Source organism: Salmo salar, chromosome ssa06, assembly GCF_905237065.1.
Source record: "Salmo salar chromosome ssa06, Ssal_v3.1, whole genome shotgun sequence".
Classification (NCBI taxonomy): domain Eukaryota; kingdom Metazoa; phylum Chordata; class Actinopteri; order Salmoniformes; family Salmonidae; genus Salmo; species Salmo salar.
The window spans coordinates 68230795-68300224 of NC_059447.1; the positions used below are offsets into that span (position 1 = coordinate 68230795).

The 69430-nt window shown below is 41.7% G+C and overlaps 5 protein-coding genes and 1 long non-coding RNA gene across 15 annotated transcripts in view; all 6 read right to left on the reverse strand.

The window, feature by feature from the left end:
* Positions 1–15116: 15116 nt before the first annotated feature.
* Positions 15117–19002, reverse strand: LOC106607940 (E3 ubiquitin-protein ligase rnf146-like). 5 transcript variants are annotated; one of them, XM_014205434.2, is made up of 4 exons: positions 18835–19002; positions 18271–18466; positions 17716–17778; positions 15117–17466 (listed from the first exon to the last, which is right to left on the reverse strand). In XM_014205434.2, the coding sequence occupies exon 4, from the start codon at positions 17463–17465 to the stop codon at positions 16332–16334; it is 1134 nt and encodes a 377-aa protein (XP_014060909.2). In that variant the 5' UTR covers position 17466; positions 17716–17778; positions 18271–18466; positions 18835–19002; the 3' UTR covers positions 15117–16331. The 5 variants fall into 5 exon arrangements, with proteins under 5 accessions (XP_014060909.2, XP_014060911.2, XP_045576875.1 ...); XM_014205436.2 differs by having other exon boundaries at positions 17716–17834; XM_045720919.1 differs by lacking the exon at positions 18835–19002 and having other exon boundaries at positions 18271–18583.
* Positions 19003–19343: 341 nt separating this feature from the next.
* On the reverse strand, positions 19344–23872 carry LOC106607925 (R-spondin-3). Of its 2 annotated transcripts, XM_045720920.1 has the most exons (6): positions 21834–23872; positions 21066–21257; positions 20804–20944; positions 20433–20579; positions 20104–20289; positions 19344–20026 (listed from the first exon to the last, which is right to left on the reverse strand). In XM_045720920.1, exons 1-6 carry the CDS (start codon positions 21922–21924, stop codon positions 19986–19988), a joined length of 798 nt encoding a protein of 265 aa, XP_045576876.1. In that variant the 5' UTR covers positions 21925–23872; the 3' UTR covers positions 19344–19985. The 2 variants fall into 2 exon arrangements, with proteins under 2 accessions (XP_045576876.1, XP_014060880.2); XM_014205405.2 differs by having other exon boundaries at positions 19370–20026; positions 21066–23872.
* A 1428-nt stretch (positions 23873–25300) lies between these two features.
* LOC106607939 (centromere protein W) lies at positions 25301–28372 on the reverse strand. 2 transcript variants are annotated; one of them, XM_014205431.2, is made up of 4 exons: positions 28147–28372; positions 27817–27930; positions 27067–27155; positions 25301–25587 (listed from the first exon to the last, which is right to left on the reverse strand). In XM_014205431.2, exons 1-4 carry the CDS (start codon positions 28231–28233, stop codon positions 25578–25580), a joined length of 300 nt encoding a protein of 99 aa, XP_014060906.2. In that variant the 5' UTR covers positions 28234–28372; the 3' UTR covers positions 25301–25577. The 2 variants fall into 2 exon arrangements, with proteins under 2 accessions (XP_014060906.2, XP_014060907.2); XM_014205432.2 differs by lacking the exon at positions 27067–27155.
* Positions 28373–50582: 22210 nt separating this feature from the next.
* On the reverse strand, positions 50583–53022 carry LOC106607924 (adenosine 5'-monophosphoramidase HINT3). 3 transcript variants are annotated; one of them, XM_045720921.1, is made up of 5 exons: positions 52335–53022; positions 51920–52022; positions 51209–51278; positions 50941–51067; positions 50583–50829 (listed from the first exon to the last, which is right to left on the reverse strand). In XM_045720921.1, exons 1-5 carry the CDS (start codon positions 52461–52463, stop codon positions 50782–50784), a joined length of 477 nt encoding a protein of 158 aa, XP_045576877.1. In that variant the 5' UTR covers positions 52464–53022; the 3' UTR covers positions 50583–50781. The 3 variants fall into 3 exon arrangements, with proteins under 3 accessions (XP_045576877.1, XP_045576879.1, XP_045576880.1); XM_045720923.1 differs by lacking the exon at positions 52335–53022 and having other exon boundaries at positions 51920–52327; XM_045720924.1 differs by lacking the exon at positions 52335–53022 and having other exon boundaries at positions 51915–52120.
* Positions 53023–56837: 3815 nt separating this feature from the next.
* On the reverse strand, positions 56838–59807 carry LOC123743482 (uncharacterized). Its single transcript, XR_006770307.1, has 2 exons — positions 57672–59807; positions 56838–57400 (listed from the first exon to the last, which is right to left on the reverse strand). It is a non-coding gene; the product is annotated as an uncharacterized lncRNA (long non-coding RNA).
* Positions 59808–67436: 7629 nt separating this feature from the next.
* Positions 67437–69430, reverse strand: part of LOC100286579 (histidine triad nucleotide binding protein 3) — a 10680-nt gene continuing 8686 nt past the window's right edge. Inside the window, 4 exon segments of one of the 2 annotated variants that reach the window (NM_001146518.1) lie at positions 67437–67765; positions 68452–68578; positions 68714–68783; positions 68892–69009. In NM_001146518.1, coding sequence (NP_001139990.1) covers positions 67673–67765; positions 68452–68578; positions 68714–68783; positions 68892–69009 — 408 coding nt within the window. In that variant the 3' untranslated portion in view covers positions 67437–67672. 2 annotated transcript variants of the gene reach the window in all.

A 69430-nucleotide genomic window follows, 5' to 3' on the forward strand; every position in this document is an offset into this window, starting at 1 on the left:
CTAAGCAGAGGTGATTTGATGATGTTGAAATGTTGAAATTGAAATGGTGCTGGAACAGTGGAGGCAGACCCTTTTTTCTTTGTGACTTGCGGTAACTCTCTGTGGTTCTATATCAATAGTTGTTTAGTAGTCCGAAAATGTCGGAAACATTAACTTGCTTGACCATGTAACTGTTTGTTACATGCAATATTCTTTGTGGACTTCACTGGACAGAGGCTGCTCTCCAGTTTTGTGATGAAACAAAGGTGTGGTTTAATTTATTCTGCCACTGTGTCTTCTTATTGTCTCTGTCTTAGGCCTATATATCATGGTCGCAAGGCATATGAACTAACAGGTTATAAAGCAAACAATGTATAGGTATGTAATATGGCTTGGCTTCCCAAGTGATTTTACCCACGCACCGCTACAGTGACAGAATGTTCAAATTAAGTGAAATCAAAAGTTTTATTGAGCAAGTTACACTTCCCCAAAGGCACCAAAATGGTGGAACGATCCGAAATGTATTTTGTCCAATCCCACAAACACTAATCCCTCCTGTATGACATCTACAAAAATAAAAAAAATTGACATTTTCAAATCTACTCTGACTTAGGCAGTGAATAAACTATGGCGTACCGAGCCACCATTCCATACCGCCTTGTTTAACCCACTTTCTGTAGTTGACACCTGGTCCCAGCCGCCAAAGAAGACCAATATCACGGTCTAACTCTTTCTTATCACCGTCGGTCTGTCCAAGTTGTCAGTGCCAACGTCGGCCCAATTGAGGTGTCCAGCTCAAATACCCGATCAAGGAAACCTGGGAGGACCACTAAGGGTCTTTCAGAATCTCAGCCACCCCATCAAAATAGAAAGGGGCCCAAAAACATCCCTTTGAAAGGAGATCCGGGCCTAGGGGCTCGGCTTTCAAAACAAGCGATGGGAGCTCTCGTGGGATTAGTGAGTGTGTTGCCTGGCAGAGGGGACTATAATCGACCACTTTACGCGTGATGAATGACGATCCAATTTGGTTTCTGTGGAGGGGGTCTGGGTGTGTCATCATGCCCGGTGGTCCAAAGTGGAGCGGGTACTCTGTCTGGACACACACGCACACCACAGGAAGCCGGTGGCACCTTAACTGGGGAGGACGGGCTCGTAGTAATGGCTGAATCAGACACCAAATCTCCATGTGTTTGATAACATTCCATTCACTCCATTACAGATATTATTATGAGCCGTTCTCCCTTCAGCAGCCTCCTGTGGCACACACACACACACACACACACACACACACACACACACACACACACACACACACACACACACACACACACACACACACACACACACACACACACACACACACACACACACACACACACACACACACACACACACAAGCACCCTGCTGTGACTGGCTCATCTTGTCGTGTCCATTACAAGTGAGTGATGGAGGGATGAATAGGGGGGGGTAGCTAGAATGAGGGAGAGATGGAGTACAGAAAGAGTTGGTTTCTCTAGTCTGTGGGATAAAGGCAGATATGATGTCAGCGCTTCAGTCTTTTAGGGAGACTGACAGGTTGGAATGAGACAAGAATAACAGGTTCAAAACTGAGACCTGAAACTGAATCAACTCATCCTTTCACTGAACCTGGGCTCTTAGTATGTATAAGGTACTAAATGGGCTTTTACTATGATATAAACTTGCTCTAAATTCTAAATCTTAGAAACAAACTTCTCTAATCCTGTCAGTATAGATTAAAACATTCTAACTTCATGGCACTTGATTCATAGTAGCCTACAGAGTACTGTATAAATGACCATTGGAGGTGTTTATCTGTCAAAGTCAAAGGCCTTTGATACAGTAAATATTGTATTTATTTTGCAAATATGGAACAGTCTGAAATGACCCTTGAATACAAAACAAAGTGGACACAGAATAGAAGTACACTGACTGTACTAAACATTAGGAACACCTTCCTAATATTGAGCTGCAACATCGAGAGCATCCTGACTGGTTGCATCAGTACCTGGTACGGCAATTGCTCGGCCTCTGACCGCAAGGCACTACAGAGGGTGCGCGTACGGCCCAGTACATCACTGGGGCTAAGCTGCCTGCCATCCAGGACCTCTACACCAGGCGGTGTCAGAGGAAGGCCCTAAAAATTGTCAAAGACCCCAGCCACCCAAGTCATAGACTGTTCTCTCTACAACCGCATGGCAAGGGGTACCAGAGTGCCAAGTCTAGGACAAAAAGGCTTCTCAACAGTTTTTACCCCCAAGCCATAAGACTCCTGAACAGGTAATCAAATGGCTACCCGGACTATTTGCATTGTGTACCCCCCAACCCCTCTTTTTACGCTGCTGCTACTCTCTGTCTATTATATATGCATAGTCACTTTAACTACACATTCATGTACATACTACCTCAATTGGGCCGACCAACCAGTGCTCCCGCACATTGGCTAACTGGGCTATCTTCATTGTGCCCCACCCACCACCCGCCAACCCCTCTTTTACGCTACTGCTACTCTCTGTTCATCATATATGCATAGTCACTTTAACCATATCTACATGTACATACTACCTCAATCAGCCTGACTAACCGATGTCTGTATGTAGCCTCGCTACTTTTATAGCCTCGCTACTGTATATGGCCTGTCTTTTTACTGTTGTTTTATTTCTTTACCTACCTGTTGTTCACCTAATACCTTTTTTGCACTATTGGTTAGAGCCTGTAAGTAAGCATTTTATAACATTTTTGACATGCGTTTTTCTGGATTTTTTTGTTGTTATTCTGTCTCTCACTGTTCATATAAACCTACCATTAAAATTATAGACTGATCATTTCTTTGTCAGTGGGCAAATTTACAAAATCAGCAGGGGATCAAATACTTTTTTCCCTCACTGTATATATGCTTCCACTCAGTGTTTGAGATCAATTGACACATTTACCATGGCACATTGATATTTATTTTAAACTGCAAAACCCTTACGAACCACTGCAATTTGTATACCAGGGTGGGCTGGCCTCTAGTCACTCTAGCCTCAGTCACTGGTATACTTTTATTTACAAAGCCATTTTGGGTTTACTACCATTTTATTTTGGCATTTTTATTGTTCAGAAATGTGGTGGGTACTCTCTTCGTTCCCAGGACTTTATCCTGCTAACTGTTTCAAATGTCCGAACTGAATTTGGTAAAAGGGCTTTTATGTACTCTGCACCATCGGCTTGGAACGCCTTACAAAATACTTTTAAACTGGAAGAACTTGTCCTGATTTTAAATCACCGATGAAGGATTTTGAGACTGATTCCCTGACCTGTCAATGTTTTTAATTTGCTGTTTTATGATTTTGTTATACTCTTGTGAATTCTATGTTTTTTAATAGATTACTTGTAGTTTTTCATGTTGTCTGTCTGTAGTTGTGTAATGAGCTGCCTATCATGACCAGGATGCTCTTGAAAAAGAGATTACAAATATCAATCAGCCCTTCCTGGTTAAATTAAAGGTTAAATAAAATTAAAATGATCACCCTCCTATGCTCATAAATATCTCGTCCTATGACATAGTTCTGGACTCGTACATCATATAATTATTTCAAATTTATCGTCTACCACGCATGTTACATTAACCAAGGCACTGTAGCAGTGGTAACATGGAAGCATAAACAGAGAAAAAAAATGGCAGATTGGATTAATAGAGATTTGAGTGTGTGACTGAGTATGACAGAAATAAATGAAGCTAGTCTGATGAAGGATAGAAGAGAGGACAGAGCGAAAGTGTGAGGGAGAAACAGGTAACTGGACAAAATAAAGGAAACACCAACATAAAGTGCCTTAATAAGGTGTTGGGCCACCATGACCAATCTGTTGTCAGGCCTCCTGCTGGTTGTTCGGGTCTCATCTTCCTACGTGGTAATTGCTTGAACAGGGTCAGCTGTCCCTTCAGCCTGTTGCACACAGACTGACAGGGTCCGATTCAAACCCTGCAGCTCTACTCAGAATCCTACAGGTCAGGAAGCCAACAAGACAGCCTGTCTGAACACATTCCCTCATAACTCATATAGCATCATACTGTATACTGCACACGCTGCATTGGGCCTGTTGCTAGCTCACTGTGAGAGAGTTAGCTTCTCGCTTGGCCAAAGTCAAGTTCACTTGTTTCTTTACATTTAAATAGTTGCATGTTCACTTCTCTCAACTCTAAGTAATGTTTTAAAGAGTCACCAGATACAGTACTATGAATATTTCCTAATGGTACATGCTGTATAGTTTAAATTGACTTTGCCCTGGGCAGGGGTGTCACCAAAGCTTAGCAGAAAAACACTCCCAAAGCATAATGTTTCCACCTCTATGTTTGATGGTGGGGATGGTGTTCTTGGGGTCATAGGCAGCATTCCTCCTCCTCCAAACACGGCGAGTTGAGTTGATGCCAAAGAGCTCCATTTTGGTCTCATCTGACCACAACACTTTCACCCAGTTGTCCTCTGAATCATTGAGATGTTCATTGGCAAACTTCAGACGGGCATGTATATGTGCTTTCTTGAGCAGGGGGACCTTACGGGCGCTGCAGGACTTCAGTCCTTCACGGCGTAGTGTGTTACCAATTGTTTTCTTGGTGACTATGGTCCCAGCTGCCTTGAGATCATTGACAATATCCTCCCGTGTAGTTCTGGGCTGATTCCTCACCGTTCTCATGATCATTGCAACTCCACGAGGTGAGATCTTGCATGGAGCCCCAGGCCGAGGGAGATTGACAGTTATTTTGTGTTTCTTCCATTTGCGAATAATCGCACCTGTCACGACTTCCGCCGAAGTTGGTGCCTCTCCTTGTTCGGACGGCATTTGGCGGTCATCGTCACCAGCTTTCTAGCTACCACCGATCCATGTTTCTTTGTCCATTTGTTATGTCTTGATTGTTCACACCTGGTTCCCATCTCATTATGATTATTTCCCTATTTAAACCCTCTGGTTCTCATGATGTTTTGTGCGTTATTGTTTTCTTGTTTTCTTGTTTGTCGTGTTAGTTGTGTATTGTCAAGATTGTTTATCCCTGCGTGGATTTTGACTTATGAGTTTTTCTAGAGTAAATTACGTTATTTTACTCAGTTCGGTGTCCTGCGCTTGACTCTATTCCTCACCTCCACTATACTGACAATGACAGCACCAACTGTTGTCACCTTCTCACCAAGCTGCTTGGCGATGGTCTTGTAGCCCATTCCAGCCTTGTGTAGGTCTACAATCTTGTACCTGACATCCTTGGAGAGCTCTTTGGTCTTGGCCACGGTGGAGAGTTTGGAATCTGATTGATTGATTGCTTCTGTGGACAGGTGTCTTTTATACAGGTAACAAGCTGAGATTAGGAGCACTCCCTTTAAGAGTGTGCTCCTAATCTCAGCTCGTTACCTGTATAAAAGACACCTGGGAGCCAGAAATCTTTCTGATTGAGAGGGGGTCAAATACTTATTTCCCTCATTAAAATGCAAATCATTTTATATCATTTTTGACATGCGTTTTTCTGGATGTTTTTGTTGTTATTCTGTCTCTCACTGTTAAAATTATAGACTGATCATTTCTTTGTCAGTGGGCAAACGTACAAAATCAGCAGGGGATCAAATACTTTTTTCCCTCACTGTATAAAATATCCCCATAGTCTAGTAAAGACATAAATGTAGCTGATACTAGCCTTTCTGGCTTCAAAATAAAAACAGGCCTTTTTCCTAAAATAAAATCATAGCCGGGTGGTGACATATGAGAGGTACTGTTTTCACAGTGGGATGCCATCAGAGTATTAATGGTGTAAAGCCGATGATGGTTACAGTAGAATGAGGTCATGCTGGTTCCTGTTGGGCCGAGACTACAGACACGTCTGTGAATCTGACCGCATCCATGTCTGTTCTACCACTGGAAATAGGCTACCAACAACCACACACACACACACACATGCACACACACAAACTAATGCATGCATGCACATACGTACGCAAACTTACAGGCACGCAAACTTAACTCTTACCTAATGGAAATGTGGTTTTAATAGATGGAATAGATAAATCGACCAAAATAGAATGGATTAGTTCAAACATGTATCAACGCATCAACAGAACATAACTCATAATGTAAGTAACACACAGCCCCTAAGCATTAAACAAGAAATAACAGTCCCATCCCAAGCAAAAACAAGGTTGCAAAGAATAACAGACACAAAAACAATTGTGCCCTTGAACTACAGGGTGGTGGGAGTTCGATAGACAAGAACAATCCAACTATTCCTGTAGGACTGGGGGTTGTATCACGGTGTATTTCATGCAGAGAGAGGGAGGACATGATAGGGTGTAGACTAGATGGGTTATGGGAGAGTTATATTACTGTTGCCTCAGTCTTCCCTCTCTCTCTGTCTCCTCTCTGTCTGCCTGTCTGTCTTCCCTCTGTCTGTCTGTCCGTCCGTCTGTATGTCTGTCTGTATGAATGTATGTATTCAGGGCTATGTCTGGCCTAGTGCATAAGTACCCAAGATGAACTCTTTTACCCTGCTCTCTTTCATCATCCCAGTTTTTTTCCATCCCTTCCTCTCTCCCACTGATTTCTCACTCCCGTTCTTATTCCATCCTTCTCTCACTCTCCCTCTTTCTCCACCCCCCTCTCTTCCTCCTGTCTCTCATTGCTCTCTCTCACTTTCTCATCTTCCTGTCTCCTTCTCTCACTCCCTCCCACTCCAACCACATCCCTTTCTCCCTCTATCGGTCTCCCTCTTTCCTCCTCCATCATCACTCTCTCTTTTTCTCTCCCCATGTATCTTTCACATTGGCATCATAAGACCCCAGTGTGTTGAATTTCTATATGTATCCCCTGGTGATCATAATAACATCTATATACAGTATGTCTTTCACATGGCTCTCATCTAAAATGTCTAATTGCATTACATACCATGGCTGGAAATGCATTATTTTGTTGCCTCTTACTTGCCCTATGTTGAGGCACAGATCTGGGGAAGGGTACCCAAAACTGTCTGCAGCATTGAAGGTCCCAAAGAACACAGTGGCCTCCATCATTCTTAAATGGAAGAAGTTTGGAACCACCAAGACTCTTCCTAGAGCTGGCCGCCCGGCCAAACTGAGCAATCGGGGGAGAAGGGCCTTGGTCAGGGAGGTGACCAAGAACCCGATGGTCCCTCTGACAGAGCTCCACAGTTCCTCCGTGGAGATGAGAGAACCTTCCAGAAGGACAACCATCTCTGCAGCACTCCACCAATCAGGCCTTTATGGTAGAGTTGCCAGACGGAAGCCACTCCTCAGTAAAAGGCACATGACAGCCTGCTTGGAGTTTCACAAAAGGCACCTAAAGGACTCTCAGATTCTCTGGTCTGATGAAACCAAGATTGAACTCTTTGGCCTGAATGCCAAGCGTCACGTCTGAAGGAAACCTGGCACCAATTCTACGGTGAAGCATGGTGGTGGCAGCATCATGCTGAGGGGATGTTTTTCAGCTGCCGGGACTATGATATTTGTCAGGATCGAGGGAAAGATGAACGGAGCATGGTACAGAGAGATCCTTGATGAAAACCTTCTCCAGAGCGCCCAGGACCTCGGACTTTGGCGAAGGTTCACCTTCCAACAGGATAACGACCCTGAGCACACAGCCAAGACAACGCAGGAGTGGCTTCAGGACAAGTCTCTGAATGTCTTTGAATGGTCCAGCCAGAGCCCGGACTTGAACCCAATCGAACATCACTGGAAAAACCTAAAAATAGTTGTGCAGTGACGCTCCCCATCCAACCGGACAGAGTTTGAGAGGATCTGCAGAGAAGAATGGGAGAAACCCAAATACAGGGGTGCCAAGCATGTAGCGTCATACCCAAGAAGACTCAAGGCTGTAATCTCTGCCAAAGGTGCTTCAACAAAGTACTGAGTAAAGGGTTTGAATAAGGCTGTAACGTAACAAAATGCGGAAAAAGTCAAGGGGTCTGAATAGTTTCCAAGTGCACTGTATATGCCATTATGCAATAAATCCCCAGTACACCTGTACAAGTCACACACCATGATGTACTTTGTGTTCTCAGACATTCAGTTTGTACTTGTATTTATTTAGGGAGCTTTCATTTATGATAGACTGTCACATGTGTCGTAGTGGAGAGAAGACCAAGGCACAGCGGGTAAGTGGATACTCATATTCTTTAATGAAAAAAACACGCAGAGCATCCACAGTGAAAAACCAATAAATTATACTCACGACAAGAACAGTTTTGCAGGCTATCAAACGCAGTGCAAAAACAACTACCCACAACCCCAAAGAAAAACACACACTACTATATAGGACTCCCAATCAAAGGCAACTCAACACACCTGCCTTCAATTGGGAGTCCAATCACCAACACAACACTTAACACACACAAAAAACCCTGCCACGTCCTGACCAAAACTAATACAATTGCTCCCTCTGCTGGTCAGGACGTGACATAGACACTGTCATTGTTTTAGTTATTGTTTAGTGTTCTAATATGCCAACACATTTTTTGTAATCCTTTCTTTGAAATTCCTTCGACCTCATGGCTTTGTTTTTACTTTGACATGCACTGTTAACTGTGGGACCTTATATAGACAGGTGTGTGCCTTTCCAAATCATGTCCAATCAATTGCATTTACCACAGCTGGAAACATCTCAAGGATGATCAATGGAAACAGGAGGCACCTGAGCTCAATTTAAAGTTTCATAGCAAAAAGTCTGAATACTTATGCAAATAAGGTATTTAAAAAATGTTATATATACATTTGAAAAAAATTATGGGGTACTGTGTGTAGATTGATGAGGAACATGTTTAATTCAATTAATTTTAGAATAAGGCTGTAAACATAACAGAATGTGGAAAAAGGGAAGGGTTCTGAATACTTTCCAAATTTACTGTATGTTCTGTTGCTGGAGGCGTCTATCATTACGCAGCTGTCACGAATAGCGATTTGACCACACAGGCCATAGCCACGGAAGCGCCCACCCACATCACCACAGACAGTGGCCTCTGGTGGTTATCTTTGAGCAGGGCAAAGCTGCTGAGATGACTACAGGAGCACACTGTGTGGGTGAAGTTAGACATCACATACACAGATTTGCAGATGTTATTGCAGGTGCAGCGAAATGCTTGTGTTTCTAGGTCCAACAGTGCAGTAATACCAAGCAATAAAAAAGCAGTACACACATAATCCAGCAAAAAATGAAAAATAATTGATATAGAATTAGCCATGACTGGAACACAGAATATACATAAAACATTATTAAAGTGACCAGTGTTCAATGACTATGTACATTTGAAGTCGGAAGTTTACATACACTTAGGTTGGAGTCATTAAAACTAGTTTTTCAACCACTCCACAAATTTCTTGTTAACAAACTACAGTTTTGGCAAGTCGGCTAGGACATCTACTTTGTGCATGACACAAGTAATTTTTCCAACAATTGTTTACAGACAGATTATTTCACTTATAATTCACTGTATCACAATTCCAGTGGATCAGAAGTTTACATACACTAGGTTGAAAGTGTCTTTAAACAGCTTGGAAAATTCCAGAAAAGGATGTCAAAGCTATAAAAGCTTCTGCTAGGCTAATTGACATAATATGAGTCAATTGGAGGTGTACCTGTGGATATATTTCAAGGCCTACCTTCAAACTCAGTGCCTCTTTGCTTGACATCATGGGAAAATCAAAAGAAATAAGCCAAGACCTCAGAAAAAAAATTGTAGACCTCCACAAGTCTGGTTCATCCTTGGAAGCAATTTCCAAACGCCTGAAGGTATCACGTTCATCTGTACAAACAATAGTAAGCAAGTATAAACACCATGGGACCACGCAGCTGTCATACCGCTCAGGAAGGAGATGCGTTCTGTCTCCTAGAGATGAACGTACTTTGGTGCGAAAAGTGTAAATTAATCCCAGAACAACAGCAAAGGACCTTGTGAAGATGCTGGAGGAAACAGGTACAAAAGTATCTATATCCACAGTAAAACGAGTCCTATATCGACATAACCTGAAAGGCCACTCAGCAAGGAAGAAGCCACTGCTCCAAAACCGCCATAAAAAAGCCAGACTATGGTCTGCAACTGCACATGGGAACAAAGATCTTACTTTTTGGAGAAATGTCCTCTGGTCTGATGAAACAAAAATAGAATTGTTTGGCCATAATGACCATTGTTATGTTTGGAGGAAAAAGGGGGAGGCTTGCAAGCCGAAGAACACCATCCCCAACCGTGAAGCACAGGGATGGCAGCATCATGTTGAGGGGGTGCTTTGCTGCAGGAGGGACTGGTGCACTTCACAAAATAGATCGCATCATGAGGAAGGACAATTATGTGGATATTTTGAAGCAACATCTCAAGACATCAGTCAGGAAGTTAAAGCTTGATCGCAAATGGGTCTTCCAAATGGACAATAACCCCAAGCATACATCCAAAGTTCTGGCAAAATGGCTTAAGGACAACAAAGTCAAGGTATTGGAGTGGCCATCACAAAGCCCCGACCTCAATCCCATAGAAAATTTGTGGGCAGAACTGAAAAAGCGTGTGTGAGCAAAGAGGCCTACAAACCTGACTCAGTTACACCAGCTCTGTCACGAGGAATGGGCCAAAATTCACCCAACTTATTGTGGGAAGCTTGTGGAAGGCTACCCGAAACGTTTGACCGGAGTTAAACAATTTAAAGGCAATGCTACCAAATACTAATTGAGTGTATGTAAACCTCTGACCCACTGGGAATGTGATGAAAGAAATAAAAGCTGATATAAATCATGCTCTCTACTATTATTCTGACATTTCACATTCTTAAAATAAAGTGGTGCTCCTAACTGACCTAAGACAGGGAATTTTTACTAGGATTAAATGTCAGGAATTGTGAAAAACTGAGTTTAAATGTATTTGGCTAAGGTGTATGTAAACTTCCGACTTCAACTATACATAGGGCAGCAGTCCCTAAGGTGCAGGGTAGAGTACCGGCCTCCACCTACTGAGGAACAGCTCCGCCTTGACCACTCTCCCTTCTCCTCTGACCAATAAACACAGGCGTGCTGGTGCCCGTCACCGGGCTGCAGGTGTGTGAAGGTGAGAATGACCTGTTGGCGCAGCCTTGTTGTGTATGGGTTACTAACAGATACAGTAAATACTCTGGTTTTTTGATTGGTTTTAGATCCATTGGCCAAAGACTGAAGACCTTTGTACCTGAGTAGAGTGACGAAGGCATAGCAGTTGCGGTTTTCCAGGTGGTGTCCAGTTGGGCGTTTTCATTGGTCAGGCTGACCGGTCCACTGAGTGGAGTCCAGTCCCATCAGACAACAAGCTCCATCTCTGTGCGGTTGATCCTGATCCTGGTTGTGGTGTTTCTCAGCTGAGGGGCGATCAGTCGAATGGAGTTTTAAACTGACCTCTGTAGGCTGGTCACTTCACTGCTGTTACCATGGTGATCATCAAACTGGAGGCAGAGTTAAGGAACATCAGTGGTGCCGTTGACCAGTCCCTTTAGAGAGAAGATAGACAACAGAGGCAAGGTGATGTGTTTTTGTGTGTTCTCTGATATAGCTCAGGGAAGCTAACTTACTTACGTCTCAACAGAGATAACCGACTGTCAAAGCCTGGCAGAGCCTGTCCAGCTGTAGCCTGCTGTGGTCCATACAGCTCACAATTTGGCACTGTACACTACCGGTCAAAAGTTTTAGAACACCTGCTCATTTAAGGGCTTTTCTTTATTTTTACTATTTTCTACATTGTGGAATACTAGTGAAGACATCAAAACTATGAAATAACACATATGGAATCATGTAGTAACCAAAAAAGTGTTAAACAAATCTAAATGTATTTTATATTTGGGTTTCTTCAAACCCTTTGCCTTGATGACAGCTTTGCGCACTCTTGGCATTATCTTGACCAGCTTCCCCTGGAATGCTTTTCCAACAGTCTTGAAGGAGTTCGCATATATGCTGAGCACTTGTTGGCTGCTTTTCCTTCACTCTGCGGTCCAACTCATCCCAAACCATCTCAGTTTGGTTGAGGTCGGGTGATCGTGGAGGCCAGGTCATCTGATGCAGCGCTCCATCACTCTTCTTCTTGGTAAAATAGCCCTTACACAACCTGGAAGTGTGTTGGGTCATTGTCCTGTTGAAAAACAAATGATAGTGCCACTAAGCCCAACCCAGATGGGATGGCGTATCACTGCAGAATGCTGTGGTAGCCATGCTGGTTAAGTGTGCCTTGAATTCACAGACAGTGTTGCCAGCAAAGCATCCCCACACCATAACACCTCCTCCTCCATGCTTTACGGTGGGAAATACACATGCGAAGATCATCTGTTCACCCACACCGCGTCTCACAAAGACACAGTGGTTGGAACCAAAAATCTCCAATTTGGACTCATCAGACCAAAGGACAAATTTCCAACAGTCTATTGTCTATTGCTCATGTTTCTTGGCTCAAGCAAGTCCCTTCGTCTTATTGGTGTCCTTTAGTAGTGGTTTCTTTGCAGCAATTCGACCATGAAGGCCTGATTCACACAGTCTCCTCTGAACAGTTGATGTTGAGATGTGTCTGTTACTTGAAATCTGTGAAGCATTTATTTGGGCTGCAATTTCTGAGGCTGGTAACTCTAATGTACTTATCCTCTGCAGCAGAGGTAACTCTGGGTCTACCATTCCTGTGGCGGTCCTCATGAGAGCCAGTTTCATCATATCAACTGATGGTTTTTGTAGCCGCACTTGAAGAAACTTTCAAAGTTCTTGAAATGTCCCGTATTTACTGACCTTCATGTCTTAAAGTAATGATGGACTGTCGTTTCGCTTTGCTTATTTGAGCTGTTCTTGCCATAATATGGACTTGGTCTTTTACCAAATAGGGTTATCTTCTGTATACCATCCCTACCTTGTCACAACACAACTGATTGGCTCAATCGCATTAAGGAAAGAAATTCCACAAATTAACTTTTAAGAAGTCACACCTGTTAACCTCTTACATCTAGACGTTCCGCTAGCGGAACACCTGCTCCAATATCCAATGATGGGTGTGGCGCGAAATACAAATTCCTCTAAAATCCGAAAACTTCCATTTTTCAAACATATGACTATTTCACAGCATTTTAAAGACAAGACTCTCGTTAATCTAACCACACTGTCCGATTTCAAAAAGGCTTTACAGCGAAAGCAAAACATTAGATTATGTCAGCAGAGTACCCAGCCAGAAATAATCAGACACCCATTTTTCAAGCTAGCATATAATGTCACAAAAACCCAGAAGACAGCTAAATGCAGCACTAACCTTTGATGATCTTCATCAGATGACACACCTAGGACATTATGTTATACAATACATGCATGTTTTGTTCAATCAAGTTCATATTTATATCAAAAAACAGCTTTTTACATTAGCATGTGACGTTCAGAACTAGCATACCCCCCGCAAACTTCCGGGGAATTTACTAACAATTTACTAAATTACTCACGATAAACGTTCATAAAAAGCATAACAATTATTTTAAGAATTATAGATACAGAACTCCTCTATGCACTCGATATGTCCGATTTTAAAATAGCTTTTTGGTGAAAGCACATTTTGCAATATTCTAAGTACATAGCCCAGCCATCACGGGCTAGCTATTTAGACACCCGGCAAGTTTAGCCTTCACCAAAATCAGATTTACTATTACAAAAGTTTGATTAGCTTTTGTTGTCTTCGTCAGAATGCACTCCCAGGACTGCTACTTCAATAACAAATGTTGGTTTGGTCCAAAATAATCCATCGTTATATCCGAATAACGGCGTTTTGTTCGTGCGTTCCAGAAACTATCCGAAATGGTAAATCAGGGTCGCTCGCATGGCGCATTTCGTGACAAAAAAATTCTAAATATTCCATTACCGTACTTCGAAGCATGTCAACCGCTGTTTAAAATCAATTTTTATGCAATTTATCTCGTAAAAAAGCGATAATATTCCGACCGGGAATCTCCTTTTCGGCAAACAGAGGAAAAAACACAAAGACGGGGGCGGCCAGTGCACGCGCCTAAGCCCACAGTCCCTTGATCGGCCACTTGAGAAAGGCGATAATGTGTTTCAGCCTGGGGCTGGAATGACGACATTCAGGTTTTTCCCGGGCTCTGAGAGCCTATAGAAGACGTAGGAAGTGTCACGTTGGAGCAGAGATCCTTTGTAATAGATAGAGATGGCAAAGAAGTTCAAGAAATGGTCAGACAGGGTACTTCCTGTACAGAATCTTCCTACGTTTTGGCCTGCCAAATGAGTTCTGTTATACTCACAGACACCATTCAAACAGTTTTAGAAACTTTGGAGTGTTTTCTATCCAAAGCTAATAATTATATGCATATTCTAGTTTCTGGGCAGGACTAATAATCAGATTAAATCGGGTACGTTTTTTATCCAGCCGTGAAAATACTGCCCCCTAGCCATAACAGGTTAATTGAAATGCATTCCAGGTGACTACCTAATGAAGCTGGTTGAGAGAATACCAAGAGTGCGCAAAGCTGTCATCAAGGCAATGGGTGGCTATTTGAATAATCTCAAATATAAAATATATTTTGATTTGTTTAACACTTTTTTGGTTACTACATGATTCCATATGTGTTATTTCAAAGTTTATGTCTTCACTATTATTCTACAATGTAGAAATTGTAAAAATATAGTAAAGCCCTTGAATGAGTAGGTGTTCTAAAACATTTGACCGGTAGTGTACACCCATTATTATTTTTATTTTTTTCCCTAGTTATTGAACCCAGGGGGCACTGGCAATGTAGGTGCCCTCCAGATTGACACGTTCCCCTTTCTCCTCAGAACAACTTCTTGTCCATCTTACACGTGTCTAGGTCCACACATCGTCCTGATGCACTCTTCTTTACTATGAGCCCAGGTTGACATTCACAGTGGTAGACAGCATAGGTGTTGGGGCAAGCCAAATGGACCCCATAGATGGCCAGCTTATCCACATACTCATCAATATCCACACAACAAGTGAATCCAGGGAAACATCTGCACAATTTTCATCCAATCACTTTCAGTTTGCAAAACCATTCCCTCATTTTCGTGCTGCTCAGTCATTCTGTATGGTCAGAGGCAGGAGGAATAGAGAACTCACATGTTTCAATCCAAACCCAAACAAGTAGTGTCTTTGTCATGCAAAGGTTTCTGCTTTATACTTTATGAAAAGACAAGTCATGGAGTTTGTCTCATGCCTCCAAGTAACCACAGGTTAACCATCTTTTTCCATCCATTTCTCATCACCTGTTTAATTTTGTCATTTTTCATCTGAATGAGGAAGTCTCTTGATATAGCATTTCCCATCATTTCCACCTACTGAGCTGATGTTAGACTTTGGTCTAAAATTGACCTGCCTGGTCAAAAATGTTTAATAAAAAAAACCTTGTGGGTGTAAATTCACAATGCTGAGTCACAACACTGATGCACACTGGACATACTGTATCACCCAAAGCCATATGCATATGTAATAGCTATCACCTTCCAATAATTGTCATATTCCCTTTAAGTTACCAATAAAATTGAACTCATTACTTTTCAATTAATGTCAAATAGATTAAGTTTATTGTTTTTGAGAAAACAGATAAACAAAGAGACCACACACATACGTTAAATCATATTAAATAAGTCAAAAATACTTTTTTGTTGACAGAAGAGTTCAAATAATAGGTTTAAACTTCAAAACAGACTCGTTAACACTAACAATACATCTCCCATCCATACTGTTTCCATAGAATACTAGAACAAGTAATAGAAATCGTCACTCGTCTCTACACTCAAGACCTCACTACCAGTAGGCTCTCATCACCTTTCACTCACAACACAAGCACACACTTTTTATATTAAGATGAAATATGACCTCAATACACAGACAAAAAAAGCACGCACACACAAACTCTTTCAATGGAGATTAGAAAATACATTCCTTACAGCAAAAAACAATGTACAACAAAACAATATAATTACTTTTTGCCTCCGGTTAGAGATGGGATGCTACATTTAAAAGGTTAAATCCCCACCAAATCTCAAACCTTTATCATTTCACCATTTCTCTTCAAATATTTAGTACCAATGCATGGTTAACCATAATAACATGGGCTCAAACGGTTACAGTGGCAGACAGTGGAGCAGTATGGGCTAGTTCATTGTGTGCAATGTTGCATATTTTGCTGGCTGACGTATTATTAGAAACTATTGATTAGCCTATGTGGCTGACTGAACTGTATATGTAATGCAAATGGCTGATCTGCCATCTTCCCCTGGGTTCTTCACTACCACCATGGGCATGAAGTGAATGCTTTTTTTTGCTGAACTGGGATGAGTGCAGAGAGTGGTCCAGTTGTGGTCACACCTCAGTGACACTGCACTGACCGTCAGGGCTGCGTGAGCGCACAGTAAGGCCTCCGCTGGAGGACCCACCACCAGGTGGCAGTCTGTCAGGCTGGACCTCCCTGAGCCACCGCTGTAGGAGTCTGTATCTGCTCCTCCGTCGAACTCCTACTTCTCGTCCCCCACTCTCCCTGTCCCACCCCTGGCCTACCTCATCACCATCCTCACCCTCACTGCTACCAGATGCTGACTCGTGCACCTGGCTCATGCTTGAAGTTACCTTCTCTTCATCCTTCTCTTCTTCCCCCTCTGGTTGGCTGATGAGGAGCTGGGACAGAGAGTCTTCCAGGGAGATGGAGGCTGGAGTGGCAGGGTGGGCCCCCAGGACTGTAGGGGGTCTGACAGGAGGAGCTGGGATGAGAACCCCTGAGCGACCCGCCTGTGACCGTCCAGTCACATCCTCCCCGTCAGCAGAGCTTGACCGCTCCACTGTCGCTGTTGTGACCAGAACAGCTGCCATGGCAACTACTGGCGGGGCGGGGTCAGGGTCCAGTCTGAGTCCGGCTACACCCTTTTTAAGAATGTCCACCACGTCACGCTTCATGCGGCGGCGGCGACCGTGCTCGTTGCGGCGGTACTGCACCATGTTCTCCAGGTCAGCCACATACAGGAAGCCAGCAATCAGCATCTCGGCACGCTTCCTGCCCTTGGCCAAGGCATCCTCCAGCTCACGGCCGGTCCTCTCGTCGTACTGCCACCATCCATTCCTCCCCTCGTAGTACCAGGCATTGTCTCCCCCAGCGCTCCTCGGGCTGGCTCCTCCTCGCCCCCCTGCAGCTGCTGCCTTCAGCTCCTCTGGGGACAGCAGGGTGGGATGCTCCAGGAAGTCCTCAGGTACTTCCTGTCTGCAGAGAGCACAGCGCTTGCTGTGCCAGGAGGCTCCTTTAACGCACAGGAAGCAGAAGACGTGGCAGCAGGGCAGGCGAACCGGGTAGACACAGGTCTGGAGGCAGATGGCACACTCCGGCAAGGGGTTGGCGGAAGGTTTAGGGGAGGTGGGGGAGTCACCAGTACAGGCGTCCCCTCCGTCTTCCACCTTAGAGGAGGACACAGAGTCCACAGTGTGGTCTACCTCACCACAGCTCGCCATACTGAGAGGGGAGACAGATCGTTAAGCTAATGCTGAGACACAGGAAAAGACAGACAGTCCTGCGGACTAATTTTAAGCAATAATCTCAGCTCCCAGTTGAACAAGATCACATACAAGTTGTCACGAGAGACTCAATTAGCAATATGCCTAAATATCTAAAATGTGAATTTCAGATGACTTAGCTGGCTAGAATATTTTGTGTCAATCATATTGCCCTAATTACTATGATGGAAAAAAATGAACTACTTACTCTCTCAAGCGCAGTTACTGGGATGACATCAGGGTCAATTCTGTATTCTCTCAAAGTTCCTCTCTATGGAAAAAATATTGTTGAAAAGAGACAGGATTCAGGAGTCGGTTTAATCCCACCTTTCCCAGAGAGATAAAAACACTGGTTAGCTATAATCAGAGAGGGTATGTTGCTATAACGTTAGCCATCTTGCTAATCTAAAGCGAACAGGACAACCACCATAAAGAACATAGCTAGCTACTAAATACACACTTCAATAGTAATGATGTCGCCATCAAACTAGCTAGCTACTGTATAGTAGCCATTTCTTGTTGACAAGCTTTGCTTTCAAGTTACTGTTAGCTCCGGAGGCCACAGTTGTCAGTGATACACCGCTTAACTGTCTTCTACCTCGAGCGAATTTCCTCCACACTCACCTGTCATGAATAGCGTTTGACCATCGCTCAGTGATGTTTTTAAATAATTCGCAAATTATTGATCGTTCTCGACCTATAAACGCTAGCTAGCTAGCTAATCACTAAAATATCTTCTACCAAAACAAAGCTAAATACTCACGTTCCTCCTCCTTCCGTGTATTCATACACGTAACGGGATGACGTTGCGTGGTCTGCCTGCCAGCTCAAGCGTCGGATGAGGGTGATCATACAGCATGAGGTGTGGGTGGTTTTATTTGTCAGCTTCTCATGTCCTCAGCTTCTCACGGCCTCATGTATTATTGCAGAAGTTTAACATGTGGGCGCTTATATTTGTCCTGTTTCACACATGTACAATTGTGTCAGCTATTATACGCATGTGTGAAATGGAAATGTGTTTTTTGATATCCCAACTTCCTGAGACACCCTCGGAGAATGGGGTCACGGCCAGCCATTATCAGAAACGAACATGGAGCAATCAAGTTTAAGTACCTTGCCCAAGGGCACATCTAGCTATTGAGAACTCTAGGCGGCATTCTGCCTTCTTACAGTTCTCAGGCATTAGCTTTGCCCACGACTGCCTCATGTGAACTACAATCCCGACACTGTGTTAACGTTTTCATCGCTGCAATACCACTTTTGAAACATATGGCCCTTATCTTTCATCAGCGAGAAAGTATCCTTCAACTAAAAAAGTTACACTTACAGTTTTGCACAGATCCATACAGCTATGGGTGTCTCCATCCGACAAAACGACACTTCCCGAGTTGCACAAATACATTACACAGAGGTGTTCAGAGCATGCTAGATAGCTAATTGGCACAGGTGGTTGACTCTTGTCTCCCGTCTGTTTTCCATAAACAAGCGCTGTAACATCGAGATATGGCCGTGTGAGAACACTAACCCTAACTGTACCAATGTGTGTATCAATTTAACCTTGTAATTTTTTTCTGCTATGGAAGATAAGGTCCTTATGCTGCCAATAACGTACAGCAAGCGACGCTTGTTACTGTTCAGATTGAGCGTCTTAGATCTTAACAAAACTCCCCGTACAGAACATGCCTTCGTCCAATGACTTATGTGTAATGTAATGGAACTGAGTCATGATCAAGACCACATCAACAGCTTTTTCATTTTGTCGGTTTAGGGATTTGAACGCTCCAACCGCTAGGCTACCTGCCGCCTTAATGTAGGAGAAAATGTATACAACATATTGTATATAATTTGTTTTATTTAGCTAGCTATAGACATCTTTGGAGTAGGCTTTCCACTTAACAATGTTTTTTGGTAACAAAATGTAATTCAGTCATGTTTGTGAAGACAATATACTGTCATTTACTATAAAATCTCCCACACAAACATTTTATGTAGGCCTATAACAATGATTTAAATCATGAAAAGGCATCAATAGTTTCAATTTGACTTGCTATACATAGAAATGCAACACTTGTAGAACAAGTGGGCTAGCCACCATCATGATAGAAACAAAAAAACTCATTAGAATAACACTTTTTGAACACTGCTCAATTCAGTCCATATCAATTTAGTGACCTTTTCCTGGAATGGATCGTGTGGGTGACATGTTCCAATGAACCAAAAAATGTTGAACCTGAAATTCTAGAGCAGATGATAATGTTATCTACTCCAAGGTCTCTCAACTAAGGCAGGTCAACAGCTGGTCACAAACATAGAGGAATACATTGTTGCACACTGTTCCTGACTACAGAAACGACTAAGGTCCAGGCAATGGAGGTCTCTCTTTCAACCCAGTTAATCCAGTCCTCCTTCTGGCCTTCCATCCTGTTTTGGATCACATCTGCCACTTGCTATTATTTTGCTCCCACCAATGATCTTGCATCAATGTTCTGTTGGCCTAATGCCTTTGCCATCTGATCTTCCTGTGGAAAGGGAGAGGACAATGCAAGATGTGGGAAAACTGAAATAAGTCAAAATTTCACTTTGATCACCAGTATACCTGGACTTGGTCTCCTTTTGATGACACATTTCCTCCACTCTTTGACTTTGGGGCAGGGGTCGCCGTACAGGGTGGGGTGCCGTAGGACCTCTCTTCTTCGTACCTCCTCAAACTTCCTGTAGCCCCGGGTCCTCCCTCTCCGAAAGCAGAGGTCCCAGTCTCCCCATTCTCCCACCTTACAGTGTACTGAGAGAAAGATGGGGGGCATGACATTGTAGGGTAGATAGATACACAAAATATACAGTCAAATTTGCATTGTAGAGTGATCGATCAATGATCTATTGGGATGGCTCATGTACAGAGACGGGGGAGGACAGAGAGTCACTAACCTTGAGAAATGCACTCCATGAGCTGTCCATCAGGCTCAAACCCCCCTGGGCAGGTATGATGGCACTGGCCATGCAGGAGGTACAGTCCTGCTCTACACCTGGTGCAGGTGTTCCTCGTCACACACACCTCACAGCCCACTGGACAATCTGGGACGGAGGGACATAGACGTTAGAGACGCATTTCTATATAGATCTCTCTCCCTACTGTAAATATGTACTTTATATGTCTTCTTCCACAATGTGTGATTTTGATGCATCCAAGCCCAGATTCTTGGCCGACCAATACTGGATCTTATTAGTTTTAGCCAGACTTTGAACACATTATGACTATGAAGGAAGATCACAGTTCAGCTGTAGTGTAATAGACTTACCATTGCACTCTCTTAGTGCAGCGTTTGGGGTCAGGCCCTCGGGGCAGCTGTCCTCACACCTCCCTCTGTACAGGTAGTGGCCCTGGTGACAGTGAGTGCAGAAGTTCCTGTTGAAGCAGGAAACACAGTCCTCCCTGCACTCTGAGACACAGACAGGGACCCTGGTTAGAGTGGATACATGATCAGGGCATTACACTGTGTATGACATTATTATCACAACGCTCCATAACAGTGTCGGTGTTGTTCATCCATCACGACTCACTGGTGCAGGTGTTGACATGTGGGGAGCGTGTCCCATAGTGACCTCTGGGGCAGGATAGCAGACAGGTCCCCCTCTCCCACATCCCATCATGCTCCAAGTGGAAGAAGAGGCGGGGCTTACAGGACAGGCAGCCGTTTAACGCTGAGCATGTCAGGCAGCCAGCATGACACAACCTGCTCACCACTGCGCTACCTGGAGAGAAGAGCTGGTGTTATGGCTGTGTGTGTGTGTGTGTCTCTCTCTCTCGCTCTCTCTCACACACCACACACACACACACACACACACGTGTGTGTGTGTGTGTATGTGATCCTGCGTAAGAGAGGATGCAGTTACATGTCTTGAGCACGTGCATGTGAAATTTGGTCAAACTTGAATCCCATACAACTTGTCTTTTTTGGAAGAACTACATTATCACAAATCATTATGCTCTGTACTCAACGAATACAGCCAATCTCATAAACCTGAGTAGTGACTTACTATACGTGGCACATTAATGTTCCAAGAATAGAAACAGGAGCCAGCCCAGGTTTATCAAACCCTCAGCCAAACTTTACAATGTATTGTGTGGTTCACATAGTAAGCCAACGCATATAAACCATGAAAATATATGACCGCATTGTTGCCTGAAAGTAAAATTTACTGCACCCACATAGTAATGTCCATGCTTTTACGCATGTATGAAGAGGAGTTGAATATGCGTATAATTACGTAGAACAGGTGTCCGCATTTCAATCAGGTCGCATCAAAATGTGTCGGTTGGATACTTACGTCTATGTCGTGGATGTCTTGAGAAATATTGTCCATTAATAAGATCCATGAAGTGCAGAATCCAAATCAGAAATGGTACCCGAATTAGCATTTTTACCCTCTTTGGAATTAAGGTTCTTTGTCCAACAGCTAAGTCATCTCTTGATGTAAATAAAATACCTGAAAAAGATTTTTTCGACAGAATTGTGTTAAAAGAACATCATCCACAATGGTCCCAACCCCAGTATGCACGCTAGAGAACAAATCTGTTTTCCAGATGAAAAATCTAAGAAAAATTCCATGAAATCACCCATGCCGTCAGAATCCATAAGGAATGAAAACATCTCAGAACATCATGATAGTCGCACCTCAAACCTAATGCAAGGTTTTGGGTTAGCAGTGAGTTTGCTTTCTCCCCCTCTCTCGGTCTCACTCACACTCATTTTCTCACACACATACACCTGCTCTCAATGCAAAAGTTGTCATATTAAAGTAAGCACGTTCAAGTAGGCCTATTAACTTTTATTGTCCTGTTGTGAGTCTGCTTCACCTACTTGGGATTCTCCTCATCTGCATAGATACCTTCATCATTCCACAGCCACATGTCTTCCCCCATCCTAATGAAAAGAGGATGACTGGGTGACTATGTGTAAGAAATATGTCAGTGCATTTGGTTTCATTTAAAACAGAGGAGCATAAGTGCACTTGTGAGTCACCTCACAGATTTTACACCAGGCACTCTGTCAATGTCACCCTGGCAGCTTGGATTGAGTGAAAAAATATCAACTTCAAAAAGAGGCCGGATTCCCCTTGTATCTACCTTTCTGACGATACATTGCTGACTGAAAGCTTGATGACTTTTCCCTGAAGTTCATGCCCCAAAACTATGCTGAGACTGTGTGTTTCAGATTAACTCAGAAGTGAATGTTACCAGAAAACTAAAACCAAACTCTCAAATACAGAGCGATTTGCTAACGTCTGACAAGAAAACTAAACGAAGCTGAACAAGAGACAGGACTGGAAGGTGTCAGAAAGCATCAACCATTGCCTGTTACCCATAGCGAACAGAGAAGTGGCAAAAGCCACACACACTTCCAAAGGGATAATTGTTTGGGATCCCAGTTTACATTATGACCTGGGAACCAAAAACCAATGCCAAAACCACCCGACAGACTTGCCTTTGTGTCTTTTACATAGAAGTGTTCTCTCTCTCTCTCTCAGAAACTCTATTTTTTTATGACTATCAGCTAATATCCTGTTTAGTTCACCTAGAGCTTATTGTCTGAACACAATGTATTTATTGTCTGTTGGTAGCTAGATGGACACCATAGTGCTTTTTTTGCATGTGATTTTCAGCAGGGGAGGGGGAGATTAACATCTCATCTAAAGTTCTACTTCTGGTTTCTGGAAAAGTGTCAAAATTGGTATCAGCGGGAGCATTCAGGACGTTGACGTTGCAGAGGATTTATCTGTTGAGACAAAAGCCAAAGATGCTGCCAGACTGGAGCTGGATGAGTCTAAGACCAAATTGAAAACAGGTTCTCCAATACACACATATTTTTACATTAAAGAAAATTACTACTTTATTTCCCCAGTGAAATTACAGAAATGTTCACGTTGTTCCCTTAAGGACAAGATAACACTGATATTACGATGAAACAGAACAGAGCTCCCTCTTCTAGCTGTATAAATATGTTTTCATGCAGTGTTGGGAAAATCATGTTTTTGCCTTTCCAGTTCCCACTGAACATCACGTATGTTGTTTTTTTGCCCTACATCTGCATCTGGACCCTGAACATGAGCTGCTCTGCTGTAAGTGTCTTACTGGAGCAGCGAGCAGGAGCTGATGACAGTAAGGGGAGCCATGTGAATCTGTGGGTCAGTGACAGTAAGGCTAGGTAGCCCGGGGGGCTGTCACGGGCAGACAATGGGACTGTCGGGGTCAGAGGGGTGGGGTTCCACACCCAGAAACCCCCCTTCATCACTGGAACGCCAGATCAGATTCAGAAGAAAACAATCGCTAGAGAAGAAGGCAAAATCAACCCAGCTGTGTTGGAGGGGGGGGGCAAAGGTCCTGGATAAATGAAGATGTCTTACACAGGCAGTTTACCATTGAAATAAATGGTCAGTTCCAGTCTATTTAAGGGGTGGCTCTCCCAAACACACCAACATGATAGCAGCTGGGTCTGGTCTACTTAAATCATTGACTATATGAACCAGAACAAATGAGGGCGTGGGATGTCTCGCATCCTCTTTCGTCTCTGGGGGGAAAAGCAAGAGAAGGAGCGATAAGCGGGGGGGCTTAGATTGTTGGTTTTCTGCACTGGCTTAGGTTGTTGGTTTTCTGCACTGGCTTAGATTGTTGGTTTTCTGCACTGGCTTAGATTGTTGGTTTTCTGCACTGGCTTAGATTGTTGGTTTTCTGCACTGGCTTAGATTGTTGGTTTTCTGCACTGGCTTAGATTGTTGGTTTTCTGCACTGGCTTAGATTGTTGGTTTTCTGCACTGGCTTAGATTGTTGGTTTTCTGCACTGGCTTAGATTGTTGGTTTTCTGCACTGGCTTAGATTGTTGGTTTTACATGTCAACCACCAAAATATGATTATGCATGAGCTGAGGCATATCATGAATTTTTTTTTGTGATGCATCTGTCCATTAGTATAATTACAGTACATTTTGTCCTCTGTTATTCTCATCATAATAAACCTGATTATCACAATGAAGAAACTTAACATCCCTACAGCAGACCACCTAAAGGGCTCTATAAGATTACTACCAGATAAGTGTCTTCTTGAGCAATTTGATAGGAAAGTGAACACATACCACACATGTCAAGTGCCATGGCTTCAGAAAACCCTGTGATAAAAGATGAGTGAGATAACATCTCGACACGCAGATCACGTATGTAGCGTGAAGAGGTGAGGAATTTGGGAGAAGTCTTGGGGGCAGGCCAATGCTTAGGGAAGTCTGTGAAGCATTCAGCCGGAAGCTCTGACAACCGTGACAAACTGTTAGGGAAAGAAGATGGAGGCCTGAGATAGGACAAGGCTCTAGGCCAGGGGTATCCAAATCTTACTGTATGAGGTCCAGAGTACTGCTGGCTCTTGTGCCTGATAATGAATTGCACCCACCTGGTGTCCCAGGTCTAAACCAGTCCCTGATTAGAGGGGAACTAGTTGCGAGGTCCAGATTTTAATTTGGAGGGCTCTCTAGCATTTCATTAATGCTACATCTTTATAACAGAGAAAATGATAGAAGGCACTAGGTGAATATCACTCCTCTCAAAAGACCTTGCAGCACCCGCAGCTGTCGGCCACCGCACTGACCCCAGGGGGGCACGAGAGGGGCATGGATGGACACTACACACCTCTGGGCAGCTTTTCTCTGACAGGCACATTTCTCTGACAGGGAACTGGAATAGTATGACAGGAAACAAACTCTGGTCAGCTTGATGGAACATGGCAGGGGCAACTAGGACTACACCAAAGATAGATTTACAGAACAACATTTAATTGGACAGCATATAAAAGTGTTCCAAAATACTCTGCATTGTGCAAATGCTAAATGGCAGACAAAACATAAGAAATGCAAACAGATAAAGACTAGCGACTGAAGTAAAGACTAATAAAGATTCAAACTAAAGAAAATAAAACAAAATACAGGTTCAATTTATAATTCAGACAAATGTGACTTTAAAAAATGCCTTGTAAATCGGTTGTTGAATCATGTTGTAGAAAGGTCTGTCCACTTCACCCTCTGGCTCGTTTCAGAAGTTTCTAAGGAAAGACGATCAAAACATCATTGACATTTTAAAAGTAGCATGATAAGATGCTATTTTTCACATTCAAAGTCATGAAAAATAACTCTTCTATGACAAATTAACTTAAGGAATAGGATATCTACAAATGTAGGATATCCATTAATCTACATGACTCACTATGATGATATCTGTCATGTCTATAAAGCAACCACAGGAATTTGCCCCGTCTATAAAGGATTCAAGAATATGGCAACATTTCAATAGCCTCTCCTTGCCTCATTTACATCCTTCTGTACTGATCTGAAATCCCAAGGTAGCCCAATATTAGATGTTTGATTAATGATTTCATTATTTAATGAGACTAGGTCTAAGGGCATTCCATAGCGACTGCATTCGAGATAACTCATGGTCCAATGACCGTACCTGCTAGCAGAAGGTGTCCCCAGTCCAAAGCTAGATTCCATAATTGGTAGACGGTTCTATTAAATCCAGTTTTTAGATGCTACACTCCTCAAAATCTAATATGGATGCCAATGTTTAGTTTTTCGCACACCGGTCTGTTATCTAATAAGTCCGGCAAAACAGGCAGGTGCTGCCCCAGATGGGAAATAAAGGAAATGTGTGCACGCAAAGCTAGACATTGGCATCCATATTACATATTGATTTGGGGAGGGGGTAGCATCCTAAAAGCTGGATTTAATACTTTCTTGTTCACTGCTCGGTGATGCAAACTGCGATTTTACAGTCAGAACCGTCTACCGATTATGGATGTAGCTTCGGACATATGCTGCTAGCAGGTACGGTCATTGGACCATGAGTTATCTGACCTGGGTTGCCATGTCCGCGCTTTCCCACAATTGGGCTATTTTGAAAACAATGTTATGAAAATGTTTTGGTCACATGTTTTTTGAGCTACTTCTAAATTACACCATGGCATTTCTCTTTCTAGGTAGGGGTGGGGGTGTGGGGGTCTGTGTGCATTGAGAGAGGGCTGCAGCAGGCAGCTGAGCCACAAGTGGGAGGAGAGCCGTACACACACATCATGGCAAGTAAGAAAGACAGTACTAGCTAGCTAATATGGAGCTGCCTATTGGTTAAATGTGGCAACTCTTGCTGAGCAACATTTTTTGGGGCTAGTTTTCAGTTGTCATTGGGCTAGTCATTTTACCTAAACCTGGCAACACAGTCACTATGGAAAGCCCTTATACCTCATTCTTCATGGTATATTGGCAATCACAATTGAATGTGGATCCCGCCACCTACTATGCAGGATGGAAAGAGGATTCCCCCCCAAAAAAATTCTTACACTACAATACAAAAGCTCTTACGGCATTTCTTACATAACCAAGCTTCACATGCGTAGGTATTTGCTCTTTATCAACAACAAAAAACAGGACCGACAGACTTTTTCTCCATTCGCCCAACGGGTCAGACGCTCGGCACCAACCACACCAGGAATTCTCGTTGGGTATTCAACCTGAACATCTGTCGTCACCCTTGAGATGAATCCTTTGACGGGTGCTCTACTCCGAAGTTCAAAACTTCTGTTGTCGGGATTCTTTTGAGGCCCACTGCAGTCTTCCTCTGTTCCTCAGAAATACAATTCATCAAAATTAGACCACTCCTGGTCACTCTGACAGACTCACCATTTTCAACACCTCAATTGGGTTTCCCACAAACGCATCCTTACTCAACAAACGCAGCCTTACTCAACAAACGCAGCCTTACCAGAAGCGATTCATTATCATTTAAACACGTATCCCCTACTCCAATTTCCTTTTTGTTCCAGTTTTCAATACTACTGTTGTTCATTCAGAACATTCCTCTTCACCAAATTTACTCGATGCGCTGCTTAATTCAAACTCAGCATCCACTTCCACCATCTTCCTCCTCAAACCCCTCCCACCTTAATTAAATCAGAGGTCTAATATTGGGCTACTGTCAAGGTGATTTAAGATCAGTGATAATGAAGGAGAGGAGGCCCTTTACAACAGGGTTGTCAAACTCATTCCATGGAGGGCTGTCTGCTTGTTTTTGTTACTTCCTTTCAATGTGTGTCCAATTAAGACCTAAACAACCACATGAGGGGAGTTCCTAACTAATCAATGACCTTATTGATCAATCAAGTATAAGGGAGGAGTGAAAACCCACAGGCCCGCCATTGAATGAGTTTGACACCTGTGCTTTAGACCATTGAAATGCACCCTTTGTGTCCTACCACCCAATGTTATTCAGTAACCAATACCTTGGATACTGCTTTGACGTGGTGTGCTTTGATATTCGCAGATTTCTCCTCAAAAGCTTTGGTCCTCGCCTCTTCTGCGAGACTATGCAGAAACAGCAGCACGTTCAGCTCGGCCTAAGAGAGGGCCATTCAGTTTCAGACACCGACGGCATGAAACAGATAGGTAACTATCCTACTACAGTAGCTGGTTAAGCTAAGCTACATAACTAACGTTAGCTATGTTTGCATGTACCTTAAAGCTATTCGTTTGAAAACAATATTTTAACGTTAGCTTCGCTGGCTGGAATTGTTCGTATCGACAGCTAGCTACGATAGCATTTTCAAACATACCATTGCATCTGCGGCTGTGCCTACACGAATGTGGGCTTTCTTCTTCATTAGAGACTTTAATGTTGACTTGGGTACCCTTTTCAACATATTGCTAAATGACTTATCCTCAAAACAGCGACACTTGTTTCACAGATAGAACAAACAAATCTGTGGTTGTTTACGTATTTCAATCCCCCGCGTCGCTCACCACGGGCGCATAATGTGACGTCAGTATTTTCCGTGTTTGCTTTATAATAAAATATATTTAAACACTCGTTTCTCTCGATTTAGAAAATAATTAATATTTATTACCTTGAGTTGATGACCATCAAAGGGCCTTGGTTATCTTTTCTGTGTTTTGATGTTTTTTATTTAACCTTTATTTAACTTGGCAAGTCACAATATTATTTACAATGACCGCCTACCCAGTCCAAACCCGGACGACGCTGGGCCCATTGTGCGCCGCCCTTTGGGACTCCCAATCACGGCCGGATGTAATACAGCCTGGAATCGAACCAGGGTATCTGTAGTGACGCCTCAAGCACTGAGATGCAGTGCCTTTGACCACTGCGCCACTCACTTTGATTAATATAAGGAATTTGAAATTATTTATACTTTTACTTTAGATACTTAAGTATTTTTTTAAATCAAATACTTTTACTCAAGTAGAATTTTACTGGGTGACTTTCATTTTTACTTGAGTCATTTTCTATTAAGGTATCTTTACTTTTACTCAAGTATGACAATTGGGTACTTTTTCCACCACTGGGTAGAAGTGGTTGTTTTGGGGACTTGGTTTTGTCAATGTGTTTTTTTTATTGGTTTATTTTGGGTGGATTGAGTTAGTTTCCCTGTCACATTTGGATTTGATTTTTACCTTGTTTTTTTCACCACTGTCCAGTTGGTGGAGGTAATACACCTTTTTGGGTTGTAGTCTGCCATGAAACCCACAGAAGAAGAACTTTGCCGTGATTTACATGTATATGGTGGACATGTACAAATGAGTGTGATATGAGGTGCTCCTCCCAGATTGATAGGACAATGTACACACATATTTAAAGTTTGTGAGTGTGTGATATGGGACTTGGAGACATGTTTATTTTGAAAACACTTTAATAAACAATGGCAACATTACCATGTCTTGCCAGCAACATACCACCCTGCATACCACAGCTGGCTTGCTTCTGAAGTAAAGCAGTGTTGGTCGTGGTCAGTCCCTGGATGGGAGACCAGATGCTGCTGGAAATTATGTTGGAGGGCAAGTAGAAGGCACCCTTTCCTCTATTCTAAAAAAAATATCCCATTGCCCCAGGGCAGTGATTGGGGACATTGCCCTGTGTAGGGTGCCGTCTTTCGGATGCGACTGAATCTGTGGTCACTAAAATCCCATGGCACTTATTGTAAGAGTAGGGGTGTTAACCCTGGTGTCCTGGCTAAATTCCCAATCTGGCTTTCCTACCATCATGGCCACCTAATCATCCCTAGTTTACAATTGGCTCATTCATCCCCCATCCTCTCCCCTGTAACTATTCACAAGGAATGTATCCTTAAAAACACATGGAAAGAGGGTGCTAGCGTGGTAGGCACAGCTTGTCCCATGAATTAATCACAAAAATTGAGGATTAGCTGATAACTACGAAACAAACATTGTGGATAATAAAGAGAATCTGTACCAATTTATTGATCAGCATTTTGATATGCTCTGAAAAGAAACTGATACAATGAAGCAAACAAGAGAATACATTTCCTCGAGTTCTGCGAGCGAAACAGGAGGAAAGCCGCCGTCTAAAATTCCTAATTTAACATTGGAGGGGGACGTTATTATAACTATGTCTCCAGAAGATAGAGCATTTCTTACAAGCATGAGCGAGCAGTTAAAAAACTGCATCTATTGCCTGGGCTACTGGGGGAGGTTGAGGCCTTAAAAACAGGAACGGATTACAGTAATAAAATGATGGAAGAAATACGAGCATTAAATAAGATATTGAAAACTACCGTGGACTCCCTTAAAGACACTACAGAGAGGCTACGGTATGATAATAAAACAATGAAAGCCGAATTACTTGATCTAAAGTGCAGAAGTATTAAAAATAATATTGGAATAAAGGAGGCAGAGCAGAGAGAATGAGTGATAGCTACCTCCTATTGAAGTAGCCCCTGATACATATTTGCACCGCCCGCAGTACACAGTACAAATATGGATTCTTTTGTTTTTCACAAAAACGTTTTATTTTTTTATTTTTTTTTTGTTGTTGCATGAACGAATTTATTTTTAATAAAAATATATACATATGTTTTTATTTCACCTTTATTTAACCAGGTAGGCTAGTTGAGAACAAGTTCTCATTTACAACTGCGACCTGGCCAAGATAAAGCAAAGCAGTGCAACACAAACAACAACACAGAGTTACACATGGAATAAACAAACATACAGTCAATAATATATATATATTATATTCATGCCGTATAGAACCGTGGACCATGTGGATTTAAAATAAGGATGGGTTTATGGTAATGCAGAATGGGTATGATGAACTTATCCTTTTTCAATTTAGGCAATATGTAACGTTGGACTATATGGACGTAATATCAGGTTTTGATTTAGGGGAAGGCGAAGATAGGTAAGGCTGACCTTTTTTTCTTTATGATTTTTATTTAAGTTGAAGAGTGTACATTAGAAGTACAAAGGTCGTTTTTTGTTTTGTTTAATATGATATGACCTAATTGTAAAGGTCGGGGTATATTATGACTTAAAAGCTGTTATATAGTGCGGCCCTTGTTCGCCGATGTGAATCAGAACGATTAGCTGTTAAGATAAAACTTAATGAATATGAAAATATTTATTATAGGGCTAGGGTAAACGATTATATAATTAAAAACCTGCCTAGGTTCTCTATTGGAAAAGGCCTATACGATCCTAAAATAATTGGTTATTACCCTTTTACATTTAAAAAATAAATCTCAATATTAAACATGTAAAGGATTATTATTCTTCCGATACACACGGGCAAATGGATGGATTAGGTATTGTCAACATGTTAACACTGGGATAAAGGGATTAAAGTTAACGGTAGAATTCATACAATAACTGGTTTATGGAAGCACTTCTCTAAGCGAGAGAAAGGTATATTATATATTTCTATATAAGCTAATTATGCTACCCTTTTATATTATTGATCCTAATGATATAGGCCTAGGTGTAAAACAGCGGAGGTGATAGAGCAGCCGATAGAACAACGACCCTGGAATAAAAAAAAACTAAATGTGTCTGGGTGGAGAGGGTTGGTTTAACAGGTTTACCCGCTTTGAATCGTCAGTACTGTATATGTTCTTGGCTGTCGTGCCATGGCTGTGTCGGAATCGGTTGTGAGTTGAACATGGGTATGCCCGGGTTTGGCTTGCGGTCGGCTCTGGCACAGCCACCGCACAATACAACAGGGTATCATGTGATTAATTTTTACTTGCAGTCATTAGGGGCCGTTAGAATCTGTTCCTTTTTCCTTCTTTTTGTTGTTGTTGGAATACAACATGATATGAGGACTACATGAAATGTCTTGCGTGGAATAAACATTTAGGTTATTTTCTCTTCATTCTTTAAAAATAAAACATCGAACAATTGAATCCAATGACCTGAGCAGGCTGGGCTGACATGCGTATAGCCTTGCTAGGACTTTCTAATACGAGTATGCATTTATAAGATTGTGCTGTTTATTATTTCTATTACTGTTACTATTTTTATCACCTTTATTTAACCAGGTAGGCTAGTTGAGAACAAGTTCTCATTTGCAACTGAGACCTGGCCAAGATAAAGCATAGCAGTTCGACATATACAACACAGAGTTACACATGGAATAAACAAAACATACAGTCAATAATACAGCAGGAAAAAAAAGTCTATATACAGTGAGTGCAAATGAGGTAAGATAAGGGAGGTAAGGCAATAAATAGGCCATGATGGCGAAGTAATTACAATATAGCAATTAAAACACAGGAATGGTAGATGTGCAGAAGTTGAATGTGCAAGTAGAGATACTGGAGTGCAAAGGAGAAAGATAAATAAATACAGTATGGGGATGAGGTAGTTGGATGGGCTGTTTACAGATTATCTATGTACAGGTGCAGTGATCTGTGAGCTGCTCTGACAGCTGGTGCTTAACACTAGTGAGGGAGATATGAGTCTCGAGCTTCAGTGATTTTTGCAGTTAGTTCCAGTCATTGGCAGCAGAGAACTGTAAGGAAAGGTGGCCAAAGGATGAATTGGCTTTGGGGGTGACCAGTGAGATATACCTGCTGAAGCGCGTGCTACGAGTGGGTTCTGCTATGGTGACCAGTGAGCTGAGATAAGGCGGGGCTTTACCTAGCAGAGGCTTGTAGATGACCTGGAGCCAGTGGGTGTGGCGACGAGAGTGAAGCGAGCGCCAGCCAACGAGAGCGTACATGTCGCAGTGGTGGGTAGTATATGGGGCTTTGGTGACAAAACGGATGGCACTGTGATAGACTGCATCCAATTTGTTGAGTAGAGTGCTGGAGACTATTTTGTAAATGACATCGCCAAAGTCGAGGATCGGTAGGATGGTCAGCTTTACGAGGGTATGTTTGGCAGCATGAGTGAAGGATGCTTTGTTGCGAAATCGGAAGCCGATTCTAGATTTAATTTTGGATTGGAGATGCTTAATGTGAGTCTGGAAGGAGAGTTTACAGTCTAACCAGACACCTAGGTATTTGTAATTACCCACATGTTCTAAGTCAGAGCCGTCCAGAGTAGTGATCGGTTGAAGAGCATGCATTTAGTTTTACTTGCATTTAAGAGCAGTTGGAGGCCACGGAAGGAGAGTTGTATGGCATTGAAGCTCGTCTGGAGGTTAGTTAACACAGTGTCCAACGAAGGGCCAGAAGTATACAGAATGGTGTCATCTGCATAGAGGTGGATCAGAGAATCACCAGCAGCGAGAGCGACATCATTGATGTATACAGAGAAGAGAGTCGGCCCGAGAATTGAACCCTGTGGCACCCCCATAGAGACTGCCAGAGGTCCAGACAACAGGCCCTCCGATTTGACACACTGAAATGTATCAGAGAAGTAGTTGGTAAACCAGGCGAGGCAATCATTTGAGAAACCAAGGCTGTTGAGTCTGCCAATAAGAATGTGGTGATTGACAGAGTCGACAGCCTTGGCCAGGTTAATGAATACGGCTGCACAGTAATGTCTCTTATCGATGGCGGTTATGATATCGTTTAGGACCTTGAGCGTGGCTGAGGTGCACCCATGACCAGCTCTGAAACCAGATTGCATAGTGGAGAAGGTACGGTGGGATTCAAAAATGGTCGGTAATCTGTTTGTTAACTTGGCTTTCGAAGACCTTAGAAAGGCAGGGTAGGATAGATATAGGTCTGTAGCAGTTTGGGTCTAGAGTGACTCCCCCTTTGAAGTGGGGGATGACCGCGGCAGCTTTCCAATCTTTGGGAATCTCAGACGATACGAAAGAGAGGTTGAACAGACTAGTGATAGGGGTTGCAACAATTTCGGCAGATCATTTTAGAAAGAGAGGGTCCAGATTTTCTAGCCCAGCTGATTTGTAGGGGTCAGCATCAGCTATCTGGATTTGGGTGAAGGAGAAATCGGGGAGGCTTGGGCGAGTTGCTGCAGGGAGTGCATGGCAGTTGACCGGGGTAGGGCTAGCCAGGTGGAAAGCATGACCAGCCGTAGAAAAATGCTTATTGAAATTCTCAATTATAGTGGATTTATCGGTGGTGACAGTGTTTCCTAGCCTCAGTGCAGTGGGCAGCTGGGAGGAGGTGCTCTTATTCTCCATGGACTTTACAGTGTCCCAGAACCTTTTTGAGTTTGTGCTGCAGGATGCAAATTTCTGCTTGAAAAAGCTAGCCTTAGTTTTCCTAACTGCCTGTGTATATTGGTTCCTAACTTCCCTGAAAAGTTGCATATCACAGGGGTTATTCGATGCTAATGCAGAATGCCACATGATGTTTTTGTGCTGTTCAAGGGCAGTCAGGTCTGGAGAGAACCAAGGGCAATATCTGTTCCTGGTTCTAAATGTTTTGAAAGGGGCATGCTTATTTAAGATGGTGAGGAAGGCACTTTTAAAGAATGACCAGGCATCCTCTACTGACGGGATGAGGTCAATATCCTTCCAGGATACCCGGGCCAGGTCGATTAGAAAGGCCTGCTCGCTGAAATGTTTTAGGGAGCGTTTGACAGTGATGAGGGGTGGTCGTTTGACCGCGGACCCATTATGGATACAGGCAATGAGTCAGTGATCGCTGAGATCTTGGTTGAAAACAGCAGAGGTGTATTTGGAGGGCAAGTTGGTTAGGATGATATCTATGAGGGTGCCCGTGTTTATACATTTGGGGTTGTACCTGGTAGGTTCATTGATCATTTGTGTGAGATTGAGGGCATCAAGCTTAGTGTCACGCCCTGACCTGAGAGAGACGGTTTATTTCTCTATTTTGTTAGGTCAGGGTGTGGGGTGGGCAGTCTGTGTTATATTTCTATCTTGTCTTTTTCTTTGATTGGCCGAGTATGGTTCCTAATCAGAGGCAGCTGTCTATTGTTGTCTCTGATTGGGAATACTTAGGCAGCCCTTTTTCCCTCCTTCAGTGTGGGATCTTGTTTTTGTACAGCTTAGTATAGCCTGCAGAACGTGACGGTCGTTTTCCGTTGTTTATTGTTCTGATTTAGTGTTCTGAGTTAAAATAAATATTTGAACATGAGCACTCACCACGCTGTGCTTTGGTCTACTCCTTTCGACGACGATCGTCACACTTAGATTGTAGGATGGCCGGGGTGTTAAGCATGTCCCAGTTTAGGTCACCTAGCAGCACGAGCTCTGAAGATAGATGGGGGGCAATCAGTTCACAAATGGTGTCCAGGTCACAGCTGGGGGCAGAGGGTGGCCTATAGCAAGCGGCAACGGTGAGAGACTTGTTTCTGGAAAGGTGGATTTTTAAAAGTAGAAGCTCGAATTGTTTGGGTACAGACCTGGATAGTAAGACAGAACTCTGCAGGCTAACTCCGCCCCCTTTGGCAATTCTATCTTCTCGGAAAATGTTATAGTTAGGGATGGACATTTCTGGGTTTTTGGTAGTCTTCCTGAGCCAGGATTCAGACATGGCTAGGACATCCGGATTGGCAGAGCATGCCAAGGCTTCGAATGTTAACATGCATGAAACCAAGGATTTTACGGTTACAGAAGTCAACAAATGAGAGCACCTGTGGAATAGGAGTGGAGCTAGGCACTGCAGGTTCAGGATTAACCTCTACATCACCACAGGAACAGAGGACGAGTAGGATAAGAGTACGGCTAAAGGCTAAAAGAACTGTACGGCTAATACGTTCAGAACAGAGTAAAAGGAACAGATTTCTGGGCGCGGTAGAAAAGATTCTAGGCATAATGTACAGACAAAGGTATGGTAGGATGTGAATACAGTGGGGTAAACCTGTGCATAGTGTGACGATGAAAGAGATATTGTCTCTAGGAATATCATTTAAACCAGGTGATGTCACCGAATGTGTTGGAGGTGTAATTAAAGTATTCACTAAGGCATATTGAGCAGGGCTAGAGGCTCTACAGTGAAATAAGGCAATAAATACTAACCAAAACAGCAACGGACAAGGCATATTGACGTTAGGGAGATGTATGCGTAGCCAAGTAATCATAGGAGTCCAGCGAGTGGCTTCAGGCAGCTAGAGACCTGGGGCTAGCAGAAGGGCCTTAGAAGGACGTCGCGACGGAAGAAAGTCTGTTGTGGCCCCCTCGTGCTGAATATGTGTGGTGGCTAATTTCTGCATTACCAAATGAGAAGAGTTACAAACACACCAGTCCGAGTTAAACTACATCTTTAATACTTAAGATACTTTTGCAAAAGTTCTTGACCCCCAATAATGCACTCTCTCGAATGAATCATTGAATGAGGTGATTACAGAATGGCTACAGGGATCTTTTATAGCAACGATACACCCCCTTCAACGTACATTGACAAACCACAGATACTTAGTAACAGTTGAAAGGTTAAGTTTTGTATGACACATATCAATAAAACACAGACAGTAACTTCTATGTCAACAGGATTAATGGTATAGCCCAGTATCTGGTCTCCTTAGAACTGTCCCTCCCTGGTACGGTATTGAACAGAACTATTTCATCCAATGGCATATATCAATTGTCAACTCTAGATACTCCCATCTCAAGCAAACCCCCTCTTGACCCCACTTCCTGGACGGCCCACCTGGGGGAGTGAGCCTCTAGGCCATATATTATCACAGGATAAGTGTGAGATCTAAGAGAGGACATACAAGGGTCCATTTACTGCCATAATCCTCCCCACAATAAAGAAAAGGAGGGAGTGACTTGCTCACAGACATAGTGGAGACAAGTCATTGGTTCCCCATTAATCACGCATCCCTTCACATGGTTTAAGAAATAGGTAAAGACACATTCCCATGACGACAAGTCTGACCTCTCCCCTCTCTGGGCCCCAAGTGTCTGAGCCCCAGCTAAGGTAGACGTGCAACTGAAAAGACACCAGAGTCCAATGGACACTTTCTAATGACAAGTACCTCAAATAAGCATATTATACTAATAAAACATCTTAATTATCTATGTTACCCAACTAATTCTGATTCGTCCACGACATATGTCGGCAGACGGATCAGCAGGGCTCCGTGTGGTAAAGCAGGCCAAATTGTTCTAGTGGCCGAAGAATTTGTCCGATGGGCCTCTTAAGCTAACAGTCCGGTGTGCTCTAGACAGCTCACGTTAGTCATAAAAATAGATTTTAAACAGCGTTTGACATGCTTCTAAGTACGGTAAAGGAACATTTTGAATTTTTTGGTCTCAAAATGCGCTTGCGCATTACCCTTTGGATAGTGACCTGAACGCACGAACAAAACGGAGGTATTTGGACATAACTATGGATTATTTGGAACAAAAACAACATTTGTTGTGGAAGTAGCAGTCCTGGGAGTGCATTCTGACGAAGATAAGCAAAGGTAATACAATTTTTCTAATAGTAATTCTGAGTTTAGTGAGCCCCGAACTTGGCGGGTGTCAAAATAGCTAGCCGTGATGGCCGAGCTATGTACTCAGAATATTGCAAAATGTGCTTTTGCCGAAAAGGTATTTTAAAATCTGACATAGCGATTGCGTAAAGGAGTTCTGTATCTATAATTCTTAAAATAATTGTTGTGCATTTTGTCAACGTTTATGATGAGTAATTTAGTAAATTCACCGGAAGTTTGCGGTGGGAATGCATGTTCTGAACATCACATGCTAATGTAAAAAGCTGTTTTTGTATATAAATATGAACTTGATTGAACAAAACATGCATGTATTGTATAACATAATGTCCTAGGAGTGTTATCTGATGAAGATCAAAGGTTAGTGCTTCATTTAGCTGTGTTTTGGGTTTATGTGACATATATGCTTGCTTGGAAAATGGCTGTGTGATTGTTTTTGGCTATGTACTCTCCTAACATAATCTAATGTTTTGCTTTCGCTGAAAAGCCTTTTTGAAATCGGACAATGTGGTTAGATTAACGAGAGTCTTGTCTTTAAAATGGTGTAAAATAGTCGTATGTTTGAAAAATTGAAATTATAGCATTTGAGGTTTTTGTATTTCGCGCCACGCTCTACCATTGGATATTGGCGAGGCGTTCCGCTAGCTGAACGTCTGTCCTCAACAGGTTTTAAACCAGGAATAGTCACCCGCGTTGCAGCTAGTTAGCTGTGGTGATCCAGGTGAAAAAGGTTCAGAGCTTGCAGTAGGAATCCGGGGATATGGAGAGAAGACAGGTCCGGTATGCTCTGTTTTGAAACGCGTTGTAAAAACTGGTGAGAGCTTTCCGAGCTAAAGGTTAGCTGATGACCGCTAGCAGTGGTTAGCTGACTAATTAGCTAGTAGCTAGTTTGCTGGCTAGCTTCTGTTGGGGAGTACCGGTTCGGAGGTGGATAAGAATACTTTAGAAGAGACAGATCCAAACTACATTGGGTGAGGCGGGTTGCAGCAGAGTATTTTGAAGTTCAGGTTTAGAAAAATATAAAAGATATGCAAAGAAAAAAATATGTAAAAAGATATACATGGGACACGACAAGATGAAGAATAAAGACGTCTGACTGCTACGCCATCTTGGAAAATAAAATGTTTTCCATGTTATTTGGTTAGTTCTCTTAAGCATCCTCATAAATATTTGTTATCATGGGCCTGCCCATATTTCCCTCTGGTCAACGCCAATTGTCAGCCAAGGGTTTGCCTTAGGACGCAAAGGTGCATGAGTCAGGGAGATGGTCTGATGGTCTTAGTGACAACAGACCTAGAGTGGCCACCAGCTGCATTAAGTACTGCAGTGCACCTCCTCCTCATGGACTGCACCACATTTTCCAGTTCTTGCTGTGAGATGTTACCCCACTCTTCCACCAAGGCACCTGCAAGTTCTCGGCCATTTCTGGGGGGGAATGGCCCTAGCCCTCACCCTCCGATCCAACAGGTCCCAGACGTGCTCAATGGGATTGAGATCCAGGCTCTTCGCTGGCCATGGCAGAACACTGACATTCCTGTCTTGTAGGAAATCACGCACAGAACTAGCAGTATGGCTGGTGGCATTGTCATGCTGGAGAGTCATGTCAGGATGAGCATGCAAGAATGGTACCACATGAGGGAGGAGGCTGTCTTCCCTGTAACGCAGAGTTGAGATTGCCTGCAATGACAAGCTCAGTCTGATGATGCTGTAACACACCGCCCCAGACAATGACAGACCCTCCACCTTGATCCCGCTCCAGAGTACAGGCCTCGGCGTAACGCTCATTTCTTCTACGATAAACGTGAATCCGACCATCACCTCTGGTGAGACAAAACCGCAACTAGTCAGTGAAGAGCACTTTTTGCCAGTCCTGTCTGGTCCAGCGACAGTGGGTTTGTGCCCATAGGCGACGTTGTTGCCAGTGATGTCTGGTGAGGACCTGCCTTACAACAGGCCTACAAGCCCTCAGTCCAGCCTCTCTCAGCCTTTTGAGGACAGTCTGAGCACTGATGGAGGGATTGTGCGTTCCTGGTGTAACTCCGGCAGTTGTTGTTACCATCCTGTACCTGTCCCGCAGGTGTGATGTTCGGATGTACCGATCCTGTGCAGGTGTTGTTACACGTGGTGTGCCACTGTGAGGACAATCAGCTGTCTCCCTGTAGCGCTGTCTTAGGCGTCTCACAGTACCGACATTGCAATTTATTTCCCTGGCCATATCTGCAGTCCTCCTGCCTCCTTGCAGCATGTCTAAAGCACGTTCACACAGAGGAGCAGGGAGCCTGGGCATCTTTCTTTTGGTGTTTTTCAGAGTCAGTAGAAAGGCCTCTTTAGTGTCCTAAGTTTTCATAACTGACCTTAATTGCCTACTGTGTTAAGTGGAGCAGCACAGGGGAACCCTGGAGCAGACTCAGACGAGGAAACTGGATGAATAAACCAAAACATTTAGTGCCAAACAGGGAGCGATGTAGTGCAGGCCAGAGGAAGCTCGGGTGGATTGTAGGAAACCAGATGTGGAGGCTGAGGTTGGAGTGGGCTGGGTTGAGACTCCAAGGGAGTGATGGTGAGCTGAATCCAGAACAGGGTAGCAGGGTGGTGAGATGTGGAAGAGTAGACAGGATACCAGAGTCAGAGCAGCAAAACTGCAGTGCAAGGATAAACAGTATCAGGCAGGGAAACAGGAACAGCAAGGTAACAGGAACTTGAATAATAATTAAAGCTAGAAGCATAAACTGACTGAGCAGAGATTATGATCTGGCAGAGTGGAAGTGGCAGGACTGAGTATTTGTAGAGGTCTTGATTATGGATCGGGTTGCAGCTGGTGGGGATCTGCTCTGACTCCAGCACACCTGTCTCCAACCACACAGAGAGGGAGCGGGAGAGAGAGTGTACTGGGGGAGTGGCTTCAGGTCAAGGAGACACCGGATGAGCACAAGAGGGCGTCGCAGGAGCAGATGTGACATTAGATAGTGTCTTAACGACCGTTCCATAGGTGCATGTTCATTAATTGTTAATGGTTCATTGAACAAGCATGGGAAACAGTGTTCGAACCCTTTACAATGAAGATCTGTTAAGTTATTTGGATTTTTACGAATTATCTTTGAAAGACAAGGTCCTGAAAAAGGGATGTTAATTTCTTTGCTGAGTTTATATGGACACTTAACCATCATGGTGCTTTTTAATGGTAAGTTTACAAACATTTGTTGTGGTAAGTATAACTGAAACTTGGTAAGTGTGGAAATAAGTATAGCAAGTTATAATTGTAATGTCTTAGCAGATCATAAAAAAAGACGATACATTTTTACATGGCTAAAAGAGAAAGAATGCAATATCTATTGTTTACAGGAAACTCTTTCTACAAATATAGATGAGGTTGGGTAGAAAAAGGACTGGGAGGGAGAAATATATATTTGTCATGGGCAAAGACACTCAAAATGGGTGATTATACTAATTAATACAAATTTTGATCTGATTGTGAAAACAGATCCGCAAGGAAGATGGATCATTTTAAATATGCTATTGGACCAAAAACAGATTTGGCCTATTAATCTATATGGGCCAAATAATGATTATCCACACTTTTTCGAATATATATATATATATATACATACATACAGTTCCAAGTCAGAAGCTTACAAACACCTTAGCCAAATACATTTAAACTCAGTTTTTCAAAACTCCTGACGTTTAATCTTTGTACAAATTCCCTGTCTTAGGTCAGTTTGGATCACCACTTTATTTTAAGAATGTGAAATTTCAGAATAATAGTAGAGAGAATGATTTATTTCAGCTTTTATTTCTTTCATCAAGTTCCCAGCGGGTCAGAAGTTTACATACACTCAATTAGTATTTGGTAGCATTGCCTTTAAATTGTTTAACTTGCGTCAAACGTTTCAGGTAGCCTTCCGCAAGCTTCCAACAGTAAGTTGGGTGAATTTTGGCCCATTCCTCCTGACAGAGCTGGTGTAACTGAGTCAGGTTTGTAGGCCTCCTTGCTCACACACACTTTTTCAGTTCTTTCCACAAATTTTCTATGGGATTGAGGTCGGGGCTTTGTGATGGCCACTCCAATACCTTGACTTTGTTGTCCTTAAGCCTTTTTGCCACAACTTTGGAAGAATGCTTGGGTTCATTGTCCATTTGGAAGACCCATTTGCGACCAAACTAGAACTTCCTGACTGATGTTTTGAGATGTTGCTTCAATATATCCACATAATTTTCCATCCTCATGATGCCATCTATTTTGTGAAGTGCACCAGTCCCTCCTGCAGCAAAGCACCCCCACAACATGATGCTGCCACCCCCGTGCTTCACGGTTGGGATGGTGTTCTTCGGCTTGCAAGCCTCTCCCTTTATCCTCCAAACATAACGATGGTCATTATGGCCAAACAGTTCTGTTTTTGTTTCAGCTGACCAGAGGACATTTCTCCATGTGCAGTTGCAAACCGTAGTCTGGCTTTTTTTATGGCGGTTTTGGAGCAGTGGCTTCTTCCTTGCTGAGTGGCCTTTCAGGTTATGTTGATATAGGACTCGCTTTACTGTGGATATAGATACTATTGTACCTGTTTCCTCCAGCATCTTCACAAGGTCCTTTGCTGTTGTTCTGGGATTGATTTGCACTTTTCACACCAAAGTACGTTCATCTCTAGGAGACAGAATGCGTCTCCTTCCTGAGCGGTATGACGGCTGCGTGGTCCCATGGTTTATATTTGCTTACTATTGTTTGTACAGATGAACGTGGTACCTTCAGGCGTTTGGAAATTGCTCCCAAGGATGAACCAGACTTGTGGAGATCTACAATTGTTTTCTGAGGTCTTGGCTGATTTCTTTTGATTTTCCAGTGATGTCAAGCAAAGAGGCACTGAGTTTGAAGGTAGGCCTTGAAATACATCCACAGGTACATCTCCAATTGTCTCAAATGATGTCAATTAGCCTATCAGACGCTTCTAAAGCCATGACATAATTTTCTGGCATTTTCCAAGCTGTTTAAAGGCACAGTCAACTTAGTGTATGTAAACTTCTGACCCACTGGAATTGTCATAAAGTGAATTATAAGTGAAATAATCTGTCTGTAAACAATTGTTGGAAAAATGACTTGTGTCATGCACAAAGTAGATATCCTAACCAACTTGCCAAAACTATAGTTTGTTAACAAGAAATTTGTTGAGTGGTTGAAAAACGAGTTTTAATGACTTCAACTTAAGTGTATGTAAACTTCTGACTTCAACTGTGTATATATGTATATATTTGCGCTCACAAGCAATGAAAATCTATCATTATGGTGGGAGATTATAATACGGTTTTAATTACCTCAATGGATCATAAAGGAAATTCCTCTATCACCCTCAAGCACTTAAGGAGATCACAAAGTTCATGGATACATTAGAATTACTGGATATACGGAGGTTGAAAAACCCCTGACCTATTGAGATATACATAGAGGAGGCTTAATCAAGCTAGCCGTCTTGATTACTTCCTAGTCTCGTTCTTGCTGGCATCAAAAATAAAGAAAAATATTAATAGGAGACCAAATGCGATCGGACCACCATCTAATTGGCCTCCATATAACTCTTACAGAATTTCCACGTGGACAGGGATATTGGAAATTCAATCAAAGCCTATTGGATGACAATTTGTTCTTAACAAAGACAAAATAATTAATAATTGACTATTTTTGTACAACATAAGTACAGCAGATCTCCTTATTGTATGGGACACTTTCAAATGTACTTTTAGAGGCCATTCAATACAATACTCATCATTAAAATATTAGCAGTTTAGGTTAAAAGAGATTAGACTAATAAAGGAAATAGAGGAAGTAACAGCGCAGGTAGTAATGGAAACTACTATAGAGGCACAAAATAGGTTAGAGGAAAAACAAAAAGAATTGGAGGTACTTATTCAAGAATGATCAAGTGTAACGTATTACCAAAATAAAGCGAATTGATAAATTGTGAAAAATACAACAAATAAAATCTTGAATCTTCAACATAGAAATTCTACCAAAAAGAATTTACAGAAACTCGTTACAAATGATGGTTATCCATGATTCATCAAATTATATTTTGAAAGAGGAAGCAAAATATTTGAAGCATATGTTTTCTTTTCAGTCTCCTCCATTTCCACTGAATGATGTTAACTGTAAGGATTTCTTTCCTAATAATAATGTAAAATTAACAAATTTACAGAAAGACCTGCGTGAAGGCCAATTTACAGCAGAGGAACTTTTTGAGGCAATAAAGTCTTTTCAGTGTGAAAAAACACCAGGGCTTGACGGTATACCAGTAGAGGTATATCAGACCTTTTTTTATGTACTCAAATATCCATTATTAGAATGCTTTAATTACTCTTATACAAATGGTCTGATTTCATTACTACTAAAACAGGACCCAGGTGGTAAGTATAAAGATCCAGTCCATTAAAAAACTGGAGGCCTCTAACACTTCAATGTTGCAATGTGAATATGCTGGCGAAATGCATAGCACATAGAATAAAAAAGGTTTTACCAGATATTGTTCATCCTGATCAGACAGGGGTTTTTTTACATGGACGATATATTGGAGATATATGACAATTACTTGAAACAATTGAATATTATGAAACATCAAAGATACCAGGCCTGGTCTTCATCGCAGATTTTGAAAAGGCGTTTGAAGTATGACTATAATTTATATAAATGCCTGGATTAGTTAAATGTAGGTGAATCTCTTATACAATGGGTTAAAGTTATGTACAGCAACCCCAGATGTAAAATAATAAATAATGGTTACTTCTCAGAACGTATTGAGCTTTTAAGAGGAGTAAAACAAGGTTGTCCGTTGTCTCCGTATCTATTTATTATTGCTAGCTATTTATATTAGATCGAACAAGAACATCAACGGGTTAGAAATCCAGGGGATTAAAACAAAAGTGTCAATGTATGCCGATAATTGTAGTTTTTTCTTAAATCCGTAATCTGGATCCCTGTGTCATTGAAGATCTTGATCACTTTTCTAGCCTCTCTGGATTAAAACCAAATTATGACAAGTGTACCATATTACATATTGGAACATTAAAAAATTGTGTTTACATTACCGTGTAGTTTACCAATAAAATGGGCGGATGGTGAAGTAGACATACTTGGTATTCACATCTAAAAAAAAACACAATTCATTTCAATAGAAAGTTAGCAAAAATAGATAAGATTCTGTAACCATGAAGAGGTAAATACTTGTCTATTTATGGAAAAATCATACTCTTTGGTCCTATCACAGTTTATTTACTTGCCAATCGCACTGCCTACTCCAGATGACTTGTTTTTTAAATTATATGGGCAAAAAATATTTAATTGTATTTGGAATGCTAAGCCAGACAAAACTAAACATGCCTATTTATGTAATGAATATAATTTTGAGGGCTAAAATTATTAAATATTAAAGCTCTAAATCTCTCACTAAAAGCTTCACTCATACATAAATTATACTTCACCCCAAAATGGCTCTCTAGTAGATTATTAAGAAAAACTCATCCTTTGATAAAAAAAATTGCCTTTTTTTCTTTTATACATATTACAACTTCTCATTTCCCACTAAATGAAAATGTAATTTTGCTTAAAGTATCGCCCTTTCTTAAACAAGCCATACAAAGCTGGTTACAATTTCAGTTTTATCCTCCAGAAAAGATAGAACAAATATTACAACAAATGTTATGGTTAAATTCAAATATACTGATTAATAAAAAAACATTCTTTATGGAAAAAGTTGCATTTTTGAATTATATTTGTTAATGATATTATGAATAGAAACGGAGGAGTTCTGTCACATATGCAGTTATCGAAAATATATGGGAATATCTGCTCAATCCAAATTTACAACCAATTGATTGCAGCACTACCACAAAAATGGAGGAGGCAAGTGGAAAAGGGAGAAGGTAGGGAACTTGTTTGCCTGCCATATATTAAAGATACAAATTGGCTGAAAGTTACTTGCATAAATAGAAAAATATACCAGTTTCATCTGTGGACAAAAATGTTGACAGCTGCACCATACAGGGTGCAAAATAAGTGGAAGGAGCTTTTTGATGTACCAATTCCATGGCATATGGTTTATGAACTGGTACAAAAAACTACACTTGATTCAACACTAAGTTTTTCAATTTAAATTATTCTATAAAATTCTTGCCAACAATAGAATGCTATATATATATGGGGCATACAACAATCTCAGCTCTATAGATGTTGCTGCGAAGAGACAGAATCAATAGATAATTTATTCTGGTATGTAGCATGTTTCTGGTCACAGGTTCAAAAATCACAACATGCAATTAAAATTAACCTTACAAATAACAGTGTTGGGCGATTTGGAAAGCCATTGTCAATCAATAAATAATATAATAATACTCATAGGAAAGGTTTTCATCTTAACATTTACATTTTAACTCACAATCTGTGGATAAAATATGATTAGAAAGGTTCAAACATTTTGTAAAACATCACAGCACAATAAAAAAATATATGGCACATGGAAACCAAACCAGGGTGGTCTATGGTGATAGGTGGGATGGGCTGAGAGTGGCTGAGGGTTGGGTTTAAAGAGTTTTTGTTTGGTAATGTATTATTGTTATGTGATTGCTTTATATAAAAGTACCATGTATGTAAAATGTGTATGTAAAATATATATGTAACATGTATGTATTTGTAGCAAAAAAGCTGTAAAAACAACTAAGATATTTGTCCTCTGAAGCGGGGTGGTGGAGGGGTTAATAAATAAAAAATATTCCCCAGGTCGTTGCTGTAAATGAGAATGTGTTCTCAGTCAAAATACCTGGTAAAATAAAGGTAAAATAAAAACATTAAAATTAAATAAATGTTACACTGAGCCATGCTAAACCACATCAGTGTCCGACTTTCGGCTGTAGCAGATGCACCTCCCCCGACTTCACTCCTCGACTTTTGCCTTCAGTCGGTTGGTTCAGATTTAGCAGTCAAAAAAGCCCATTGTCTCCATTTTACAGTAGCATAATCATAGACAGAAGGTGTAATCCAGACACGTCACAGGGGCTATAAAACTGAAGCATCCGTTTAGAACGTTTGCTCACCACCAAATATGGTAGTGAGATGAAGTCCTGTCGCGGGTGATGGAAAAGGATGGAATTAGGTGAAACTGGGTCGACATTCTGCTCATTTCTAAATCAAAGTTTCTAAATATGTCTAAATCGATTAAACATCTGATCTCAATACCTTTCTGTTCCCAAAACTAGAATCTGTTGCGAACTGGACGACTTGCCAAAGTTTTTGTATTTTTTTATTAAGTGGTTTATAAGAAGTGCAAGACCGAATTGGGTTTGTGCACACGCGCACTTCAGAGGGGTTCCTAACGGAAATATTCAAATACAGGCTATTGGATCTGCTTAGCTCGTACTTGGCTTCCGTACCTCGTTGCTTGTTCTGCCCACTCTGCTTCATTTGCTCCCACTGTAAACGAGAGATTAACTATCTTGGGTTAGTTATAAATATCTTTGGCATAATCAATGGCATTTTCAATGTTCTGACAACTACAAAGCCATTCTTTGGTCATCATAGGGCTTTGACGCCCCCATGTGGTCAAAATAATTGGAGTCAACGCACAAGGACGGCAGACTGGCTAAATTACCGTGTACATGATAATGAAAAAAAAGTAAGAGCAAGATGCCTAGGATTAGTGTGTTGTATAATTCGTCTTCATTATCAAAACTATTGTTCATCATTAGACTGTCTGTCTGCAATGATACCCACATTGGTAATAATATGTAATAAGGCATAGAAATAATCCCAAAGTAAAATCTAGTACCACATACCTACTAGTGCAGGGATAGGCAACAATATGTTTCTCCACCTAGAAAAACAATCACGCTTAAACTATCAAATCTGAGCACAAAAGGCCTTTTAATGTTATATTTCCTTTGCTGCTCTCTGAGAGAAGAGATAAACACAGTGTTGTTCCACATTAATTGTTAATTAATTCATTGTTCCACTGCACCTGTACATAGGCCATCTATAAATAGCCCAAAGAACTACCTCCTCCCCTACTGTATATATTTATTTTGCTCCTTTGCACCCCAGTATTTCTACTTTGCACACTCATCTTCTGTAAAATCTACCATTCCAGTGTTTTAATTGCTATATTGTATTTATTGCCTTTACCTCCCTTATCTCACCTAATTTGCTCACATTGTATATAGACTTCTTTTTCTACTATATTATTGACTGTATGTTTGTTTTACTCCATGTGTAACTCTGTATTATGTGTCGAACTGCTTTGCTTTATCTTGGCCAGATCGCAATTGTAAATGAGAACTTGTTCTCAACTTGCCTACCTGGTTAAATAAAGGTGAAATAAATACAAATAAAATTACACAGGTGCACCTTGTACTGGGGACAATAAAAGGCCATTCTAAATGTGCAGTTTTGTCACACAACCCAATGCCATAGATGTCTCAAGTTTTGAGGGAGCGTGCAATTGGCATGCTGTCTGCACTAATGTCCACCAAAGCTGTTGCCTGAGAATTGAATGTTCATTTCTTTACCATAAGCCGCTTCAACGTTGTTTTAGAGAATTAGGGAGTACGTCCAATCGGCCTCACAACCGCAGACCACATGTAGCCATGCCAGCCCAGGACCACAAAATCCGGCTTCTTCACCTGCGGGATTGTTTGCGACCAGCTACCCGGAAAGCTGATGAAACTGTGGGTTTGCACAACCAAATAATTTCTGCACAAACGGTCAGAAACCGTCTCAGGGAAGCTCATCTGTGAGCTCATGGTCCTTACCAGGGTCTTGACCTGACTGCAGTTTGGCGTCGTGACCGACTTCAGTGGGCAAATTTTTATTTTTTATTTCACCTTTATTTAATTAGGTAGGCTAGTTGAGAACAAGTTCTCATTTGCAACTGTGACCTGGCCAAGATAAAGCATAGCAATTCGACACATACAATAACACAGAGTTACACATGGAATAAACAAAACATACAGTCAATAATACAGCAGAAAAAAGATAACAAAAAGTATACTGCTCAAAAAAATAAAGGGAACACTAAAATAACACATCCTAGATCTGAATGAATGAAATAATCTTATTAAATACTTTTGTCTTTACATAGTTGAATGTGCTGACAACAAAATCACACAAAAATAATCAATGGAAATCCAATTTATCAACCCATGGAGGTCTGGATTTGGAGTGACACTCAAAATTAAAGTGGAAAATCACACTACAGGCTGATCCAACTTTGATGTAATGTCCTTAAAACAAGTCAAAATGAGGCTCAGTAGTGTGTGTGGCCTCCACGTGCCTGTATAACCTCCCTACAATGCCTGGGCATGCTCCTGATGAGGTGGCGGATGGTCTCCTGAGGCATCTCCTCCCAGACCTGGACTAAAGCATCCGCCAACTCCTGGACAGTCTGTGGTGCAACGTGGCGTTGGTGGATGGAGCGAGACATGATGTCCCAGATGTGCTCAATTGGATTCAGGTCTGGGGAACGGGCAGGCCAGTCCATAGCATCAATGCCTTCCTCTTGCAGGAACTGCTGACACACTACAGCCACTTGAGGTCTAGCATTGTTTGCATTAGGAGGAACCCAGGGCCAACCGCACCAGCATATGGTCTCACAAGGGGTCTGAGGATCTTATCTCGGTACCTAATGGCAGTCAGGCTACCTCTGGCGAGCACATGGAGGGCTGTGCGGCCCCCCAAAGAAATGCCACCCCACACCATGACTGACCCACCGCCAAACCGGTCATGCTGGAGGATGTTGCAGGCAGCAGAACGTTCTCCACGGCGCCTCCAGACTCTGTCACGTGCTCAGTGTGAACCTGCTTTCATCTGTGAAGAGCATAGGGCGCCAGTGGCGAATTTGCCAATCTTGGTGTTCTCTGGCAAATGCCAAACGTCCTGCACGGTGTTGGGCTATAAGCACAACCCCACCTGTGTACGTCGGGCCCTCATGGAGTCTGTTTCTGACTGTTTGAGCAGACACATGCACATTTGTGGCCTGCTGGAGGTCATTTTGCAGGGCTCTGGCAGTGCTCCTCCTGCTCCTCCTTGCACAAAGACGGAGGTAGCGGTCCTGCTGCTGGGTTGTTGCCTTCCTACGGCCTCCTCCACGTCTCCTGATGTACTGGCCTGTCTCCTGGTAGCGCCTCCATGCTCTGGACACTACGCTGACAGACACAGCAAACCTTCTTGCCACAGCTCGCATTGATGTGCCATCCTGGATGAGCTGCACTACCTGAGCAACTTGTGTGGGTTGTAGACTCCATCTCATACTACCACTAGAGTGAAAGCACTGCCAGCATTCAAAAGTGACCAAAACATCAGCCAGGAAGCATAAGAACTGAGAAGTGGTCTGTGGTCACCACCTGCAGAACCACTCCTTTATTGGGGGTGTCTGGCTAATTGCCTATAATTTCCACCTGTTGTCTATTCCATCTGCACAACAGCATGTGAAATGTATTGTCAATCAGTGTTGCTTCCTAAGTGGACAGTTTGATTTCATAGAAGTGTGATTGACTTGGAGTTACATTGTGTTGTTTAAGTGTTCCCTTTATTTTTTTGAGCAGTGTATATATACAGTGAATGCAAATGAGGTAAGATAAGGGAGTTAAGGCAATAAATAGGCCATGGTGGCGAAGTAATTACAATATCGCAAATAAACACTGGAATGGTAGATGTGCAGAAGATGAATGTGCAAGTAGAGATCCTGGGGTGCAAAGGAGCAAGATAAAATAAATACAGTATGGGGATGAGATAGATGGGCTGTTTACAGATGGGCTAAGTACAGGTGCAGTGATCTGTGAGCTGCTCTGACAGCTGGTGCTTAAAAGCTAGCCACGGACATGAACACAATTGCATTTTATCGATGGCAATTTGAATGCACAGAGATACTGAGGGCCATTGTCATTCATCTACTGCCTTCACCTCATGGTTCAGCATGATAATGCACGGCCCCATGTCGCAAGGATCTGTACACAATTCCTGGAAGCAGTTCTTCCATGGCCTGCATACTCACCAGACATGTCACCCACTGTGCATGTTTGGGATGCTGTGGATCAATGGGTTCCAGTTCCCGCCAATATCCAGCAAGTTCGCACTGCCATTGAAGACTAGTGGGACAACATTCCACAATCAACAGCCTGATCAACCCTATGTGAAGGCGATTTGTCGCGCTGCATGAGGCAAATGGTGGTCACGGCAAATAGACTGGTTTTCTGATCCACGCCCCTACCTTTAAGGTATCTGTGACCAACAGATGTATATCTGTATTCCCTGTCATGTGAAATCCATAGATTAGGGCCTAATGAATTTATTTCCTTATATGAACCGTAACTCAGGAAACTTTTTAAAATTGTTATACGATACGTTTAGTTTTGTTCAGTGCATTTTAAAATAACAATTTCATACCTTGAATTACATTGAGAGACATGATCACATCTTTTATTTTTTGCAGAATTCCTGGTGATTTTACTGTCTTTTTAAAAAAAAAAAAAAAAAATATTTTTGCAGGCCAGTCCTTCAGATTAGTGCATGTCAAGTATAGGGAGGGAATGCAGTCAGCCATGTAAGAGTTGTGGCCCAGTGCTGTTGTGTCCTGCTAAACCAGGTGTTCTTATTTGACCTGGTTCTGGGTCCTTAACTGCTGGAGCACTTTGTCTACCTACAATAGAGCACAGACAAATTATTTCACACACAGAGATCTGAATATTGTAAACATGACACAAACAAAGACCACCCATAGTGAAGTGGTATAGGTTGCTGCTCCACTCACAGTGATGAACCAATAGGATTGTGGCCCATAGTGCCTGAGCGACCTGATGCTCATCTGACTGGCAGGAGCAATGACGTGGAGATGGAGGTGAGGGACAGAGGAGAAGGGGGGCATGTGGAACCCCATCCTATGGAAGTCAAAAACAAGGGAACAAGTTAGGATGCTCAGAAATTGCAACACAGATGGGCCTGTACTCTAATGTATTATTAGGACTGAGGTCAATGTGATCTGTCTCAATGACATGGCTAATCATAATGTAGACCTTTACCTTATGTCATCCAGGTCAGTCACCTTTTTCTTCTGCAATACACTCCTTCCCATCTCCTCCATCTTCTCCACTGCAAAAAGTAAATTGCCTATCAATACTCTCCATTCAGACACCATATGATTATGTACACATTTCGGAGGATAATATATGGGCTAGGCCTGTCTATTTCCAATTTGTGCTTCTCTATTTGTATTTTATACATGTATTTTTCTATATTTTTTATTGTACATTTTTAAACATAAAAAATGACAACAGCATAATAAGTAGAAAACATTTTCAATACAAATAAAAAACGAATAAAGTGTCCAAGACCAGTTTATTTATTGGTCTAACACATGAAGCTACAATTTGACGGACAGCATGACACCTTATACATACAATCAATCAATCAATCAAATGTATTTATAAAGCCTTTTTACATCAGCCGATATCACAACGTGCTATACAGAAACCCAGCCTACAACCCCAAACAGCAAGCAATGCAGATGTAGTAGCACAGGGGCTAGGGAAAACCTAGAGGAACCAGGCTCTGAGGGGTGGCCAGTCCTCTTCTGGCTATATACCGGGTTGAGATTATAACAGTACATGGCCAAGATGTTCAAGCGTTCATAGATGACCAACAAGGTCAAGTAGTAGTAATAATAATAATAATCACAGTGGTTGTAGAGGGTGCAACAGGTCAGCACCCCAGAAGTAAATACTTTACCTTACCCAAAGGTATGTGCTCCTTCCGGCCGACGTGTGTCCTAGGTACAACCAGGTAATGATGCCGTGCCCCGGGTTTCAGGTCACGAAAGCAGACCAGTTCATCATCCTTACGCATTTGAGAATAATAAACACTTGGCTTCTTATGTTGGCATGATGTAAGACACACAATATTAGTAGCTAGTAGTAGTAGCCTACTACCGAGCGCATTTTATGCCGCGTTTACGTACTAGTTGAAACTGGGAAACTCTGAAATGTACGACTTGCTAACTGGTTGAACGCGGCACGTGTATAACTACAACAAGGTAGTAAATTGGACATTTGAGTTTCCTAGTTCCAGCTAGCACTTGAACGCAGTATTAGACTTTCACCTCATTAGCTAGCTATATTGTTCGATTCTATGTCAAATGACGAAACTTACAAAAAGCTGCATTTCTGTGTCCGATCCCGACTGCTCCTTGGCAATATTACAGAAACAGCAAGTTTTGTCATTCTCGTTTGGAGATGTGGTGTCCTTTGCTTCATTATCAGTGCTTTCATAAGTTTCCATTTCACTGTGATGGGTCGTTCGCGACCTAGCTGCTCTTTTTTTAATGAACGTCGGGAACCGAATCTCATGAGTGAAAGAGGCGTTCACTGGGCTCCCTGATTTACATACATGTACTACTGTTGTTTTTTTGGTCTCAAAACGATTACCTGCAGATACGTTACAGAATAATTGTCTAAAGAGGGTGAATCCTCACTGCAGAAACAAGAAAGTGTGTCATTCTGGGCCACGCTGTCATTTTTGCAGTGTGTTTAAAGAAAATGCATTTTTTTGTAGGTGAAGAATTTATCCAGGTAAAAATGTATTTAAACGTGCACGATCTGACATAAAGGTAGTTAATTTCTGGGCTTTACAACGGCGATTTGCAATTTCCCCTTGGTTCTAGATCGAGTTTTAAAGTATTTTGAACGAGGATCCAGTTGGGAGCTCACCGAAATGACTCAGAATATCCCTCACTACCTTGCCAAAGATTTGTATAGATAGAACAATGTTATATCTGTGACTGTACAGCTGAGATATGACTTGCTAAAACACCAGCCTCTCTACTTCCTCGTCGTGTAGTCACGTGGGTCGCGCGTAAGCAAGGCTAGCGCGAAGCCAGAGATGTTTGAAAAAGATGGGATAAGAGTCCCAGCACGGAATGTATAGAGAAACTTAACGCTTCGCCCTGTAGACTGTCGACCAATCGCGTTGACGTTATCATGCTGCGTAATGTGGTTGCTTAGCTATTCGTAACGAAATCCATTCTGTAAATCAGGGTATGAGTCGAGAAACCTGCCTATTTTCCTTGAAAGTACGCACTGTCACGATTTTAAATCTATACGATAACAGAGGACAAGTTCGTTATCTCAAATCCTGGAAAATATTTGTAATGTTGAGCTTCTTGTTTACGTAATTCATGCTCATGATGGCTTTTTGTGTTAGCGCCCAATTGACTCCAATAGACTCATTGAAGGAGAGAGCGCCTTGTCTGAGTGTAACCAGAATGCACAGCGCGGCCCATCGACAATAGACGGATACAGTGGGCGTTAATGCGATTGTTTCTATGGCGAAGAGTTTCCCATCTCCTAAAAGTATCTCTGGCGAAGCCGCCTACAGTCAGAAGAATTTGCTGGTGTATTTTCAACAAGTGGATGTAACTTGAGTGGGTGTTGTGTACAGAACAGACAGAACTTGGGTTTGCACTAGAAAACACAGCCACAAAGTCAGATTCCACAGCCTCAAAGTCAAAATTGGCTACACATTTTCTTTTTGAGTAGTTTAAGGTTAGGCATAAGGTTAGCAGTGTGGTTCAACATGCACTATGTATACATTTCTCTGCTATTTCCCGGTTGCAAAATTTCTAATAGTTTGCCAAATTTCAGTTAATGTGACAAAACAAGCAAGTATAGTGTAGATAATAATTGTACATTGTACTTTTTTTAAAAACATTTTAGTTATTTTAGCAGACGCTCTTATCCAGAGCGACTTACAGTAGTGAATGCATACATTTCATGCCCAAAAAAAATAGTACTGGCCCCCCGTGGGAATCGAACCCACAACCCTGGCGTTGCAAACACCATGCTCTACCAACTGCCACAGGGAAGATTGTACCATCTATACCACTGCGAAATATATTTCCCATAAGAAAAAATATTGTATTTTCAGCTGTTTGAAGCTGGTGTACAAAACCAAAAGTTAAAGACGCAAAAACGTCAAAGAAATAGCGAACATAGAACAGAAAGTCCGTCTGGTGGGCCGGCCAGATAGGTATGTCCTGCCGTAAAGCCAGATAGGTCCGGTCGACCGGCCAGATATCTAGGTCAGTTCAAAAAGAGTCATCACTAGTGTTCACTAGATTAGTGTCGTAGGTGCAACAGTGCGTGACGATGACCCTGAAATTACTGCTTTAAAACCCTATTATGTTGATGTATGCCATACGACTGTAACAGGAACAAACATAACCTTTTGAAAGGTAAATCGTCTTTATTGCGACCGGACTATACCCTGAATTTAGAAGAGATAACGGGACCTGTCATGCTTCGTGATGAGTTTTCAAAAGCAGTATGTGGCTCCTGTTGCAATCTTCTACTCAAATATGAAAGAAGTGCCAATGTTGTGGAAAGAACTGGATGTTTTAACGAGGGAAAGAGCAAATTGGAACGAAAAGACATGACGTGGCTGTTTCGACCCCCAGAAGTACCAAAAGAGTGTCTGTTCAGGAAAGTACAGAGAGTCCGATGATACAAGGCCTATTCAAGGACCCAGCGACAGATGACCAGCCGCCAGATATGGGAATTCAACACCTACAAGCACAGTTTTTTGGTGCATCATCAGCTGTAAGTGACAACAACGAAAGTGATCACCTCATAGTTAAAGTGCTCTACCTTCAAACAACATACACTACATGACAAAAAGTATGTGGACACTTGCTAGTCAAACATCTCATTACAAAATGCCTCCACTCTTCTGGGAAGGCTTTCCACTAGATGTTGGACCATTGCTGCGGGTACTTGCTTCCATTCAGCCACAAGCATTATTGAGGTCAAGCACTGATTTGGGGTGATTAGGCCAGGCTGGCAGTCAGCATTCCAATTCATCCCAAAGGTGTTCAATGGGGTTGAGGTCAGGGCTCTGTGCAGGCCAGTCAAGTTCTTCCACACCATTCCCAATGAACTTGGCAAAGGATGGATGCCTAAAAAAAGATTGGGGAGGACCTGGTGTCTTGAGCCACAGTAGCAGCAGGTAGCCTAGTGGTTAGAGCGTTGGACTAGTAACCGAAAGGTTGCAAGATCAAATCCCCAAGGTAAATATCTGTCGTTCTGCCCCTGAACAAGGCAGTTAACCCACTGTTCCTAGGCCGTCATTGAAAATAAGAATTTGTTCTTAACTGACTTGCCTAGTTAAATAAAGGTTAAAATATATATAGCGAAGATGTGGGATCCACATTGATTAGGGTATCTATCTTTGGGACTGATCCCTTCTCATCTGAAGAGGACAGAGCAGCACTTTGCTCAGCAGTATCCTGACATGTCACTACTATTTGATAATACACCAAACTTCAATTATAGTCCTTTTTAAGAAGATACCGTGTAAACACAACAGAGAGATTTGCTGCTAGTTAGTGTTGCTGTGTGTTTTAGCAGTAACTAATTTTCTTTTTTTTTACACCTCCATACACTAACAACAAAGTGAACAACATGCAACATTGAAAACATAACATTTTAGACAGTTTACAGAACCAATATCTACAATTCATATGGCATTAACAATTAACCACAAGCAACAGTGGGGGAGAGGGGTCATCCAAACAAGATGACAAGGATAGACAAGCAAATAGGTACACTTCTGAGAGAGAGAAGCCTACATGTAGGGCTTGAATTGATCAGTTAGAGATGAGATTCAGATGGGCTATTAATTCATTCCAGACCTTAATGAATGCAGCTGTTTGATGGGTTTTTGAAATTGTGATTTCTTCCATGTGTACATACTCAACAATCAGTTGGTGCCAATGCTGTATGAAGTTGCTTTGTTGTTTTCTTCCCGTTTTAAAAGATGCATTGCTTCCCCAGAGCAAAATCCAGAGAAGTCCAGAGAAGTTTGTTTTGGTGGAGTACAAGGTCAGGGTTGCCCAGGTCACCCAAGGAGACAATTTGTCTACATTCTGATTGTGCCCATCAGACAGGTGTGGACGATTAAAAGACGCATTATGGTCTGATTGTGATCTTCCTGACCACCTTCAGAGGTAGTCAGGCACACATTGTGTGGATGGATGGATCTATCCTGCCTTCTAAAATCATTGACAGGTGGCACCATTGACTTATGGCATCAATAAAATAGATATTATTTTGAAAGAATTGCTGTCAAATAATTTTCTACAGGAAGGGACCAGGAAATGCGGTCACAATGTGGACACATTGGACAGATGAGACATATTTCTGAAAATGTGGGCACAATCAGAATGTGGACAAGATCAGGACAAAGGGGGATCAAGCCTTTTTTAAATTATTACTTAAACAAAATATCTTGCTCTGAGCAATTGTATTAAAATGTAATGAAAAAAAATCAGAGCTTACGATATAGCTCTGTATTTGTGTTGTTTATTTCATAGTCTTTATCAAGGGTGTCAAATGTTGGACTGTATTTTATGTAAAATTGTTTGACTTGAACATGTTTGTTTTGTTAATGTTAGTTTGTTTATGTTAAGCGTTTGTATGTTGTTATATGATCTTTGTATGTTACAATAAACACGTGTTAGTAAATGCATTGCACTATGTAAATTGATGAATCATTGAACATCTGCAAGCTGTCCGATTTAATCAATTGATATGATTTAAGAGTATACAGTACATGACAAAGCTAGGAAATCAGCACAGCAAAGCTATCCAAACAATGGCATTACTTTCATTTATAACTTTATTCTTAAAAATGTATGGTGTGATCACAGAGTCAAAGCAAAGTAGCAGTTACTGAAGTTCATAACAGAAATAAAGCCTGGGAAATATACAACACATGAAATAATACATTTTATTTTATTCACACCAACTGACAGTTGTAACTCGTGATTGCCATAGAGTTGATTGGAATTTGTTTCAGTGCAGCTCATACAAACAAAAACAGTATTATAAAATACAAAACATCCATAAAAGGATTCATATTTGATGATGTGGAAGGCCTCTGTACATACTAGTGCTAACCTGAAGAGTATTGTCCTCACTAAAGTGCCTGTGAAAGGAAGCTACTAGCCTATTAAGACGCAGCCACAGTGTGTGTCCTCAAGGTGAGGTGTTGAAGGTGCCCCCCGGGGGTCGGTGGGAAACGAAGGGGGAGAAGTACTCGCGGGCAAACATGAAGACGTTGCTTGGTTTTCGTAGTAAAAGGAACGGCAAGAAGTCGGCCATCGTGGCGCGAAGCACCGGGTGCTGCCACAGGTACGAGGAATTCTCCGCCTTCAACTCCTCCTGTAACACACACGTCAGGTCATGTTGGAAACTTAGGGGTTAGTGGTTTAAGAGTAAGGGGCTAAGGTGAGAGTAGGAGGTAATGGAAGGGAGTAGGGAACTATTAAATATGTCAGCTTTCTGTCCAGAAACTTGGGAGTGCTGCTGCATTTCCTCCTCCCACACCAGAGGCTTTTTCTCAAACACTAGCTCATCATCCCTCACTTCTGACACACAGACATGTAAATAGGGGAACATTCCTAATAGTGTGTGTGTGTGTGTGTACACACACCTGTGTACATTTGGGGCGCGAGCAGCAGGCGCCTCATGTTGATGGGAGAGCCCACCTGCACTAGGCTGGCCAGGTGCCTAAACATGAACAGGATATGACATCACACAGGGAGAAAGATGACAGGAGCAGTGTCCTGTATGTCCTGGGTTTCTCTGGTGTAGGACTTCGTGCCAACTGCTGATGTAAAAAAAGAAAGAAAAAAAGACCAGTAGCAGTGCCAATACTGTAAAGTGGCTGGGATGTCCTCCACTGAGTCCACAGTCTTCTCCACCCCAAACACATCCACCGTCTTCTGTCTGCTGTCTGCACTCCAGCTCCCTCTGGCCACACATTAACCACGCAACATGGTTAATACACGGTCAAATCAGACATAACCTCATACCCAGGCAGTTGCGCACTGCGCATATAAACCTGGGATACTAACCATTCTAAGGTGACCTTACATGGAGTGACCATAGAATTCCATGTGACCTACTGAGTAAAGTATTTGTCATCACCACTTTAGCGAATCCTACAACTGCTAGGTGTGGCTCTGTGCTTGTGGTGTGCTAGTGTACGGGGAAGGTGTTGTGGGAGATGAGTACTTTGTAGATAAAGGCGATTAACCCGATGAATACGCGGTGGGAGAATATATTGGCTAACGAAGGCCAAGTTTGATGTGTTGGCCCACCAGACTCGTCGTGCATTTGGGCGGTAGTGTCTGGGAACGAGATTAAACGAGGCAACAGTAAACCTGTTGTCCACCACGAATTTAAATGGAATTGACCCCAACCCTGACTTACACATTCACATACAGCACCAGTCAAAAGTTGACACACCTACTCATTCTAGGGTTTTTATTTTTACTATTTTCTTCATTGTAGAATAATAGTGAAGACATCAAAACTATGAAATAACATATGGAATCATGTAGAAACCAAAAAAAGTGTTAAACAAAACTAAAAATGAGATTCTTCAAAGTAGCCACTTTGCCTCGTTGATGATAGCTTTGCACACTCTTGGCATTCTCTCGGCATTCTCTCATGTAGATGAAGGGACATGTTTTCCGGGACATTCTTCCTCAGAGGAAGCTACAGAGACAACACAGTCTGCCTCCATCAAAACTATGAAATAACATATGGAATCATGTAGAAACCAAGTCTTGTACGACTAACCTTGTGGTGACACATAATTCAGTCCCATTCAAAATCCTATTTTCCCTAACTCTAACCCTTACCGTTACCTTAACCCTAACCCTAACCCTAACCGTAACATTCATTCTAACCTTAACCCTAAACCCTGTAGAAATAGCATTCGACCTTGTGGGGACTAACAAAAAGTCCCCAGTCCCCAGTTGTTCATTTACTATTATAGTATATTATAGTATAGTTAAACACGTCCACACACACACACACACACACACACACAGGTTAGTGCTTTCAGATACATACCCTCTAACAGAGCACATCGGGAAACACACACTCTGCCCCCTTTACCTCACGCAAAGACACACACCTCCTTACCTCACAGTTCCATGTCTATGAATATTCTTCCTCTATACTGAACATGTGTTGGATGTGAGGGACTATATCCAACGTCTCTATGGAGAATGAAGATTCTACACACAGAGAGTCAAAGGTAAATTCAGTTTAGTTAATCACACACTGTCCCTCTCTAGAAAAACATAGGGAAATATCTCATTATACTCTAGTATATACAGAGCAATACCATGCAAGGCAGGGAAGGGCAGCAGTGTTGTGCCTGCCTATATGTGTAGTGTCACTGTCAACACCGCCAGCTTCAATCGCACCCAGTGGTGCAGGTGTAGTGGTGGCCATGCATATGCCCACCTACTGCTCTAAGGATATAGAGTATACTCACATTCACTCACTAATTACCATTGAGCATAATATAATGATTTAATGTGAACAATCCATTTGAATTCCTTTCATCTCTGCCATTATTAACCTCTCTTGGGTAGGGGGCAGTATTTTCACATCCGGATGAAAAGCGTGCCCAAAGTAAACTGCCTGTTACTCAGGCCCAGAAGCTAGGGTATGCATATAATTGGTAGATTTGGATAGAAAACACTCTAACGTTTCTAAAACTGTTAAAATTATGTCTGTGAGTATAACAGAACTGATATGGCAGGCGAAAACCCGAGGACAAACCATCCCCCCCAAAAGAATTCAGCCTACCACTAATTTCAATGGCTGTCACTTTTATTATAAAGCCAAGTCCTCCCAGACTGCAGTTCCTAGGGCTTCCACTAGATGTCAATCTTTAGAAAGAGTTTCAGGCTGGTTTTTGGAAAAATAGGTGGCTCCCATTTTGGCTGTAGTGTTTCCAAGCGCGTGGAAGAGAGTGTGTTCTTTGGTATTTTTCTCCGGTAAAGACAATAACGATTCTCCGTCTTAAATTGTATTGTTTATTTACGTATTAGGGTACCTAAGGTTTGATTATAAACGTTGTTTGACTTATTTGGAAAAGTTTATTAGTAATGTTTGGGATTCATTTTGTATGCATTTTGATGGAGGGAAACTGGGTGGATTATTGACTGAAGCGCGCCAGCTAAACTGAGTTTTTATGGAAATAAAGAAGGACATTATCGAACGAAAGGACCATTTGTGATGTAACTGGGACCTTTTGGAGTGCCAACAGAAGATCATCAAAGATAAGGCATTTTTTATATCGCCATTTCTGTCTTTTGTGTCGCACCTGCCTGTTTGAAATATGTTTTTCATGTGTTTGTATGCGGGGCGCTGTCCTCAGATAATCGCATGGTGTGCTTTCGCCGTAAAGCCTTTTTGAAATCTGACACAGCGGCTGGATTAACAAGAAGTTAAGCTTTTTTTGATGTATTACACTTGTGATTTTATGAAAGTAAAATATTTATAATACTGTAGTTTGAATTTCAAGCTCTGCAATTTCACCGGATGTTGGCCAGGTGGGACGCTACCGTCCCACCTGCCCATAAGATGTTTTTAAGTGGAGGGAAGGACCAGCTATATCTAGCTACCTACACCATATAGACAATTGCTGATAATAAATTCATACTCACCTGATGGCAGAGAAAGGGTGATGGTCAAAACTTGGTATGTAAAGCCGTGTTAGCTGGAGCTGGCTAACCTTGAACGATTATTGGACAGTGTACACACAGACACACACACAGACACACACTTGTTTGATATGATAGCTATCTAGCTTTAGCTCGATGCTTCGTGGGTTTTAATGTAAGCTCCCTGTCTTGTCTGTCAGTAAAGCTACCAAGCATTGAAGGAAGGCAGCTAGCTAACTAACGTTACTTGTTGTTGGCCCATATTATAACTAACCTGGAGAAAGCTAGCTAGCTGGAGCGATAGTCAGGTAAGTATGTTAGAGCCTTCAGTAAGCGAAATGTAAATATCGCTCTATATCGGTCAGCTACATTGGGGACCAGGGTGGTATCCTTTTGATACGCCTATAGGGCCTGGGTACACCAATGCTCTGAGAGAGAAGGGGGAATACTGACTGAAGCATGCATTGATGACAGTTTTACAATCTCCATCAGAGGCCCAGGCTTTTGGCATGGATGGTAAAGCTCTCATTTCTGGACTGCAACATTGTAAGATTGTGCCCTCCACAGCACTTGAAATATATTGATTGGTAGGTTACACTATATTTATATACTTCAAATACTGACTGAGACAACTTTGCTATTTGTCTCTGTACTCAATAAACGGTGAAACACTATTTGTGATGGTGTTATTTGTTGGAATGTATATGTATGAAACGTACATTATGGAAAACATGTCTCACACTCAGTCATAATTAGTAGAATAATGAATGGATTGGCAAGATTTTGGCACTGTAAACTTTTAGAAGTTACTAGGATTCACCTAAATACAGTGAGTGTACAAAACATTATGAACACCTACTCTTTCCATGACAGACTGACCAGGTAAATCCAAGTGAAAGCTATGATCCCTTATTGATGTCACTTGTTAAATCCACTTCAAATCAGTGTAGATGAAGGAGAGGAGACAGGTTAAAGAAGGAATTTTAATCCTTGAGACAATTGAGACATGGATTGTGTGTGCGCCATTCTGATGGTGAATGGGCAAGAAAATATTTAAGTGCCTTTGAACGGGGTATGGCAGTTGGTGCCAGGCGCAATGGTTTGTGTCAAGAACTGCAATGCTGCTGGGTTTTGATTTAGAACCATGGAGTTACCGCAAGTCAGCACAAAGACAACAGGAGCACTGCCTCCGCTTTTCCAGCAGCATTTACACTAGAACATTTACACATCCTAAAATCAACAAGGCGATATATAATTAGTTTACTAGCTCACTAACTGTTGTCCAAACCAGTTGTTAAATGTTTATGTTTTTAATGTTATTTTATTGAATATCCAAAACATACAATAGACTTGCAGTGAAGCCGCTCAACAACTACATCATACCAGTCATCCAACAGACTCCTATTCAGAGCGACACACAGAAGCATCCAGGGTCAATGTCCTGCTCAAGGGCACGTTGACAGATCTATCACCAAGCCAAAAATTGTTAACCCGAACCTTCCAAGCTCCCCCCACAGTTCCCCAAAGCTGTCCCTCAATCATTCGAGACCCCTCCCAGCCCCCCAAAGAAGAAAAATAAAAAATACAATTAATTCCATTCCCCACCCCCAAGAACCCCCCAATGCACCAACAACCAAGAGAATGAACTAAAGAGAAAAAAGGAATGACAGATGAAAACAGCAAACAACAATGCAAAAAAAAAAGACATTTAAAACAAACGACATCAAGGACAACTCATCATCATAACAGCATTGCCAACTGTATATGTTTGTGTGCATGTCTGGCACTATTACATGTATGTGTGTGTTCTTGTTTGCGTTTATTTGAGAGTGTGTGTATATGCATGTGTACAAACACCTGCACAGCATCAGCCTCAGGCAAACCGGCATTAGTTGTGAAAACACTGCCCCTCAGTGTCATTCAAACATACTTTTTATGATGTTTTATTTTTACAAAAAAAAAAGTTTATTTGACCATCACTCTACTTCCCGCACAGCAACTCCACTCCCACTTGTCTCCAATTCCACATCCCAACCCTCAGCTTCCCTTAGCCCATCCCATCTATCTCTGCTGGCCACCCACTTCGGGTTTCTAATCAACACATTTCTTTCAACTATGCTGTGATGGTTAACGTACAATTTCAATCTATCTAATCGAATCCACAGATTGTGAGTTGAAGAAAAATACTTTTACTAAGAGTACTAGTATATTTGCAATTGACGGACCCGGTCTCTCCAGATCTCCTAACAGCACTATTTCTAGGGTCAATTTTAGATCAATGCTATGCATTTTCAGCCATTCCTGAACCTGAGACCAGAAACAGGCTACCTGTGGGCAATACCAAAATAAATAGTCTATTGATTCTGTATCCTCACAAAAAAATCTGCAGAGCTTCAATGATTTTATACCCCAAATATTCAACATTTTGTTGGTGGCAAGAATTCTATATAATAATTTTAGCTGAAAAGCACGAAGTCTTGAATCTTGCGTTGTTTTATATATCAACTCATACACCCTGTGGAACCGGAACATCAAAAATCTCTTCCTAACTATTTAGCAATCTGTATGGCACATTTGTCTTCATCCTGGTCCTCAAATGAAACTGGTATACTTTCCTATTTATGATATTTTTATTCCTCCGCCAGTTTTGATCCTTTATATTGGGCAGACAGACCAGTTCCCTACCTCCTCCCGCTGCCACCTGACTCCTCCATTTTTGGGGCAATGCTGTAATCAATTGGTTGTACTCTTGGATTGAGCAGACCTTCCCGTACAATTCTGATAACTCCATGAAGGACATAACGAGGTCTCTACCATTCCAATTTACAATATAATTTAAGAACAAAATACCCTTTTCTTTCCCATAAATACAGGTATTTTATCAACCAGCACATTTGAGTTCAGCCATAATATTTGTTATATCCTTTCAGGGGGATGAAATTGAAATTGTAACTAGCTCTGCAATGCTTGTTTGAAAAAGATAGATACTTTGAAAAAAGTATAATTTTCAATTAATCGAAAATGAGACATGGCAATCTGCACAAAGGCAAAAAGGCCATTTTTAAACAATGGATGAGCTTTTCTTAGTAATCTACTTGAGAACCATTTAGGGTTCAAATAAAACTTTTGAATAAGTGAAGCTTTTAGAGAGAGGTTTAGTGCTTTTATATTTAATAATCTCAACCCACCCAATTCATATTCATTATATAGATAGGCACGTTTTATTTTGTCTGGTTTAGCAGCGCAGATAAAGCTACATATGTTTTGCTCAAATGATTTGAAAAACGGAATAGGCAGGACCATATGTAAGTGAATAAACTGTGATATGACTAAAGAGTTAAATCAGGGCAATTTTTCCATAAATAGACTGGTATTTACCTCTCCATGGTTGAAATTCATTGTGGGGAGCTTATTTATATATTTTGTGATATGAATACCGAGTATGTCTACTTCACCATCAGCCCATTTTATAGGTAAACTGCAGGGTAATGTAATGTTTTGTAAAAGATCCAATATGTAATATTGTACACTTATCATAATTAGGTTTTAGTCCAGAGAGTACAGAAAAGTTATCTAGATCTTCAATGAGACATTGCAGGGATCTAGCTTGCGGAATTAATATAAAACTTGATTCATCGGCATACGGACACTTTTGTTTTTAAGCCTTGGATTTCTAATCCTCTAATGTTGTTATTGGATCTGATTTTAATAGCTAGCATTTAGATGGCCATAACGAATAGATATGGTGACAGCGGACACCCTTGTTTAACTCCTCTTGACAATTCAAAACTCTTTGAGAAGTAGACGTTATTTACTATTTTACACCTGGGGTTAGTATACATTATTTTTACCCATTTTTTAAGAGAATTACCGAAATTGAAAAAATCCAGGCATTTATAAAAAATAAAAACAGTTGTTAGACATCTTTGCCTAAGCTTTGTATGTTTTTTGTTGTTGTTATCCCTAGTTTTGCTTAGCCCTGTTAATTTTTTCAATATCCAACATGTATTTTATAGTAACGGTTGTATATCAATTACACCTACTGTAGTTGAAAAAAGCTTGTCCAGTTTTCTAATTGTTGTTTACTGGTTTCACTTCTGTATTTCATCACTAGGTGGAAACATTGACCAGAGCACACCACACCGAGTACCAACCTGAATGGTCTACCACATTCTCTCATTAGCACCACCAACTGAAGAGTGTTTTCTCCCTAATTGTCTTCCCCATGCCCTATATGAACTTGTCCATTCCCTTTGTGATTATTTTGAAGGCCAAAATGTCAATCTTTTAAACTTGTCTAATAAAACTACGCATTTGTAATGGTGAGTGAGCTTTGTGCCTTTTCCTGTCCAATGATGTCTACACATTTTTAGATTGCACCTCTACTCACGTTGTTTGAGCACATTCTACTTCTTTCTAAGAATTGAAGGTGCCAACAAATGTTAGTCACCATAATGTTTTACTGTCATTAAAAAAAAAAAAAAATCAGCTCCTTCCTCAACAGGGATCGATCAACTTCAAGTTTAAAGGCTTCGGCCCACCAACTACCAGTACAGCCTGGGGACTGGCCACTCCTCTGAGAGTGAGCCTAGTTCAGCTAGGTTCCTCCCTTGTAGGGAGTTTTTCCTTAGCCTCGTACTATGATTCCGGATCTCACAAGCTTACATAAATATGTTTTGCTAGACAGCAGAACGAGAGCGCGGCGGTCTCTTGGATCAGGCTAGTTTTTCCTGGCCACGTTGCTTGTGTAGCACATGGGGATGTGTGAAACTTAATCCTCAGCCTGAAGTGTTGCTACTTGTTCTGCTGAATTTTTCAGTGGTGCCGACTGATAAGATGCTTCAGGAGGGCGGTCAGGTGGGGGCAAGGCAGAGGGTCCTGGGTTTCGATCCTCATTATGCGCTGATTCAGGAGGAAGCGGTACTTGCTAAGCAAGCAGCATGACGTCCATTACAAATAGTACCGTGACCCGGACCTGCAGTTGAACTCAGGGGGGGGGGGGTGAATGTAGCACATGGGGATGTGTGAAACTTACTCCTGGGTTCGAGCCTCGTGTGAGCAGAATCAGGAGGAAATGGTACTTGCTAAGCAATCAGCCTTATGTCAGTTACACTTGCTCCTTGGGGTTTTAGGCTGGGTATCTTTCAAGCACTTTGTGACAACTGCTGATGTAAAAAACGCTTTATAAAATAAATGTTATTGACTAAAAGCTAGCCTATGCCTCCTCCTCACTGGTTCTATTATCCAGTAGTAAACATTGCTACACATTTTTATTTAATGTGATCACCTCCCCAGATGTGAATTCTGTGCACCCAGTTCCTTTAGGGAAAGGGGATATGTAGTCAGTTGCACAACTGAATGCATTGAACTGTCTTAAATGTCTTCCACATTTAACCCAACCCTTCTGAAGAGAGGTGCGGCGGACTGCCTTAATTGACATCCAGGGTTAACTGCCTTGCTCAAGGGCAGAATTTTTACACCTTGCCGACTCAGAGATTCAAACCAGCAACCTTTCGGCTACTGGCCAAATGCTCTTAACCACTAGGCTACCAAGAAGAAATGGTCAGAAAGTGACTTTTTGGACCTGAATGCCAAAATATTCAAGAGATAAAGGTGTTCAAAGTTGACCTATTTTGCCTACCCCACCTTACCATGAGACATCCATGTCTTCATCACTGGAGAAGATAAACAGTTGAGATTGATATAATGTGAAAGCTTACAAACAGGGTTGTCAAACTATTTAATAAATTGATCAAGTATGAGCACCTTTATCTCCTGAATGTTTGGCATTCAGATCCAAAAAGTCACTTTCTGACCATTTCTTCCATGGGCAAACATGTATGAAAAGTTTTGTTAAAATCAAAAGAGATGCTGTCAAAAAGTGATTGAATTCGAATGGATTTACTCCAATGTTAGCTAGTTACTGGCTAGCTAGGATGGAACAAAAGGGGGGAAGGGTCATTTAAAACTCAGACGCAGTTGAACTTGTTATGTCAACACATCTGTCAGTGCTGCTGCAAAATGCAACAGAAGAGACATGACAAATGGGAGTTGTATACAGTATATACATTTTTTTAATATTTGGTTTATGAACAGTCTGGCAGTAAATATATATATTTTTTATGAAATTGTCCAAAATTAACTAGCTAGCTAGCCTTGATTAAACAGTAATGACAATTCCCTTTTAGCTCGCTAGCTAAATTATAAAAGCATTTTGTATATATTGATGCTGTTACAATAACCAAACAAAAGGCTATTTTATATGGAAATCAAGATGACTGTCCGGGACCTTTAACCTACCTGGTATTTTGTCAACCTGAGTCGATAAACTGGGTTGGTGCAGTCAACTCTAGTGGCCCTATCCTTAAAGGTCTAATGCCACTGTTTTTATCTCAATATTAAATCAGTTAAGTACCTTACTGTGATTGTCTTCAATTATTATTTTATTTTTCTAGTACTGTCTGGGAGTGTTCTGATCGGAAAGGGGAAAACTGAACATTAGCTATTATTGGCAGAGAGGTTTGGCCAAAAATCCATCTCACCAAAACAGGCTGAAATTTCAGGGGGTCTTTTCAAACAGCTCTTACACTAAAATGGCATTATCATAATTTTCACAATTACACAGTATTATTCCAACCTCATAGTGTGGAAATATATAAAACACAGGAAAATCCAATTTACGACTGCACTGGGCCTTTAACTTGTATAAATCACAGTATTCATTATGAAGTGAACTGATCAGGTTTATTAATTATTTAGTGAACTTCAGAGTAAAAAAATAAAATGGAGCAGATGTCTTAATATACAAATGTATTGATATTCTTTGATAGACTATACTATGTTTTCATAATTGTGAGTTTAGGACCCTAAATAGCTAAACTTATCCATTAAAAAAGTATGGGTTTAGCACTTTTCGCTAAATTCTCCCATTTTCACATCTCTGACCCCGCAGACAGGCTGCACCTCATTCAGAGAGCCCGCTCCCACTGATGCATGTAAGCACCAGATAATGATCTGGGTCCACTCCACTGACCAGGGTCCTGCGCAATAAATCCTCCTGCAGGAAATGTACATTTTACACTAATTGAAGACACATTATGTGTACCTGTATATGAAAGTGTGTTCTGCAACTATACTGAACAAAAATATAAACACAACATGTATTGGTCCCATGTTTCATGAGCTGAAATCAATGATCCCAGACATGTTCCATCCGCACAAAAAGCTTGTTCATTTCTCTATCATAAGCTTCCTCCAATGTCGTTTTAGAGAATTTGGCAGTACGTCCAACCAGCCTCACAACCGCAAACCACTTGTAACCACGCCAACCCAGGACCTCCACATCCGGCTTTGTTACTTGCGGGATCGTCTGAGACCTGACACAAGGACAGCTAATGAAACTGAGGAGTATTTCTGTCTGTAATAACGCCCTTTTGTTGGGAAAGACTCGTTCTGATTGGCTGGGCCTGGTTCCCCAGTGGGTGTGCCTGGCTCCCAAGTGGGTGAGCCTATGCACTGCCAGGGCCACCCATGGCTGTGCCCCTGCTCAGTCATGTGAAATCCATTGATTAGTGCCTAATGAATTTATTTTAATTGACTGATTTCCTTATATGAACTGTAACTCAGTAAAATTGTTGAAATTGTTGCATGTTGCGTCTATATATTTGTTCAGTATATACTGTATGTCACTGTGTGTGTATATCCTACTGTATCTGCTCTGAGTGTGTCAAAATTTGCACTCACTGTGGCGAACCTCATTGTGCCTGGTGTGAACTTGTGTGCCATGCAGTCAGTGATCTCACTTGTCGGGGCGAGGACATGGAGGTGGAGGTGAGGTACAGAGATATATGGAGGTCTGTGGAACCCCATCCTGTAGATGGACAGACAAGATCACTGAACCTACCAGACCAGCGACATACAAATACAAGCATGAACATACATGTTGACGTGATCGGTCTCTCTTTCACACTTACACAAACACGTGCAAACACAGGATACTTTATACCTGATGTCATTTGGATTGGTAATGCCATTTTCCTGCAACACAGCCCTCCCCATCTCAGCCATCCTCTCAACTGCCACATAAACCAATAAATAATCAATGAATATTCAACTGTGTATATGCATATCAAAAATGAACAGTATTTCATGTAACATTAGTTATTGGAGTAATCATTCCTCACCTAGCTTTACGTGCTCCTTAACGAGAGAGAAGCAGCTCACTATATGTTTTTTTGGCACAACCAGGTAGTGATGTGGGGCAGCGGGGTTAATGTCCTGAAAGCAGACTAGTTCAGAATCCTGTAAAGAAGATTAACAAAAGAAATGGAGACCTTCAATGGAGTAGGAAGAAGTTACCACTAAACACTGTTCTAAATTTTGGGTCAGGTTTCCGGTAATAGCTTTTGCCCCTCCCAAAAGAATAAAAACCAATAAATAAAATTGGTGCCGGTGAATTGTCAGCGAGAAGAAAAAAAAATCCAATGTAAAATAATGCTTTTTTGCCTCTTCATTGATGTAAATATTAGTCAATATAAATATATTTGACCGGTCATGCTTATTGGTCTACAGGTTAATTTGCATAATTTAGGGGAATTCAATTGGCGCGTGTGTATTTTTGTTAGTCGTTATGCATCTTATTTATCACACGCGCACAGCATACAGATAGAGCCTACTTTGAGCACAAGAGCTGCTGCTATATCTCCTCAAAAAGCGTATCTGT

Excerpts from the sequence above, each read along its gene's own strand:
- LOC106607939 (XM_014205431.2), bottom strand. The coding sequence starts at position 28,233 with ATGTTGAAAAGGGTACCCAAGTCAACATTAAAGTCTCTAATGAAGAAG. Across the intron at positions 27,931-28,146 it reads GCACAGCCGCAGATGCAATG|GCCGAGCTGAACGTGCTGCT; the intron begins GTATGTTTGAAA and ends GCCCTCTCTTAG. Across the intron at positions 27,156-27,816 it reads ACGTCAAAGCAGTATCCAAG|AGGAAGACTGCAGTGGGCCT; the intron begins GTATTGGTTACT and ends TCTGAGGAACAG.
- LOC106607940 (XM_014205434.2), bottom strand. The coding sequence starts at position 17,465 with ATGGCGAGCTGTGGTGAGGTAGACCACACTGTGGACTCTGTGTCCTCC.
- LOC106607924 (XM_045720921.1), bottom strand. The coding sequence starts at position 52,463 with ATGGAAACTTATGAAAGCACTGATAATGAAGCAAAGGACACCACATCT. Across the intron at positions 51,279-51,919 it reads GAAGGAGCACATACCTTTGG|TGGAGAAGATGGAGGAGATG; the intron begins GTAAGGTAAAGT and ends TACTTTTTGCAG. Across the intron at positions 51,068-51,208 it reads ACTGACCTGGATGACATAAG|GATGGGGTTCCACATGCCCC; the intron begins GTAAAGGTCTAC and ends TGACTTCCATAG.
- LOC106607925 (XM_045720920.1), bottom strand. The coding sequence starts at position 21,924 with ATGCTAATTCGGGTACCATTTCTGATTTGGATTCTGCACTTCATGGAT. Across the intron at positions 20,945-21,065 it reads ACATGTCAACACCTGCACCA|AGTGCAGGGAGGACTGTGTT; the intron begins GTGAGTCGTGAT and ends TCTGTGTCTCAG. Across the intron at positions 20,580-20,803 it reads TGCACTAAGAGAGTGCAATG|ATTGTCCAGTGGGCTGTGAG; the intron begins GTAAGTCTATTA and ends CCTCCGTCCCAG.